This window comes from Emys orbicularis, chromosome 8 (assembly GCF_028017835.1).
Source record: "Emys orbicularis isolate rEmyOrb1 chromosome 8, rEmyOrb1.hap1, whole genome shotgun sequence".
Lineage (NCBI taxonomy): Eukaryota > Metazoa > Chordata > Testudines > Emydidae > Emys > Emys orbicularis.
In genome coordinates this window covers 91945546-92016020 of record NC_088690.1, presented here as the reverse complement: position 1 = coordinate 92016020, position 70475 = coordinate 91945546, and the positions used below count along the sequence as shown (strand labels likewise).

At 51.1% G+C, this 70475-nt stretch overlaps 2 protein-coding genes across 2 annotated transcripts in view; both read left to right on the top strand.

The window, feature by feature from the left end:
- The first annotated feature begins 12599 nt into the window (after positions 1–12599).
- AFAP1L1 (actin filament associated protein 1 like 1) lies at positions 12600–52575 on the top strand. The gene is given in 20 exon segments (XM_065409247.1): positions 12600–12695; positions 12697–12712; positions 31596–31724; positions 34601–34684; positions 35398–35495; positions 35876–35987; positions 37219–37317; positions 38147–38358; positions 39163–39342; positions 40830–40925; positions 41380–41464; positions 41989–42141; positions 45244–45455; positions 46526–46671; positions 47502–47580; positions 47830–47941; positions 48667–48831; positions 50258–50436; positions 51521–51649; positions 52552–52575. Coding segments are annotated over 20 exon segments (2406 nt in total).
- An 8056-nt stretch (positions 52576–60631) lies between these two features.
- Positions 60632–70475, top strand: part of GRPEL2 (GrpE like 2, mitochondrial) — an 18075-nt gene continuing 8231 nt past the window's right edge. Inside the window, exon 1 of the mRNA XM_065409987.1 lies at positions 60632–60708. Within this exon, the coding sequence (XP_065266059.1) occupies positions 60632–60708 (77 nt within the window). The remainder of the gene's footprint in view (positions 60709–70475) is intronic.

Sequence of the window (70475 nt, the reverse complement as noted above, 5' to 3'; positions counted from 1 at the left end):
TTAAATCCGGCGTTACTCAAACAAAACCTTCATTGCAGTCAATAGGCATTTCTTGCCTGAGCAGGACTTCAAGATTTGGCCCAGGCTCTGTATGTATTTTTAACAAAACCTAAGATCAATAGGGATGTTTCCTTGAAATGTTTTGTAAATTACAGAGCCAGCATCTTTAACTAATACCCCCCCCCCCCCTTGGTGTCTGCAATACAAATATCACAATATTGTTCTAGTGCTGGAGAAGCTGAGAGCAACCTTGACTGGAAACAAAAGTTAGTGACTTTGGGGTCCATGTTTCACTGTCCAAACTGGGAGAAATTCATGATGGAAAGTAGCCTAGTTTAAAAAAAAAAAATCTGAATGTTGTAACAATTTAAGGGATGAATAAGAACAATAAGGAAAATAATTACATTGTAATCTAGGATTGTGTTCCTGCATTGAGTGAATCAGCCCAGGAGAGAAGTGCCACCCAAGACCATCTGTGGAAGGTGCTTCCTAGCCCAGGACAGAGCAGGGGTGCTGGTAGCTCTCAGATGGGAGTGTTATTGCTCCTGTCTGGAAGTGCTATACATACCTCCTCTATGTATACACATTCCTACATCTGTCTATGGAGCCAATCTCATTTAGCTACAGGGCTTTGATTTGTAGTTATAAATAATCCTGCTTGACCCAGCAACTTGTAATGAAGATCCCAACTTTCAGATCTGGGAGGAGCATCCCTGTACTGGAAAGGAGAGATGACTCCAATGTAAGCACTGCTAGCATTTGTAGTGCATTGGTACAGGGCCAATGGGATGAAGGAGAGACTAGGAGAATGAGCCACCCAAAGGGGTCACTTCTGCTGTGAAAAGTGGGAATGCTCTGAGCTGGCTTGTCAGCCCTGCATTAGCAGCAGATAAATCTTCTGAGGGTCAAGTGTTTCCCTTCCCTTTATGTAAAAGGATGGGTGGTGTTTCCTCAGTGGAAACTTGTGTGGGGATTTATTATTATTTTTCATTGCAAGGTTGCTCAGTGTTCAGAGCTGGTTGCCTATCCACCATGAAGGATGGGGCTTGAGGGGAAGGCCGACAGCCCTCTCCTTCATTAACTAACACAGGTCACCCTATCTGCCAGCCACACAGCCAGCTGGCATAGGGACCTGCCCTAGCCAGCAAAGGGGCTGGGACTAGTTCTCACACCTGGGGCAGGGGCACTCTCTCAGGTGAGGGAGCCTTGCCAGGTGCGTGGTGATCAGGACAGTACTGAGAATGGTGCTCAGGGGTCATTCCTTGGCCACTTGGACCACATGTCTGTCTAGGGAGTCAGATAATGGAACTGGGAATCAGTGGCAGAGCTTTCTGTATCCTAACTTCCTCTGGGAATTGGGGGAAGAGTCATGTTGCTGCTTGTGCCTCAGTTTCCCCACCTGTGCAATGGGGCTAATCCTAACCTCACAGGAAAGGAAGGGGTTAAGGTGTATGCGGCTGATGCAGTACTGTGCTTGTAACCTCTTGTATGTGGCCATTTTATTTGGGTGTGTGAAGCCTGTGCTGGGTGTTAATCTGCTTGTCACAGGAGTGCAAATGTTAACAAACTAATGGGCTGAAGGAATTAAAGGGCTGATGCACAAAGCCTCCAAAAGAGGCCACTGATCCTGGGTGTGCAACTTGAGATACCGGAGGCCTGATTTTTCAGGCATCTCCGAATGGGCACTTGAAATCAGTGGCCTCTTAAAAATGTGTCTTAATATGTCTGAAATGCCAGCATCCCGGGGGCTCCCTAGTAAGATGAGTTTCCAGTTGGGTGCTCTGAGGGTCTGTCTACATTGCAATTAGACACCCATGGCTGGCTATGCCAGCTGACTCGGACTCATCATGGGGCTTGTGCTAAGGCCTGTTTAACTGAGAGACATAGCTGTGCCGATGGAACTCTTCAGTGTAGACTAGCTGTGACTATTCAAGTAAGGGCTGATGTTTGCCTGTGCTGAGCTCTGCTTTGCTGCTTCTCTCTCCTAGGTGCCTTCTATGGTAACTTCAGCAGCAATTGCACTCTCTCCTTTCATGTCTACAATAAATTGCCATTGGCACCCGGACTGCTCTGTGCTAATCTAAACGTCCTGCTGCCCTTCTGTTTATCATCTGCAGGCTCTGGGAGCCCTCTATGCTTCGTGTGGTTTCTGGAAGGAGCATCAGTGACTGGAGAGAAACTTCAGATGTGTCCTGGGGCTCCCCTTTCCTAACTGCAGGGCTGGGTCCTTCACACTGGATAGAAAAGTCCATGTCCCCCCGCATTGCCTATATTCTGCCCTCTAGCCACATCCAGTGCTACTTCCACACCATGCATGCTCTGCCCCTTATCTCTGCTTAGTGCTTCTCTGGCCCTTAGCCCTACTGCATTTCATTCTCCAGGTGAGCCGAATGCTTTGCAAGTCAGGTTGTGCAGAAAACTCTTGTCCCCAGGGAAGGGTCCAGCTTTCCTGCTCCCTCCTGTAAGCTCCTGAGCAGTGGAACTTGAAAACTCTTGTGATTTGTGTAATAATGCTCTGCGTGTGCGCGCTTGTGTTTGCACTGATCTCCCTTATTGACAAGTTCCGATTTTTGAGCCTTTAACAACAAGCCATGAGTGGTGTGGGGAGGGGGCCATTTAATTTAACAAGAGACAGGCCAGCTCAAGCAACTAATCTGAGCATTGTGTTAGATAGCTATGGATACAGCCCTCATGGACCCACTGCTTCTTGCCTTTACTTGCTCTTTCCTGACTCTTTGGCTTCTCTAAAATTCCAGCTCTCAGGCCAAATTCCTCCAGGTGTAAATCCACTGAAGCCAATGGAGATGCACCAGGGCTAAAGTTGACTTCATCTCACCACAGGAACAAGGAAGCACTGGGCTTGGTGGTGGAAGGGATCCTGGATCATACTTGATCTGCTGCCTAAAATTCTGCTGCAGGAATCCCAGCCTCTACTAAAATGCAGCCCAGCAGACGGGTGTGTGGAGAGGGTGAGGGGGTGAGAAATATCGTATCAGCCCAGCTGTTGGTTTCCGAGGCAAGTGGAGAGCTCTCCCCCCACATTGCAGCCATTCCTTCCTCTGGAAACTAAGCTGCTGCAATTCTAACCGGACTAAAAGGCAGCAGCTTTTTATAGCTCAGTGCAAACCAGAGAAGAGCAATGGAAGCCCTTCCTTTTGGGTGGGTTTCCATTGCTGCATATGCTCCTTTCCCCCACCACTCTACCTGTAGAACATCAGCCTGGAGTGCAGCAATTCCAGGGGAAGATAAAGGTAATAGGGCAGGCACTGTGAATGGAACTGCAGGCAACAAGGAGCCCCCAGTCACCCAGACATCAGGAGCTCCAATAACTTCAGCAGCTCATTCTGTAAACAAGAATTCCTGCCAGGCCTGGCTTTAGGGGAAACGGTGCCCTGGGCGAGCTTGTATTTTGGTGATGTCTTTACAATATCATGCCACTGTTACTTCTGTGCTGCTGCTGGCAGCGGCACTTCCTTCAGAGCCAGGTGCCCGGCCACCAGCTGCCGCTCTCCCGACCGCCCTCCTATGATAGCCTTGTGACCCCCTTTTGGGTTGGGACCCCCAGTTTGAGAAACACTGCTCTTGACCATGGTGCCCCTGGCCACAGTGCTCTGAGCTGTTGCCTGCATTGCCCACCCATGAAGCTGGCCCTGCTAGCCTTGCACTTCCATGGAGGGACTCCATCTTCCAGTGCCTCACCAGGTTTATTCACACTCTTGAATCCTTGATCAAACCACCCCAGCAGTGGCCAACAGCAACCAGCCACTCAGCTTCTGCTCAGTGCTGAGTTCAAGCTCCTCTGGCTCCAGATCCCTGAGCCATAATCTGCTTCTTACTTTGCATCTGCTGGATCAGAGGAGGTTGTAACTAGAGATGTGACAGAGCCCCAAGTATGGAGGTGTTTAGATCTGGGGTTCTGGTTCAGGCTTATCTCTAGTTAGGACAAAGTTTTCTGACATGAGTGGGGTGCCTTTTGCTAGAGCACTACGTTCAAATAAGCTTCAGAAAGGACCATCCTGGGAAAAGAGGAACAGCTGTGACTCCAGTGGCTGGGTTCCTTCCCAGCACCTCAGTCTGGATAGCTGGAGTGATACCATCCCACACATTGCCAGTCTCCTCACATCAATAGAGGGTGACTACTTGGGATGGGGAAAAGCCACGAGCAGATCTGTGCATTTTACTATTCCGCTGGCAATGGATATCTGTTTTGTTCCACACTCCACAGGCTTCTGCAGGGCAGGCAACTTGTCACTCAGAGGGCTGTCCTGCATACAGTGTGGTGTGGAAACCGTGCCCAGTTTCCAGAGCTCACTGTAACCTGGAAATGCTACTCTCCAGAGTGAGCACTCTGTTAGCGTCAAGGCCCTCTGACTCTCTGTTGTTCAGATGCAGTAGATGACGCAAGCCCAGCCGTGCTGGAACACAGCATGAACAAACAGCTCCGTGCACTACCCCCTCAAGCTTGCAAAAAGTGTGATGAGCAGAGCTCATCCACACCACCTGGGGCTGGTGGATATCCACATGAGGCCAAAGAGACTGCATTGGCTTTCATCCACGTCTAGTACTAAAATCTTTTTGCCCTTCTGTACCGCCTTCCAGCCAAGGAGCTCAAAGTGCTTTTCATTTAAACCTGATCCTTCCCTCTAGGCACTAGGAAAGGATTGCCCAGGACTGTGAAAATAAGTGTATTATTTAAGAAGGTTCACCAACCCAATCCTCCCACTCCCCTGTATTTGCAGTTTAGTTCTGAGTCACTGTGGCCCCAACATTTTGCTTTTCATGACACTTGTCTCTATTTTAAAAAAAAAAAAAAAAAAAAGGCAGGCTTCTGCTGGAAACAAGTGAGACCATTGATGTTTCACATAGTCTGATATGAAAATTAAACTTTGCTGTAATTAATTTTGCAATTAGAAATCTTACAAATGCCATGGTCTTCTTCCTCCAACAGCATTGTTTTCACACACTCGGTCCTGAAAGCAGAACTGCAGTGAACCCAACTGCTGGGTGACACCAAATGTCTTTTGCTAATCAAGAGTCAGTACAGCAGGGAGACATCCTGGTAATTCATTAGAAAGGAAGGTTCAACTAGTGTGTGTGTGTGTGGGGCGGGGGGGGAGGGAGTTCTGGATTTTTTTTGAACTTTTAAAATCCTGGAACTTTGCAAGTTTTTGGTAAAACTGAATGAAATAAACCAAAATGTGACAACACCTCATTTCAAAGGGCTTGAATTTCATTGCTGGTACTTTGTACAGGCCTAGTATCATTTTACAGATGGGGAAAACTGAGGCACAGCATGGGGTAGAAACCTGCCTAGGACTTGCTGCGGTCAGGAATAGAAGCACACACGCACACACGCACACACCCATCAACCCCAATTCCTGTCCCCTGAGCAGGCCATTGTGTCCTGAAATTAAATGCAGACTTAGACAACAGATCTGAGAATTTCTATAAACCTGCCTGACATCACTGACAGCCAATGAGAAATCTCCACATGTGTCCAAGGCTGTATGGTGTCTTGATTTTTGATTGGGTTTTTTCCCTGGTTAATGTTCTAAGCTGGCTTGTCCTCTCCAGCACAGGAAGGGTTAAGCTGATAGGAAATCCATGACCTTGATGCTGCACCTGATTCTCCTGATGACATTCCGCAATGGGAGGAAAGGGAAGGGCTGGTCTCAGCTGAGAAAATACCCTTATCCTGCTCTCAGCTGGGCTGGAAGGAACCTACTGGGAGCACAAATCACAGGCCATGGTATCCCTTCAGTGTGCACAGTCATTCATGGGAGAGTCTCCTTCTACCACACTGCTGTCCTGGGCACGCAGTTTTGCTTTCTCTGTGGCCCTCTAATACAGGGGTCGGCAACCTTTCAGAAGTGGTGTGCCGAGTCTTCATTTATTCACTCTGATTTAAGGTTTCGTGTGCCAGTAATATATTTAAATGTTTTTAGAAGGTCTCTTTCTAGAAGTCTATAATATATAACTAAACTATTGTTGTACGTAAAGTAAATAAGGTTTTTAAAATGTTTAAGAAGCTTCATTTAAAATTAAATTAAAATGCAGCGCCCCCCGGATCGGTGGCCAGGACCCAGGCAGTGTGAGTGCCACTGAAAATCAGCTCACGTGCTGCCTTTGGCACGCATGCCATAGATTGCCTACCCCTGCTCTAATATGTCAACTTTCCCTGTGAAACACCAATGCTGTGCATTGATAGTGGGCAAAGGGCTACTCGCACATATTCACCACGGCATCCTGCTCTTGAATAGCTGCTTGGATCAAGGTGCAGGGTGCTGTGGTGGCTGTGCTGCAATTAGATCGAGGTTGTGCAAACTCAGAGCAGCCCTTGGGCTCCTGGTCACTTGCTAACATGGTTTAGTTGGGTGCAGTGGTAGTGCATGCCTGCTGCACATGCCCGCTTTTGCCAGGCACAGAAAGTAGTGCTTTGGAGAGCTTTTTCATCTTGGTTTTTTAATTTATTTATTTTAAACTGAGACTCTGTATACCGGGAACTCCTCGCTTCAGGAAAAAATCAGAGGTTAGCAAAGAATTCAGAAAAGGAGCTCCCACTCTGGGCTATTGAGGGTGACTGAGCCCCCACAGACTCCTGTGGTGCTCAGACAAGTCACACACAGCGTTCTCAGGTTCTAGGTCAAAACTGTCCAGGGTGCAGGTTTTTTAAGCTCTCTGTGGGTTTGCTGACCTCATGGGCTGGATCTCACTGTGCTCCATCCTCTGCTTCTCTAACCACAGCTTCATCTTGTCTGTTCACCCATTCTGGCCACAGCCGGGGAAAGAGCCTTCTGCTCTGCAGCTCATGGAAGTCTGGGCCAGTCTCCCCATGTCCCTTCACTGACTACCAAATCTAAACATATTTTTTCTGTGTCTTATTTTTCCCCCTTCCTTGGCTGTTCTCTGCTGAAGCTGGATTATTTAACCCTAAGCATTCTGGGACATTGTGTGACATCTATATGAGCCTAATCCTGCAGGGTTGTGAGTGGTTTCAGCTCCCATTGACTTAATAGGAGTGGAGGGTCCCCAGCCCCTTCCAGAGGATACTCAGGCCCTACAGGATCTCTAGAGATCTACTTTATAGAGACCCACATTTGTGCCTTGCTAACCATCGGGGCTGTACCCTTGTCTCTGCAGCTTTCAGCAGTAAGTGATGCCAGGGGGCCAGCTGTAATGATGGCTGGAGTAACTGAGCCCTGGACTGCTGAGTGTGCGGAATTTCCACTGCAGTGAACACAATTAGTGGTGATCTTAGCTGTTCTGGAGCTTGAGGTTGATGGGGGGGGGGAGGGCACGGTGGAGCCAACGGGTTTCTGAGAGAGAGGTGGGTAAGCAAAGACAAACCCAGTATTTTGGATCCTCTCCCAGCATCGTGAGCTAATGGCTCTGGCAGTGAGGAAGCTTCGGCCTGGGAGGATTTCCTGATGTTGCTTCCAGGTTCTTGTAGTGCCTGTTGAGATAGGCTGCGGAGGATGAAAAGCCATCAGTGGCTCCTGTGACCCAGCTGCCCAGTGGGTATCTCTTTGTTTTAACTCCACTGTGAAATCTTCTGATGAGCCCAGAGTGTTTCTGTTAAGGTCACCTCTGTGAGGGCGTCGCTGGTTAGATGGCACTCCCCACCCAACGTTTTGTAGAAGTATCACCCACAGCTGTCTGCCTCAGTTTCCCCATCTTCAAAATGGGGCTAAGGATACTGACCCACCTTTCCTGGGCCGGGGGTTGTGACCGCTCACAAGGGAGCTGGTCACGGAGTGCTTTGAAGGTAAAAATAGCTGTTACCCTACCACGGGGCCCTTCCTGTTTGCGTGTTTGTCCTCTGCCTCCCAGAGGAGGCGATGGAAACCTCTGTCCTTGTCTGTTAGGCTGCAGCTTCCCGGAGGCTTTTTGAAGCCTCCTCGTCTGTGGGTTTTATTCATGAGCTATTTGCATCCTTTCATTTCCCAAAATCAACAGCAATCCAGGAAAGAAAACCCCAGTGCAGGAAATGCATGTCCCTTGGGGCAGCTTTAATTGGGGTCTTGAAAGGGACTACAAAGGGGGGGCATTTCCCTCCTGACAGGGGGTCTGGCTCTCTGCATTGGCTTGCCCTTCAGAACTGTGCCACTGAGCAGCTCCCTGCTCCAGTCTCTGTGGTCTCCTGGGCCCTTATCTCCTTGTCTCCTATCTAAGGGGAGGGCCATGCACTGAGGCCAGGCAAACGCTGCTTTCTGCACTCCACAGGGTTTGTTTTGAAGAGACCAATGCCAGAACTTGGCTTTAAAAAGAGGGTTTACTCTGGGGTCTGAGTAATCCGAACACTCGCTCCTTTGGTCTTAAGTTTGTTTTTATACATTACTCAGCAGGTCTGCACCCTGGCTGGCTATTCCTTTAAAAGGGCATTTCAGCCCTCTCTCTTCATTCATTGTTTAAGACATCATGAAGTGCTCTCAAGCGAGTGGTTGTAAATACACCTCTACCCCGATATAACGGGGTCCTCGGGAGCCAAAAATCCCTACCGCGTTATAGGTGAAACCCTGTTATATCGAGGTAGCAGCAGCAGGGCTCCAGTGGTGATTTAAAGAGCCCCGGGCTCCGGCCGCTGCGGGGAGCCCGGGCCCTTTAAAGCGCCACCCGAGCCCCGCTGCGGGAGCCCCGAGGTTACCGCACTATATGCAAACCCGTGTTTTATCAGGTCGCGTTATATGGGGGTAGAGGTGTATACACCCAGATTCTGATCTCTTGCACCAGATTTACACTGGTGTGACTTCAATGGGGCTACTCCAGATTTACACTGTACATGAGTGTGACAAAATGGGAATGTTCTTAATGTTTTTTCTGAATACTGTGTGAGTGCCTCAGTTTCCATTATGCGGCTCTTAAGTATCTAGGTGGTGGGATAAGGGTGTGTGGTTGTTGCAGAGCCCTAGAGGGCCAGTTTGATGCTGTCGGCACAGAGAATGGCCGATGCCCTGTCTCCTGGCAACTGATGGCCTGGGCCCCTCCCCTGCAAAGGTGCCAACTGAAGGTGTTGGAGAACAAAGATCAGGTAACCTCCTGGCCCGGGAAAGAGACAAAGGCAAGAGGAGGGGCTGGAGAGTTTCAGTTTGGAGCTGGCTGGGGAAACAGAGGGAGCAACCCAGAGCTGCGGGTCTAAGCTCCCTGCCCCCCAAGACGGACCTGACTGAGGGGGGTCCTGTTGTCTGTACCTACAAGCTCTGTTTTGGACTGTGTTCCAGTCGTCTAATAAACCTTCTGTTTTACTGGCTGGCTAAGAGTCATGGTAAATTGCAGAAAGTGGGGGGTGCAGAGCCCTAACTCCCCCACACTCCGTGATAATGAGATTATAATTTGGTCTCTAATCAAGTGACCCAAACCTGTAATCCTTACCTATAAAGCTATGGGTCATGGTTACAATCCAGTCTACACCACAGATTGGAACCATGTTTGGAACCAGGTTGGGAAACTGTGTGTGTGGCAGATGAAGTAAGGGGGGCAAAGGCTGGTATAGGAACTGATCAAAGTTGGGCAGTTCAACACTGATGGAGCCACTTGCCACACTATAGCTTTGAGCTGCAGGGATCTCCCACAGCAGGTGAGCAGACCTGTTCTACATTGCACAGGGGGCACTCAGGCATGGCATCGCTGTTTGTGAATATACGCAGTAGTCGTGGTGCCTTTATTTTCTTTGTTTTGTTTTACTAAGCCAAAGAAAATCCAAAGCAATAGCCCCCTTCTGACCAGAGGACCGACAGCTGCAACTTGTCCATTTCAGGAGAGTTCAGTTTGCTTTTTCTCCTGGCTTTAACTGTAACAAACCACAAAAACCTTTCAGAGAGTCTGCTAATATTCTCCTCTTTCTCTGGCACCTCCCCATCCTCAGACTTCAAGGTCTATAATACAAAGTATAGCACTAAAGCAACCATCAAACCCTTGTGTATCTAGCTGTGTATATTTAATTTATTTTTTTATATCCAATTCAATTACTGGGGATGTTTTGTGTGAGTTTAAATGATCTGTTAATAATTGTCTGGATAGCTCATGTTTTGGATTTGTGCAGCTATTCTCTAGTACACATTGGAGAATATACCGACGAGAACAATACTCCAATGGCAGGGGATGGATTAGGTAACCTAATGAGGCTTTTCCACTTCTATGAATCAATGTGAAGGTAGCTGTATTCTTGTATTTCTGTTAGAGAGACAAGGTGGGTGAGGCTGTGTCTACACTAGCATTTTTGTCAGTATAATTTGTGTGTGAAAAACACCCCTCTGAACGACATAAGTTACACCAACAAAAGTGCCGGTGTGGACAGCGCTGTGTCAATGGGAGACGCTTTCCCGCTGACATAGCTACTGCTGCTCATTGGGGGTGGTTTAATTATGTCAACAGGCAAGCTCTCTCCCACTGGCATAGAGTGGCTACACAGGAGATCTTACACCGGTGCAGCTGCATCAGTACAGCAGTGCCACTGTAAGGTCCATAGTGTAGACCGATACAGGGTGGACTAAATACAGGGTGGAAAAGAGTTTAGCCTGAGTAGTTAACATCTATTTCAAGGGATTGTGTTAAAGGTGTTTAACAGGCTACTTCACCCCTTCAATCTGGAGAAAACCAGACAATCACTGACTAGACTGTTGAATGAGCTCACCCAGGAAAATGATAAAAGAGAAAAACACCCTGTCACCTGTGGGTGAACACTTTTTCACAAAGCGATCACTTTGTCTCTCCTCCTCCTCAAAAGAAACCTTCAACAGATGAGTTTGGGAGCTTGAATTCATAATTTAGCTAGACACTAAAAATCAGGGACTGAATAGAGACATTGGGTTTATGGCTTGTTACAACAATCGGTAACCCACTAACAATGACCCCCAGCTGCATCCCCCTTCTTCTTCCCCCCCACCCCATGACTGGAGGGGTGTCAACAAACCACTTCACCTTAAATGGTCCCTTGACCTGTGTTAACTACTTATGCTAAGCAATCTGTTCCACCTTGTATTTAGCTGCGACACTCGGAGTACCTTTCCCAGACCTGAAGAAGAACGAGCTCCGTATAAACTGGAAAGCTTGTGTCTCTCACCAACAGAAGCTGGTCCAGTAAAAGAGATTACCTGACCCACCTTGTCCCTTTAATATCCTGGGACCAACATGACTACACCACCCACCACTGCATACATTTTTATTCGCTATTCTTGTTAACATCCATTAAAACTTACTTTAAAGAAAGTGTGTGTGTGCACGCATCCCTACTGTCCACGTGTGTGATGCTCATGCCAGTGAAAACAACCTAATTTGAGAACCCTAGAAAATACGTAATTCACCCTTCTCCTGGATCTTTCATCTACACACCTCCAAGCATTTTAAGAGTATTAAGCTTCACAACATCCTTGTGAGACATGAAGTATTATCCTTTTTTTAGCAATGGGGAAACTGAGGCACGGAGCTGGGGGCGGGGGGTGACTTACCCAAGATCTCTCACTGAGCCAATGGCAGAAGTCCGTGTAGAATCTAGCAATTTTGATTCCCAGACCCCAGCTCTAATTGCTAGTCTGGAGTTTCATTTGTTGAAAAAATGACTCGAGTCACTAAAATGTCTTAAATTTAGTCTTGCTCCAAATTCACTTCTAAATATGATAGCAACTGACTCCACAACCAAACTGCAATCAAGGTCTGCAAGAGCAGACCCTTGCTTATGCAGTTAGTCTCTAGGCATGTGATCTGTTCCATTGATTTCAGTGTGGCTACTCGCATGAGGAAAGGTATGTTGCCCATCCAAATAAGTTGCTGGAGCCTTCAGTCTGGCTTTTTTTGGGCCGAAGCTTAGTGTGGGTAAAAGCTACAAGTGCTTTTTGGACTAGGTTGGGGTGTCCTACTCCTGGCCACTCCCGTCTGGGTATTTATCCAGCCTCCTTGGCGGATTCTGATTCTGCAAAATGTTAGCTTTCCTTTTTTTAAAAATGTAGGCCTTGTGCTTGTGAAGAAGCTTCCCAGCGTGAGTCCCTGGGGTTTCTTAGCTCAGAACATCTGTCTGGAGCAGCACAAAGTGTCCTGTTTACCTTGATAGAATGTTAATTCTGAACCCTACAGGTGACAGTAAGTACCAGCTCTTTGCATTTCTTTAAGCCACATAATTCATGCACAAACTGTGCAACTCCCCAGATAGAATGTGGAACTGCAAACTAGCTGCACGTACAAACTGTATACTGAACAAATACAGGTCAGCCGTGACCATAACCCATCCCCTCACTCCCATTTCTATTGACTCTATAAGAAGCAGACAACCACAAGAACGTGACCTAGTGGAAGACGTCCCTCTTCCAGCAAATTCAGAGAAAGGCACTAGAAATGCCGGGTATAGTTCTGAATCTCTTGGGTTTGAGCCATTGTTTGGTTATGCTGTTGTGAAGAGCAGCACTTTTCTCCCTCCAGATGCTCTAGGCCTGGAGTTTCATTTTTTTGAAAATGATCCTAGTAGCTGGAATATTGAAAGCTAGTCAACACGCCACTCCTTCAGCCAAGTGCATCCCTGGCATGACTCCAGACTTAATTGGCGCTACCGTGCCACAAATGAGAGATCAGTCTGACTACTGAACTGAAGGGGCTCATGTGTGGGGCAAGGGATGGTAAACGGAAACTCCGCCATAGAGCTGAAGATTTACCTCTGGAGGTGCAAAGAGTTGACAGAATTCAGTCTGGGGGAGAACTTGCTGGCCCTCATCCAACCCTGGTCTAAGTGAGTATAGAGTTACTCTGAAGTCAAATGGAGTTTTTTCCCTGCTGTCCCTAGATGTGGATTTGAGGTCCATGCACAGGCTGCTTCCATCCATTTAATGATGAAGATACATAAGTGATTAGCTAAAGGATAACACAAGCACCTTTATGCTTCTTGCAAATACTGCAAATCCTTGCTTTGAGTAGTGCCAAAGTGGGGAGCAGAGGGGTGCAAATGCTTCCAAACTGCCCAGCAGCAGTGTCATGACGCTCCTACATGCTGCAGGGCTTTCCCAATGTCACTCTCTAACCCATGGGGAACAGGAAAGAAGCATAATGGTGGGTTTTTTGGTTTTTATTCCCTCACTATTTGTATACACAAACAGTATTTAAATGCCAGGTAGTGAACCCCACTGTGTGTGTGAGCTAAAGAGCCAGCTGGTAAAACCCCTGGTCAGCAGACACCTCCAGGGCCGGATTGTCCTTTCATGCATGCTGGGATAAGTCAGGAGTGACTCCAGTGGAGCTGCTGCAGTCAGAGATGTGACTGCAGCATATGTAGACATACCTCAGCTAACTCAAATAGCAGTGATGCCGCAGCAATGTGGGTGTCGACTCAGGCTTTCTGTCTGAGTACAAGCCCGCCTGAGACCCTGATTTATGTACTTAAGTAGCTAGCCTGTGCTGCTGTGGCTTTACTGCTATTGTTAGAGGTAGCCAGCAGGGCCGGCTCTAGGATTTTTGCCGCCCAAAGCAAAAACAATTTTGCCCCCACCCCCCGTTTTTTAATTACCCCACCCTCGGCCCTGCCTCAACTCCGCCCCTTCCCCAAATCCCCAGCCCTGCCTCCTCCCCCCAGGCTCTCAAGCCTGGGAGGGAGGGGGAGCAGCGGCGCGCGAAACAGCTGTTTCACGTGCCGCGGCCGCTCGGGATCTCCCCCTCCCTCCCAGGTTTGAGAGCCTGGGAGGGAGGGGGAGACCCCGAGCGGCCGCGGCACGCGAGCGGCAGCAGCAGCGGAGGTGAGCTAGGGCGGCCGGGGCACATTTTTAGGGGTGGCATTCTGGCGCCAGCCATGCCGCCCCTAAAAATGTGCCGCCCCAAGCACCAGCTTGTTTTGCTGGTGCCTAGAGCCGGCCCTGGTAGCCAGATGTAAACTAACTCAGGTATGTCTATACATGCTGCAATCACATCTCCCAATTGCTCTGTAGATTTACCCTAAATCCAGTGTGTTCTGGCTCTTGGAGAGTCCAAAAGTGGGACGGCTTTTTGTGCTAAATCAGTTATGGTTTGTAACTCCAGCTCTCTCCACTTGGGGTCTGTTCTCTAGCTTGGTAGGGGTCAGACCCCATGATCGAGAGATGTGTATTTTGCTTCCTAAGGGCCAGTTGGCAACCTTAAAAGCAAAATGCCTCATAAGCTTGAACAGAGCTGGAATCCCTTACTGTAATGGAGAATTGTGGGTTCCTTCTTCCTCCAGCCCCTTCCTTGTGTCTTGGACCATTGGCACGTGCACTCGGTTTTATAAACTGGAGGTAGCAGGCCCTGTCCTGTTACACTAAGGCCCCCTTTTGCTGCTCTGGCTTCTTAAAGGGGGTAGAGTGAACTCCCTGAGAATACCATTTGTGCTGTGTGCCTCTGGCTAGTGAAGGGGCTGAGCTGATAGAAGAGCTCTAAACCAACGCTGTTCCCTGGTGTAGAAAATGGGGCAGGGGGAGGAAGGGTTTAGGCCATGTAGGACACACTGAATGACCGCTACTGGGGGCTTCCCAGGGCCCACCTGCACTTTTGCCTTGCACTGCCCTGCCCCCCACTCCTTGCTCCTGCTACAAGTTCATAACTGAGAATCAGGGCCAGGGTCTCTGCATCTTCCTGTGTAATTGAGAGGATTGCCACTGATAAGGTGTTAAGAGCTCCATAGCAAAAGCCCTATTTATACCAGGGAAAATGGTCCATTCTAGGCAATCCTTTATCAACAGGGGGACTCCTGGTCCCCTCAACTAGTGCTGAAAACAGCATGGGTGCCTGTGTGGTCAGGAGCCAAACCCTCTTGAACCCAGTGCAGCTAGCAACATTGGCAGCTGTAACACTACTGAAAATGGTCTGGGCCCATCTACACTAGCATTTCAACCTGGCCCAGAGGGGACCCCATTGCTGCCAGCTGCTCTCAGCAGCAGGTCACGGTCCACGGTGGAGCCAAGGGTGAAGAAGGAGCAGCAGGTCAGTGCTGGTGCGTGCAGCCTTTTCACTATCTAATCTCTGGCTCTCCTGTGTCTTCTCCCCCTGCACTGGGATAGTTCAAGGGAGCCAGTGGACCTTTTCTGAAACCTGCAGGCTCCTTCATCCTGTATAAAAAGAGAAGCCAGCTAGTAATTGAACTGAGACCACACCGCCCCCCCTTTCCCCTGCCTTTGAGTGGATCTCATGTTAATCCTTCAAGGCTAGTTTGTCTAGGGTTATCCGGTAAGGCTATTAATCACCACAATGGGACAGGGGGACACTCATCCCTCTTTTGACTCACATGATGTTGGCTTATGGTGGAGATTTTTAACCTGTTCTGAAAGGCAAAGCCAAGTCTATGATCCTAGAGTCCCCCCCTGTTTGGGGAGGCTGCAGGGAGGATTGCTGCATGTGTGGGATGGGTAAATTCCCTTCTGGGGCAGTCTGAGGTCAGAAGGCTTGCAACCCACACATGGGTGGGGATGAGTGGAGATGTTTTTTTAGGAGAGCTGAGCATTGGCTCCTGCTCAGCAATTGGGCACTAGAATGCAACAACTGTGTCTGGGTTGGGGCCACGCAAGGAGCACCTCAGCCTAGCGGAGGCTCTTCCAGGGCAAACTGCCTCTAGTAACCCAGTCCTCAGCGTATTCAGCACTTGAATAATAGAAGGGGGAGCGGTTGGGGTGTTCTCTAGCCAGACAATGTGGGTGAGCCGGAGTATGGGTACTAGGTTTGCATGAATCCCCAAGGCCTTCAGTTCTGGAAACATTCTATAAGACCTAAGTGGGCTTGTTAATGACCAAAGCACTCTAGAGAAGAGTCAATCCCAAGGTGCTTCATCACCTGCATGCACGCATCACCACTGAAACACAGCCGCGTCGGGGGGGGGGGGGGTGGCCAACAGCCTGAGCGCTATCTCATGGGGAGCAGGCACCACAGGGAGCCCTGCCATTCCCACACACACTGCAGGGGTAATGGGTGAGGTGGGGGATTCTGAAAGTCCTTCCTTCTCCCCATTGTGTTTCTCAGCCTCTTTGCTGCCATGTTTCTTGCTGCCCCAGCTGTGTGCACCTAGCCCTCCTAGGACACCCATCCCCACTACAGCATGCGCCAATGGACCTCCCTTGAGGCAGTGGGAGAGGCCTAAGGGGCAGCAAAATTTGCAGGTTTCCCAGCTTCGTAACAATTCTTCTGGAAGTTCAAAATACAGCCAATACAAAGGAACAATGGTGGGAGAGCCGAGCTTCCCTACGCCAGGGAACTTCCTTGCCTGTTGGGGCCTGTGCTTTCCACCCACTCCACCTCCTTCCCCACTGAAAAGAAAGCAGCTGGTGAATGGAAGAGGCGTGGGGAACGAGCAGGGGCCCTGACCAAATTGCTCTAGCAACCGCAGCCTTTTACAGTGAATAAACAAGACCTTGAATGCTGGCTTGTGGACAGGTTAGGAGGGAGGCAGCAGAACTGGGTAAGTGCCGCTGAGAGCATGTTGCAGGGGCCTGCATGGTCCCAAACATGACTCTTCTCTGGGGAGCTGTCCAGGTGCACACTAAAGTTCTAAGGGCACTTCCCAAACCAGTAAGGAAGAACCCTGGTGTCCTGACCTACCTTCCTGGCTGTAGTAAACCAGGCTCCCGGGCTGGATGTGAGCTACAGTTGAAGTGGCCTGCACAGCCGAACCCAGGCACGGTGTGACAGGCGGGCTCCTAGGAGTTAGGAGAACCTGCTTCTAGTGTGAGGAATCCCATATGGGCCCTCAGGCTGTCTGTTCAGCACTCGCCGTGGTGCAGAGCCGATGGGATTATTCGTTGTGAATAATTTATCTGATGAAGTTGGCCACATTTCACTGAATAAATGATAAGCAAATAAATCTTGCATTATCAGAGCTGCTCTCTGTGCATTACTCTAGCCAGGCAGCTGAGCAATTCCAGCCAGGGTGAGTGCAATGTAGCAGGCTAATTCCCTTTCCCCTGGTCTTCCCCAATCTTCACCCCCTTCCATGGCTGTCCCTGGGCTCCCTGCCTATTTATGGCTTTCCAAGGGTCAATAGCACTATAAATGTTTCTGTTTATTGCTGGTTTGTTTGCTCTAAACAGCCCTCCACTGGCAGCTGCATTGTCTTGGGGCCCTGCCTACAGTAACAGGAAGTGTGTATTTTATTTTAGCTACAAACAATGGTCATCATTTTCCCCCACTCACTCTCCCCCTCCTGGCCTTCACCTGGGATCGGAAGGAAATGCTTGTAATGTCCAGCCAGAGGAAGGAAGGGACAGGACGTCAGGGCCTCGGCAGCTCGGTGATTCTGGTGCTGCAGGCTTGGGGATGGGGGTCCAAGCGCAGAGAAGATGCAGGGGGTTCCAGAGATGCTTTCTCATCAACTTTCATTTCAGCTCTTCCCTTGCCAATCAGGCTTGGGAGGGGGCACCATGCCCACCTGTCCTACGTGGCAGCAGGTGAGGGCCTCTGTATCCTGCTTGTGACCTCTGGGCAGGATTAGAACCAAGATGAAAGGCCAGTGCATTAACCCACGGAGACTCCTCGCCACCGGCCTGGACCTGTCCTTGTAAGTGGCTGGGCCTTATCACATAGTAGTTTCACCAGCCCATGAGTATGGATCAATGCTACGAGTCCGGCCACTGTCCTTTCCACGTGAAACAAACCTCCCCAAGGCTCTGCTGGTTGGGAAACTGCTGGAAAAGCTCTGCTGTGCCCTGCTTTTTGCAGGTTGGATGGGAGTCCACTTAGCAGCAACATCTTGCTCCTGTGCCAGCGTGTGGGACAGAGGAGGGCCAGCAGCTGCTAACTGCTACCAAACAATCCCTTTATGGCACGGCAATGTGGGAATCCCCCTGCCCCCCTGAGGAAATAGCAGTGCTCCAAAGATAGAGCTCTCCATACTGAAGAAACAAAGCGGAAGAGGAGGTACACCACAATGGCGGGACTGGTCAAATATCTCCTTTCTGCACAGTAGGATGGAATTTCCCCCCCCCCCCCCCCCCCGCACACACAGGATGGGCTGACTGCACAGCCAGCAGGGAGGCCAGCGCATCTGTTTTCTGGTGGGGAATTTTAGCATTCAAGAAAGCGAGGGGCTGATAGCACTGGCAAGAGCCAGGCATGGTATGGGCAGAGCAGTGCCGTCCCACCTCACTGGCTCTGCCAATGCACTTCAGTCCTGACCTCTGCTACTCCAGGCTTGGGCTTCCCACAACAGCTCAGCTGAGTCACCTCCACTCCCCCACTACTGTAGTCAGAGCCAGCACCAAACCAGCTGCTTCCACAAACGCCTATCTCCTGCAAACTAAAAATCCCTCCCTCCCTTTTCCAAACCTCAAAAGCAGTGGCTGGAAACCAGTTCCCTCTTGGGAAAGGCCCAGGGTACCAAGGGAGGGACCACGCTGTCATTGCAGTAGAAAGGCCTCTGTCACTATTCCATCCTACACCCACCTGCTCCCAGGGGCCTCTCAGCCCAGCAGGGCTCCAGGTAACTATGTCTGGGGTTAAACACAAGCAGTTGCAAGTTAGTGAAGTCCCTGAAGAAACAAACAGGTGAGAGCCATCCCTTAAAGCCAGATAAGGGGGGAGCCCCCTATAGATGCCTCATCAGCTAGGCTACTGCTCCGTGGTGAGGGTGTGGGGTCTCCTGTTGGCTGCATTCACCTGCTCAGACCCTCTGGCCAGCTTTGATGTGGAGTTCAGTTTCTCCTCTGGGGAGCAGGGAGGCCCTTTAATGTCTCAGTTGTTGTTTCTGTTCCAGGGCTCTGTGGTTTCACGGCTGCGGCTGATTGAGCCCCCAAGGCCAGAATTGTTTGTTGACACAAATGCTTTCAAGGGAGAGCACGAGACGCCCAGCCACTCGGAACGTTAAACCCCCAAAACACCAGGCCATTTGGAAAGCCCTGCACAGCCCCTTCCTCTGAGCTCTGGTTCCCAGGGGGCCTCTGGCCTGAGTCTTCAATTTCTTGGGCAAAGAGAAATCTCAAAGGTGGATTTGCTTATGTCACTTCTTTAATCTCCACGAAGGAGTGCAGTCAGGACTGGGGCGCCAACCTCCAGGGGGCACTGAACTGCTTGCCACTTGGCTTTTTTTTTCTCTCTGCTCTTGATTGTCCAGCTCTTTTGATTGCTCTGCTGTTTGGGGAGGGAAGGGGTGAAAATGTTTTCTGCCCTGCTGGCAAAACAGTTAAGACCACTTCTGACCGTGATCTACCAATCAGAAAGATTCCTGGATTCCCTTTCCTAGTCTCACTGGTCCACTGTGCAATCGTGAGCAACTCATGTGATTGTTCTATGCCTCGGTTGCCCCATCTACAAAATCGGTATAAAAATATTTGCCTACTTTGACAGGGTTGTAGAAGGATTAATTAATGTCTGTACAGAGCTTCGGCTCCTATGATGGATGGTGCTAGAGAAGGGCAAACTATTGCAATCTGTTTTACAAAAGTAGATCTCTAACTGGTGGTATTGGTCTAGAAGCTGTTTCCATCCTGCCATTGAGTAATTTGCCTCCAGGTGACCATCTAGTCACTTGGGCGTCGGTGCTGGGAGGTGAGACTCAGAACTATGCTAATGCAAAGTCCATTTCTGCTAACCTGGCTTCCTTTCTTCTTCCCTCTACTCCCTCCAGTGCTCCAAGTCTTACCAGCTGGAGAGGACTTGTCCATGGCTGAACAGAGCACTTGTACAGTGCTGAGTGACACACAGCAATATTGTGGGGGCCTGCCTAGGATTTATACTATGAGAGCAGAAGGGAACCCTTTAAAGGGAACAGGGTTTGCAGGTGTGTGGGGTGAAGCGAATGGCTGCCCTGGGTTTCCTTAGCATTAATAGAGCTGTGTGGATCAGTGCTGGTGCCTTCCAGAAACAGGGGAGGGAAAGGTTTGAGTGCTCACCCTGGGGCCTGGCCAGGGGACTTGGTAGAAGCCTCATCTCTTGAGCCATTTTAGACTGGAGAACACAGTGCAGGGAGCAATCCTGCATTGCTGGGAGGGGAGATGCAAGACACCCCTAATGTCTCAGATTTCCCTGCCTTAACTGGGACTTCCCTTGATGCGTCTCTCCTTTAGCAGCGTGCCATATCCTATCCTGTTCCCCCCTCCCCCATGGCGTGGCTGTACCCTCTGGAGGAGTAGGAAGGTCCTGGCGAAAGGCGTTGCCTCGGCATTTCCCTGCTACCATGCACCACCCCACTGTAAATGGGAAGGTGGGGGCGACCATGGGACTCCCCACTATCAGTGGAGGTTGGTTACCTGCCTAGCACCCCAAACTCTAGCAAAAGCTGCTGGCAAAATGGAGGGGTGGGGGGTGGGAAGCCTCTTGAGAGCCAAGCCTCAGACAATCTCCTCTCTCATTTCCTGCAGCCACCATACATTAACCTTATCTGGGCTGGGAGCCTAACGAGGTCGGAAATTAATTCCTTCCCCTCCTCCGCTCCCCCGGGGCAGACTTGGCTCGGCAACTCACATGCCCCCAGCTGGGATCACAGGCCTCTTTGATTGGCTTTTTTCCCCCTTCAATTTGTATTTCGGTGTGCGTTTAACAAGGGAGACAGGAGGGGACAGCTCAGCCGAGGGGAAAACAAAGGAGCCCTCAGTGCCAGTCTGGATCCTAGCTTCATGCCCCCCAACTCCAGGGCCATCCGTCAAGGCGGCACTGGATGAGCTCACCAGCTTGCAATGCCACGTTACAGGCCTCGCTTATCAGGGCTCTCGCCTCTTCTGCAGACGCTGCTTGTAGTTTGTGTAAGCGCCGGGGTCTCCTGACCCTTCCCCGTCACCCCCATTTACCACATCATGCCTGCTTTGTGACTATTAATAGACCAGCCACTTACCCCTTCGCCCTCAGTCAGTCTGAGACCCTCGGGCAGGAACTGGTGGCTGTGACGCAGGCTGGCAAGAGGACAGGGCCTGGCCTGCACCACAGACTGAGGTCTAGCACCTGCTATGGGTGGCTAGTCTGGGCATGCAAAGATTCAGGACAACTTGTTTGCATAGGAGGAGGGTGTTTCTTAGTGCCCTCGGGCATTGCTTTTTTTCTTCACCGCCAAGGTCAGCTTTAGAAGTATGGCTATGGGGGACATACAGGCCGTTCTGCAGTAGGGGAACCCAGAGGAGTTGATGCTTCTGGGCTACATTGTTCCCCTTCCCTAAGCCTGGTTTTACCCCAGCCGGTGGTGGGATGTGGGGGTGATGTGGGCTCGTTCAGGCGAACAGTGAGTTTCATGTGTCTGGGTGACGTTAACTTAGCGCGTCAATGTCACATTAGCTGAGTGAACTGCTAATAACTAAAGGTGGCTGAGGGCAGAGGTATTGGGCAGCTGTGAGTGTCCCTTTTTTTCAGAAATGCTGTTAACCCACAGAGCGAGTGACCAGATCACTGACTGGGAGGAGGAATTGGGAAGGCTAGAAGTGGAAGGGAAGAGGGCTATAGCTGGGGATACCAGGTAGATGGGCTCTTGACAGGAAACTTCCCGTGTGTGTGGATGACACGCTCCCTACACTGGCTGGACTGAATGTCCCTGGCTGCCACCAAAGCCGAAGTGCCAAAAGACAAGTGGGCACGACGGACAGGGGATCCCAGAGACTTCATTCAACCCTTGTGCCCCACCAGCTTGTCACCCCTCCTGAGCTATGGAGGAATGGCACCCACCTCCCCCAAGGGGTGATTCGCTTTCTTGGCCCATGGAACATCCTTGTATTTCTGGATGGTGGTGTTTGGTTTTGCTGCAGTTTGTTGGTTCAGTGCCCTGATGGGATATTCCAGTGTAGACCTCAAGGGGTTGTGAAGAGAGATTGTCCCACTGGGAGGCACCCCTTCCCCTGCATCATCCACAGGTTCCTGGAGAATGAGGACAATGAAAGGTTGATTAGGTGGCAGCTGAGCACTGTCCCAGCCCGTTCTACTGTCTGACCTCATTCACCCTTACTCCAAGTTCTGTGCTTGAAGAAATCCATTTATTTTGTTGGTGGTGTTTGGAGCCCGGGTTGCCAACCCTCCAGGATTAAAGATTAATCTTTAATGAAAGGTTATGTCCTATGATGAAACCTCCAGGAATACGTCCAACCAAAATTGGCAACCCAAACTGGGCCTTGTGGCTCTGGAGCTGTTAGCAGGGGAGGGGGTTTCCTGCAGTAGCTTGACACTAAGCAGGCTGGTCCCATGTCTCTGTTCTTTCCTGCTCAGGAGCTCAGCTGTGTTACAGTGCACAGGAGCCCTGGTCTCTCAGCCAAGGGTCACACACCTCCTTCTCCCATCACAGACCAGCTGGGTGGGGCCTGCTCCCAAGCCTTGCTGAAGCTTTCCGGAGAGGGGTGGAGGTCTGATTCCCAGCCCCTCATGGTCTGGAGCCCAGCAATAGAGCAGGGTGTCTGCAAACCCCCTGCACGTAGACTGGTGGGGAGAGAGGCGCTGACCAATCCATCTCCGCCAAGGTGCTAAGGGGTTAATGTCTAGCTTGGCTCTGGTGAGGGAGAAGGAAACAGAAGGTTTGTGGAGATAGAAGTGCATCAGCTGAGGAGGCAGGAAGAGGCTTGTGAGGGCCGTATCCTGCCTGCATCCTGGACAGGCAGTGACCTGGGCTAGAAACCTGCCCCCAGAAACCAGAGTTGTCGGGGCTTCAGGTCCAGCCAGAGAAGAGGTGGGGAGAGAGTAGGGGGAACCTGGGTGTGTCTGGGCCCATCTCTACCAGATTCAGAGTCCGCATCAGCTCTAGGCCTGCAGACTCGCCACCCCCAAGTGAACAAAACTCCAGTCAGGCCCTGTGACGTTATTGATATAATCTGGGACCATATAGATCGTTGTTGCAACCAAGGTCCTGTAGTGGCACGCAAATCTTGTATAAAGGGGGTCAAAATGGGGTGTCTAAGACAAGGTTATGGTTTACTGGTTCTGATTAGGCTGTCTATATGTGTGTATCAATTGTAGTTGAAGTTATGAATATTGGCTCTATACTGTCTGTATTTCAAACTTATGCTATGCTGCTGGGTGACATCCCAGACAAACTGGTGTTAGCTCTGCCTAGCCTGCTTGATGGCCCATTAAGGACCATCAGCTATACAATGGACCCATTGAGAGAAGGCAAATATGCCTTGAGACTCAGCAAAGTATGCAGGAACTTGCCCATGTGACTCCAGACTCCATTTTGCTGTAATTTTCCACAGTAAGAACAAAGAGGTGTTCTTACACCTGGAAAAGACTATATAAGGCTGATGCCTCATCTCCATCTGGTCTTCAATCCTGCTTCATACCTCTGGAGGAACTTTGCTACAAGCTGAAGCTTTGAACAAAGGACTGAATGACCCATCCCAGCGGGGGATGTATTCCAGAGACTTGATTTGAACCTGCAGTTTATTCTATCGCTGCTGCAAGCCTGAACCAAGAACTTTGCCATTACTGTATGTAATTGATTCCATTTAACCAATTCTAACTCTCATCTCTATCTTTTTCCTTTTATGAATAAACCTTTAGATTTTAGATTCTAAAGGATTGGCAACAGCGTGATTTGTGGGTAAGATCTGATTTGTATATTGACCTGGGTCTGGGGCTTGGTCCTTTGGGATCAGGAGAACCTTTTTCTTTTACTGGGGTCTTGGTTTTCATAACCATTTGTCCCCATAACGAGTGGCACTGGTGGTAATACTGGGAAACTGGAGTGTCTAAGGAGATTGTTTGTGAGACTTGCAGTTAGCCAGTGGGGTGAGACCGAAGTCCTCTTAGTCTGGCTGGTTTGGTTTGCCTTAGAGGTGGAAAAAACCCCAGCCTTGGGCTGTAACTGCCCTGTTTGAGCAATTTGTCCTGAGTTGGCACTCTCAGTTGGGTTCCGCCAGAACCGCATTGTCACAGGCCCCCCAAAAACAGACTTTGAAAATGTTGGGTTCTTGTCTTTGGTTCGTAGCCTCTCAAGCTCACATTTTTCCAGCTGTTCTCTGCAATCCTGAGGCCTAGACATGGGCTCACTTTAAAAAGAGAGCTGGATTCTCACCTAGTCCTCTGGCACCAAGAGCTGGGGCTCTGAGAACCCCCCCAAACATCGAGAGACAATCGTAAGAGTTGGCAATGCTGGACCTCCGCTGTATTCTCTCCAGCTTGGCCAGGGCTGCCTGCTTAGTGTTGCTGCTCCCCACAGCCATGGGCTGACCCCAGGGGGCTGCTTCATGAGACGACCTGCTCCCACTTCTGCAGAGGCCACAAGCATGACCATGGAACTAGAGGGCTTCTGCCTGTCAGTCCATTTATCAAAGCAGCCGTGTTTCAAGGCTGGTGAACCCATCAGTCACGGACAGACTCCATCTGAGACCAGAGCATCTTTGGAAATAAATCTGGAAGAAGCCAGTGTCTCTCTCGCCATGTCTGGGAGTAGCAGCTGGACGGGCTTCTCTACAGGGTCCTTCCCCCTTGAGCTGGGCCAGCACTGCCCCCTGCTTAGTGCTCAGTTCTCCATCCTTCCTCAGGAGCAGAGCCTCGCCCGGAGAGAGACATAACCTGCCGGAACATGAGCTGGAGACACCTTCGCCCAGCAGCTGAACAACGACGAGCTCACAAGGCCCCCGTCTACATCTCCTGGGGCGTAAAGGGGTTGGAACGGCCCCTGGGGGAATTTTCCCCCCCTTCCATGCAGAGCTGCTCCACCTGATCCTGCGCCATCTCCCTCCAGTTCTGGCAATGGCAGAGGGTTGTGCTGGGGGCAGGCGTGCAAGTGGCCAGAGCACCTAGAGTCCGCTGCGTAAGGCTGCTGTAAGTGAGAGCAGCTCTGGAGGCCGTGCTGTGGCCCCCAGTTCAGCCTGCAGCCTGAGCTGCTCAGGGTGGCTTAAAGCCATCTTCGCCTTACCTCGCCTAGGCTGAACTCCTGAGAAGCCAGCCTAGACTCCGTCCGCAAGCACTTATACACCAGCATCCCTTCGAGCTCTGTTGAAATGCAGCTGCCTCTGGGATGGAAGGTGGCAGGTGCCATCAGCCATAAAGCAACACCACACCAAGCGAAGGAGACTCTTGTCTTGAAGCTGCAGCAAAGCCGTTTTCCATGGAAGCTGCAGGGGGAATTTAGACAGCTGTCTGAATTGGCATTTGGACAGGATGTGGGCTTTGCCCCCAACTATTGCAAGACACCCACAGGTCTTTAATGAACATTAGCAATCAGGACCCTTATTTTCCAATGCCTCCTGCAGCACAGCAACCTCTTGCACCGTGCGGGAGCATTGCCTTGATACTCACCCCGTAGGAGGCGGAGCATCCCCCACTGAGGTCAAGAGGAGCGAGCAGCTCCAAGCAAGCACCTCCTTAACGCAGATGGCACGGTGTTGTGGCCGGTCACGCTGCCAGTCCTGTTTAAAAACAACACCAAATCCCCCCCCTTCCCCCCCGGCCATGTGGCTCACCAGGCTTCCATTACGAATGGCAATGAGGCCTGTGTGGTTTGGGGGTTGCTGTGCAGGCATCCCAATCTAGGGGGTGGCACCCTCCCCTCAGGTGCCGGATCGCTCGCCTCCCACACGCCATAGAACTGAAGCTTTGTTCTGGTGGGGCTGGTGCATGCCCATGCTGTATATCTCGACCCTCCACCCCGCTCCACTCGTCAGCACATTCGAATCTCCCTGTGGTCAGCCCCAGGAACTCGCCTCCCACCACTCTGGCTGCGGAGCCCTGGAGCCCGCTGTGAACCGTGCCTGCTCGGATTTTGCTGACTCACAGTACGTGCACTTCTCAGAACAGGGTCTGGCTGATGTTTGTACTGATGCATGATCACTTTGGCAACCCCTGCAGCAATGGGGTTCACTGGGCATTCTCCTGGCCCCCTGAACTGGAATTCACAAATCTCTGCCTTCCTTCAGAGCCTGACCCTGGGTTGGCACCCACCACTTGTGCACTCAATACACTCTTGCCTGGTATGGTGACCAGCTGGCAGGGATTGTTATTCGGTCCCCAGGACCTGTGATGAAAATCAAAGGAGAACTTGGGTTTGGGGTATAGTTTGTTCTTGTCCTATTCCCACTCCCGACCAGACCACAGGCAAGACAAGAACTGGGTGTGCCGGGGAGGGTAACAGCAGCTGAGAAACTCATCCCATCAGTGGCAGATTAGTTCAGGGGTATCTTGTTGCTGTGCTGATGACACACTGATTCCCTGGAGGAAGCGGGGGAAGGGCTGGGCTGAAGGTACTTTGGAGAGAGAAGGTTCCCACAGCGGGACAGGGTCCCAGGTGGGGGGCTTGTTGAGCTGTATGAAATCAGCAGGGAGCGCTTGTTGACTTGGGAATGCTGCTCTCTACCCCCGAGCAAGCTGCAGTGACTGAGGAGTGCAAGTCTTTTCTCCCCTCCTCCTCCTCAGTGCTTTCCCCCTGGGGATCTCGGCTCATGCTGAGCCTGGTTGGTGGTTGTTTTTTTTTCTTTTCACTGCCTGTTCTTTACCATCGGGTAACTGTGGTGCAAGGAGGTCCTACGACTTACACTAATGTCTACACAGAGAATTAATGGCTGGCTCAACTGCAATTCTCCCACTGGGTCCTCAGCCTTTCCCTCCCTAGCCAACACTTTCCTGTCCTCCCAGATTTGCTGGCAACAGGTGATTGCTCAGACATGCCTAAGGAAAGACTCTATCTCTGGCTTCTGATGTTTCTTTCCTTTGCTGTTCTCTAATGGCAGGTTTTTCCTGTCCCTGGTGTTTTCTGCATCTGACTTGCCTTCTGCTCTCAAAGACCTGCCTTTTCTTGAAAGTGTCAAAGCCTCTGCTGTGCCATAATTAGCGGTGGGCAAACCTTAAACTGTTAGTTTAGATCCAAGCTAGCCCCCAGAAGTTCAGGTGCATTTCCAGACCTCCTCAGAATCCCCTGAGTCTGCAAAATTGGGCTGGAGATCTTGTGTGAGGCTTGCACGTGAGATTTCCATTGAGGTGTTGCTTCCATTTGGGCCAGAAGTACAGCAAGGCTGACCCAGTCACGCAGCACTTCTGCACTTGGTCCCACTAGGACCTGGGACAGCATGAAAATGAAAAATAATGGAACAAAGTAGAGGGGCAAACTTTAACTCTCAGCAGCTCGGTTCAGGCTGTGTGTGATATTTGCAACCTGTCTGGATCTTATCCACCCCAGCTCTCATGTCCCTAATCTGACAACCCTAAACCTGCACTTCCTATGCAGGCCAAAACCACGGATGGTAGCTCTGTGCTGGGGAGGGAGAAGCCAGTCTGATCAGCATCAGGGATACTCGGAGAGTGTGTAGTGCAGCCCAGCATAGCAGGAGGAGAAGACCTATGAAAGCTGCAGGGTGTGTTTTCTGGTATACGCTGTAGTATATATGGCTGGTATGGGTAACGTCTGCCTTGGGGTGCACAGAGATGGGAACTCGAGTGAGGAATTGGGTTAACAGCTATGTGATGTACACCTGCTTATTGGAAAGTTGCTTGCTATCTAGATTCTTGTATCCCCTTTCCCCACCTTCACCCCCACATAACTCAGCACGTTATCTGAGCAGGTCCCAAGTCCCTCAAAGCAGAAATAACAACGATGTCTCTTTCTTCCCAGCCTGTAGGGGAGAGAGGGGGGGAGAGAGAGAGAGAGAGAAGGAAAGCTAAGTTGAAGAAATGAGTCTTGCATTCAGTTGTGGAAGTGGTTAGTTCTGTGGTCATTCTTGTACTTTGTGGCCAGGAGTTCCATAGTCCAAATCCAGCTCTGCCTCCTGGACTAATCTGAGGGTCCACAGATTCATTGTTCCAGTGGAACATTACTGCCATTGGCGGCTAAGGTCATGGGCAGAGAGGCAATCTCTCGGTAGTTGGGCCAATTCCATGGAGAGCTTTGGATAACAGACCAGAGACCTGGAACTGGGCTCTGTGCTCCATGGGGAGCCAGTGCCAGGAGCATGTTCATGCCAATCTGTATCGCTAAGCGGACAGGCTGCCATGTTTTGTTCCAGTTGGAATCCCTTTTGGGATCTAGTGCTTTGTTCCACTTAATTATTGAAACTCATGGCTAGGAAGCCATGACTGCATAGATCAAGGTAGTCAGGCCTGTGTCTTGTAGGAGGGGTTGCAATCTTCTCATCAGGTGCAGACAGAAGTGAGCCTGTTTCACCACATGGTTATTTGGGTATCCAGTAGCACTGAGCAGTGTAGTGACTTACCAGTCTGAGGGCAGAGGCCCTCAAAAGAGGGGGATGTTCTAGGCTTGCTATGCCTAACATTTAAAGGTACAGTGTTAGCTGGCACTTTTTCACACATTTGATGGGTACGTCTACACCACCAGTGAAGGTGTGATTCTAGCACAGGTAGGCATTGACACCAGCGTGGGCATCTAGTACAACCAACAGGAGTAGTATAGATGTGGTGGCACAGGCTTCAGCGTGGGCTCACAACCTGAGTATTTACCTCAGGTCCCCAGCGAGCTTGTACTTGCTATCCTGTGCTGAAGTCCGTGCTGCCGCATCTTCCCTGCTATTGCTATCCTGTGCTAGCTAGGTTGAAGGGTATACCTGTCCGCGCTAGTCGTGCCTTCATGTGCTGTGCAGACATACCTAAACGTGTGATGGAAACAAGGCAGTGTAGACTTCTAACATGTTGCCTGTCTCCACTAGACCATGTTACTAACACCTTCTAACAGCGTCGCCTTTAAATCCAGCCAAGACAAACCTAGAGTGGAGGCAAGTTCTGTGGAGCAGTTTCGGTTTGTTTTGATCTAGCTAATATTCCCCCACCACCCCACCCAATATTGCCTAGGATCCACTTCACCCAGCTGCTGACTTTGGCCAGGCATGGAGAAAACTAGGCGATGGTGCAGTTCCCATTTGACACAAAGACTATAGAGCTGAGTGTCTTCTGTGTGCTGCTGGCACTTGAGTCTATGCTGCGTTGTCAGCTCTCCTGGAGGCCTCCTGTAGGTATTCAATAATACTGTGAGCCCTTTGGGGCAGGGGTTGTCTGTACAGTAGGTGACACAATGGGGCCCCACTCTGGCTGGGACCATTAGGCTCTATGGTCATAGGAGTGATAGAAGTTGAGGAATGCCCTGCTGAGCTATTTGAATAGTGATAATGAAAACTGTTCAAGATAGTTAAGACCAAAGCAGACTGTGAAGAACTTCAGAAAGATCTCACAAAACTAAGTGATTGGGCAACAAAATGGCAAATGAAATTTCATGTGGATAAATGTAAAGTAATGCACATTGGAAGAAATAACCCCAACTATACATACAATATGATGGGGGCTAATTTAGCTACAACGAATCAGGAAAAAGATCTTGGCTTCATCGTGGATAGTTCTCTGAAGACGTCCACGCAGTGTGCAGCGGTGGTTAAAAAAGCAAACAGGATGTTAGGAATCATTAAAAAGGGGATAGAAAATAAGACAGAGAGTATCTTATTGCCCTTCTATAAATCCATGGTACGCCCACATCTTGAATACTGCGTACAGATGTGGCCTCCTCATCTCAAAAAAGATATACTGGCATTAGAAAAGGTTCAGAGAAGGGCAACTAAAATGATTAGGGGTTTGGAACGAGTCCCATATGAGGAGAGATTAAAGAGGCTAGGGCTTTTCAGCTTGGAAAAGAGGAGACTGAGGGGGGATATGATGGAGGTATATAAAATCATGAGTGATGTAGAGAAAGTAAATAAGTTATTTACTTGTTTCCATAATACAAGAACTAGGGGCCACCAAATGAAATTAATGGGCAGCAGGTTTAAAACAAATAAAAGGAAGTTCTTCTTCACACAGCGCACAGTCAACTTGTGGAACTCCTTGACTGAGGAGGTTGTGAAGGCTAGGACTATTAGTGTTTAAAAGAGAACTGGATAAATTCATGGAGGTTAAGTCTGTTAATGGATATTAGCCAGGATGGGTATGGAAGGGTGTCCCAAGCCTCTGTTTGTCAGAGGGTGGAGATGGATGGCAGGAGAGAGATCACTTGATCATTGCCTGTTGGGTTCACTCCCTCTGGGGCACCTGACATTGGCCGCTGTCGGTAGATAGGATACTAGGCTAGATGGACCTTTGGTCTGACCCAGTACGGCCATTCTTATGTTATGTTCTTATGATCTGATAGGCCAGTGTTCCCCAGTGAGCTCAGCAGGTGGCCAGCTGTCTCCTGCCTATGACACAAGGTCAGAAGAGTCTGTATGTGTGTGTTTGCATAGTGAACACTGTCCAAGAGGTGTCTGGACAGGAGAGCAGCCACTCTCCAGATGACAAAGGGTGCTCTGCACAATGTCAACCTCGCCCTTCAGCCCCTCTTATCTCTCTCTCCCTCCCTCCCTGCTCTGTAGCAGCAGCTTGATTTTTAGCACCTCTGAAGATACCAACTGGCCTTTGCTGCATTCCACGCAGGGGTGTGAAAAGCTGCAGGAGCCCAGAGGTGGCTTGAGGGGGGTCTCTGGCCAGCCGGCCTTGTTGAAGCAGAAGCCACAAAGCAAAAGGGGCTCCTAAACCAGTTTAAAACAACACCAATCATGTGGAACTCTTTGAAGCAGCCCCTCTCTGCACCAAAGTGGGGAGGTGCAGAACGCTAGGCCTGCAAAGTCCTCTGGAAGCTCTGTTTTCCTTCCAAAACATATGTTCTCCTGCTCTTCCTCTGAAAATGGCTGCCAGCACCCAAGAGCTACCTTACAATAACAGTGCTGTGTCCATGTCTGACAGAGCGGAGAAAAAAATATAAGGAACGTAATTCCCAACCTTGCAAGGAGGGGGGTTATTTAAAAAACCATGATAGGAATTGAGGATCGGGTCAAGGAATAGGGGGAAATAATGTCAAGGACGTTATCTTTATTGGCAGCCGGGTGTCAGGTTAAGACCTGCTCAGTCTCAAGGCTTGGGCTGTGCCTACACTGCCACTTTCAGCGCTAAAACTTTAGTCGTTCAGGGTGTGAAAAAACAATCCCCTGAGCGACAAAAGTTTTAGCACTGAAAAGCGCCAGTATAAACAACGCCTTATCGCTGGGAGCTGCACTGCTGGCAATAAAGCTACCACCGCTCATTCGGGATGGTTATTTTATCGCTGGGAGAGCTCTCCCCCGGCGATAAAGCGTGACTGTGCTGCCCACGTCACAATGCTGCCGTGGCCACGCTGTGACATGGGCAGTGTAGACGTACCCTTAGAGTCTCTGCTCGCCCATCTTCCCCTTCACTCTTTGCCTGCAGTTGCCTCTGCTTGTAAATGCACAACGTGTTTTAGTTCTGGGTTGAGTGCGTTTAGTTTCTGAGACTATTTTATCTGATGTCCCCTTTGATCCCAAAGGGGAGGGGTCTGAAAAATGGACGCTGGCTCCAAACCAGTATGTGACTGACCCCCAAGAGAGGGGGTTTTATAGAGGGTATCCAAAAGCAGTGAGCAGGGTCCCCTGCCTGCAGGTGATGATCAGATGACCTGACAGAGTGGGTGCCCTCCTGCAGGATCAGCTGGAAATGGAGTTATTGTTTCTCCAGCTCCCTGGTAGGCTCTGCTGTATCTCTGTCCAAACACTCAGTCGGTGGTGGTGTGTGTGTTTATTATTTGTATTGCCGGAGCACCCAGGAGCCCCAATCCTGGACCAGGGCCCCATGGTGCAAGGCACTGTACAAACTCAGAACACAAACAGTCCCTGCCCCCAGGCTGCTTTTTCCTAGTTCCCCTCCAGCCTTTGTAGTAGCCCAAACCCCTCAGCCTGGATCGTTTTGTTCTCTCCTCCCCCAGCTGGCTCCCTGACTCCTGTTCTCTCTGCTGCTTTCCCCAGTGCTGGACCAGCTCCTCCCGGAGCTCAGCTTGCTGCTCAAGTTGCTGGATCATGAGTACCTGAGCGCTACCACCATGGAGAAGAAACTGGCCGTCTCCACTATCCTGCAAAAGCTGCAGCCCCCTGCAGGTCAGTAAGCTCTCCTGGCCCCTACTGTACACCGCCTCGCTCCGCTTCTTCTCCCCCCACTTCTCTCCAGGACTGCCCTGAGGTTTAACTGGCTTTGCAAAGGAGGCTCTGCCCCCGCCTAGGGGCAGGGGCCAGTGTCATGCCTCCAGTCTGCACAGCCCCAGCACAGATCTGGTCTGTGCAGCACGCTTGCTTTTACAGCATTAAGTTTGGGAGGATGCCCTGGGTGGAGAAGCCTGGTTCTAAATTAGACTGGATGTCAGAACCCCTCTTGGTGCTCTGGGGTAAAGCCTTCCCGTAGGCTGCAGGAGTGAGGGCCTGGGAGCTGTCTGTCTCCTGGGGGATTCGCAGATCTGTCCGTGGAGCTGGGGAGGAGAAGAGCTTGTCTCAGCCAAGGACTCTCCATGGCAAACAGACAGTGCAGTCTCCTGGCTGTGGGCAGAGAGAGATTGTAGTTCAGGCATCAGGACTGGACTCTTCTGCAGCAGCCAGGGAATTTGGAGTAACCGTCATGGGCAGCCGTAGAAACTGCCTTTTCCTTCATCCAGTGCAGTGAATATAAAATGGGGATACAGAAAACTGAGGTGAGGCATGAATGAACTAGCACTGGCTCTCCTCTAGCTCATGAGGCAGAGCATTCAGCCAGGAAGGTGGAGCACCCAGCCCTTGGATCTCTCTAGAGAGTCATTTATTGCTTGGCTGCATATCCGACCCCTTTATTGATGAGGTGCATGACTCCCTCTGGTGGTTTTTTCATGCAAAGAAAAAGTCCTCCAGTTGACCTTGAGTAGCAGAGATACCGGCATTAAACAATAGCTGGCAAGATCCCACTGCTCTACCCTTTTGATTTATTCAAGCCTTCTGGATACCGACGAATTCTCTGTATTTATTACTGTTTCACCTGCCGTGCAATGGGAGCTGCAGGCGCTCTGGGATGGAAAGTTCTCTGGTTTCAGTGCGACATGTCTCCGTATCCTCTGCTGAAGCGCTTGCTCGTATCGTCCTTTGGCACTGCTCCTTGGCAAACCCTGGCAGATCCCTGCTGCAGCAGGACCCCCATGAGACCTCTTTTCCCCTTTCTCCAGCTGTCGGACGTCAGAGTTACACAGCATGTGTACATCAGGCCGACTGGCACACTCCTGCGCACTGACACCGGCAGCTCCTGTGCAAACAGGCCCAGCCCAGGGAAGGGAATTGTTGTGACTGGGCTGGAATTGCTCTGCATTTCCTGTGGAAACACTCATTCCCACTGGCCTTCCTGCTGGCAGTTTCTGCTGAGAGGGGATAGGCTTCACACCTGGAGGGCCGCCTCCTCCCCATGGCACCCCGCAGAGTGAAAATATCCCCGTGGGACCCTCTGAAATGACCCTCCGTGGGATGGAGAGTTGTAGGTTTCCCCCCTGTGCTTCCTTATCCTTGCTCTGTGTCGTTCTGTGCACTCCAACTTCTTCGCCAGCCACCTCCCTGCTGCTCTCCCCCCCTCGGGCTGCTGCCCTTGGGAACCAGGTGTCCTTGTGAGGGGTGCTGCAGATGCGCATGCGTGGTCTGATTAGCTGGGCTGGCTGCCCCTATGGCTGCAGTGGTCTCTTGGGTTACTACTCCTGGGGAGCTGGGTGTGTGCCCATTTGAGGGGGGTCCAACAGAGTTGTATATCTTGACTTTAGCAAAGCTTTTGATACGGTATCCCACAGTATTCCTGACAGCAAGTTAAAGTATGGATTGGATGAATGGAAAGGTGGCTAGAAAGCTGGCTAGATTGTCAGGCTCAACGGGTAGTGATCAACGGCTCGATGTCTAGTTGGCAGCCGGTATCAAGCAGAGTGCCCCAGGGGTCGGTCCTGGGGCCGGTTTTGTTCAACATCTTTATTGATGTGGATGATGGGATGGATTGCACCCTCAGCAAGTTTGCTGCAAGAAACTGGGGGGAGAGGTAGATATGCTGGAGGGTAGGGATAGGGTCCAGAGTGACCTAGACAAATTGGAGGATTGGGCCAAAAGAAATCTGAGGTTCAACAAGGACAAGTGCAGAGTCCTGCACTTAGGATGGAAGAATCCCATGCACTGCTACAGGCTGGGGACCGAATGGCTAAGCAGCAGTTCTGCAAAAAAGGATCCGGGGATTAGTGGATGAGAAACTGGATATGAGTCAGCAGTGTAGCCTTCTTGCCAAGAAGGCTAACGGCATATTGGGAGCATTGCCAGCAGATTGAGGGAAGCGATTATTTCCCTCTATTCGGCACTGGTGAGGCCACATCTGGAGTATTGCGTCCAGTTTTGGGCCCCCCACTACAGAAAGGATGTGGACAAATTAGAGAGTCCAGCGGAGGGCAACAAAAATCATCAGGGGGCTGTGACACATGACTTGCGAGGAGAGGCTGAGGGAACTGGGCTTATTTAGTCTGCAGAAGAGAAGAGTGGGGGGGATTTGATAGCAGCCTTCAGCTACCTGAAGCGGGGGGGGAGGGCGTTCCAAAGAGGACGAAGCTCGGCTGTTCTCAGTGGTGGCAGATGACAGAACAAGGAGCAATGGTCTCGAATTGTAGTGTGGGAGGTCTAGGTTGGATATTAGGAAACACTTTTTCACTAGGAGGGTGGTAAAGCATTGGAATGGGTTACCTAGGGAGGTGGTGGAATCTCCATCCGTAGAGGGTTTTTAAGGCCTGGCTTGACAAAGCCCTGGCTGGGATGATTTAGTTGGTGTTGCTCCTGCTTTGAACAAGGGGTTGGACTAGATGACCTCCTGAGGTCTCCTCCAACCCTAATCTTCTATGATTCTAAGAGTTCCCTGGGCTGGCCATGCCATCCTGCCCTGCCCATGCAGTCAGAAGTTGACTTTGCTCCTCCCCAGCAGTGGTAATGTCCTTTCTCCTTCTCAGGGAAGGCTCTGGACTACATGTACGTGAACACCGCAGCCCTGCAGAACAGCACCAGCTTCGTGGAGTCCCTCTTTGAAGAGTTTGGTACGTACAGCTCAACCAGCTCATCACCAGTCTGGAGATCCCTCCACACCTTGCTGGCCATGCAGCTGAACTGCTGACTCTCTAGCTATTGCTCCAGCCTACAAGGCTCAGAGCTCAACTCCCACAACCCCAGGCAGAGGGCCGACTCCCTCAGCAGTGGGAGTGAAGCCCCATCCTTTGGATGACCCGTTACTCAAGGGCTCTAGTCCCTCTTTGTTGGCTACCCAGGTGACTGCTCCCAGGGCAGGGATGGAAAGAGCAGGATATAACCTTGGTGTAGTGGGAACATTCACCGCACCAATAAAACTAGATCCACTTCCCGAAGTGGGGTGTGACCCCATTGCTGTCACACTGGTCTATGCAGTTCCTTCACCCCCTTCCCCCCAATATCTAGCTCACTTTGAGGCACCCAAATACGAACGTGACTATAGAAACGCCAAAGCTTGTTCCGCTTGGGAAGATGTGGTGTGAAGCCCACAAAAGCTTATGCCCAAATAAATTTTAGTCTCTAAGGTGCCACAAGGACTCCTTGTTGGTTTTGGACTATGAATGACGTTCTTGTGACAACAGGCTAATTCTGGTGTGGGCTGGGGGTGGTCAGTGTGTGTGGCACTGAGAAAGAGAGAGAGACCTTCCCTGAAGGTCTGTTTGGGGAGCCCTGTCCCTGGCATCATTGCTTGGCTTAGCATCTCTTTTCTCTAACCCCCCTCCAGACTGTGATCTGCGGGTTCTCCAGGATATGCAGGAGGATGATGGGGACACCAGCGAGGGCATTGGCTTGGAGCTCACAAGGAGCCATCCATCTAAAAATGTGAGTCCAGCCACCTCAAAATCTCCATCCCCACAGGTTCTTGGGGCCCTGTCACAGTCACGTGGTAGTGAAAGGACAAGAACTGGAAGCATTTGGGTTGGAACGTGACTATGGCTGGGCTGGGGCTTCTCAAGCCACAGTCCCTGTCTGCTCTGAGGGGGTGGAAGCAGACAGCGAAAGGGGAGGGTCTGGGCTCTGGGTTTGATAACCTCTTGGATGGGGAGAGGCACACGCAGATCCAGGAGGCTGGGGAGGAGACTTGTTACCCTTCTCTTGCCGTTATGGGAACAGCTCTTGTTGATGGCCCCTTGGACACCCTGTAACTCAGCCCCATCCTGCTCCTTCACTCTAATTCACACTGGTCTCTCTCTCCTTTGTAGGCTCCCAGGGACCCTCCTCCACCACTTCCCACAACCCCCCCACCTGAAGATTACTACGAGGAGGCCCTGCCTCTGGGCCCAGGCAAGGCCCCTGAATACATCACCTCACGCAGTGAGTCTGACCCTAGTAAACTGGAAGCTCCTGTGGGGAGGGGACTGGAGAACACCCAGCAGACTGGCCACGGGCATGTCTGGCATGGGAGCTGCGGAGCCAATCAAAACCAGGAGCCCTTGCCAGCATCCCACAGGGGGCTGACCCTCACTGGCTTGTCTTGGGGAAAGCAATGACCTGGGGTGGGGGCAGTGGCACTCCTGTCCCTGCTGCCTTCCCAAAACGCCTCAGTCAGGGCTCAGTGACCAGGAATGTTGAGATCCTGATGCAAGACAATCTCTCCCACAACTGGCCTAATGGCTTAGGGCAGGGAGAAGGGGGGGGGCTAAGGGGCAGCAGGTTCACTGGGAGCTGGATTTGATCTGCTTCAAGTCCTGGTCTCTGTGAGGCCTTTGGAATGAACAAAGCCCCAGTCCTGGCTCCTGCTGTGTGCAGAGAGAGTGAAGGGGATCTTTCACCCAGTAGCAACACCTGCCAGCCCCTTTGGGAGTGACATTACTGGGCTCCTAAGGAGCTTCTATCCAGGGCCTGATGTGGGGCAGCTGCCCTGAGCACGCTTGGGCAGGGGCTCCAAGACCCCCCCCACAAGGGAAGGAAGAGATTTCCCCAAAGTGGGAGGTTTTGCTTTGTGTTTCTCTCTGGTGTAGGATTCAGCCCCTCAAATGCTCCCTCCTCTCCCAGCTGCTGAGCTCAATGCCTGTGTGAAGGGCAGCCTGAGGGGAGGGGGAGGGAGCGCTCCCAGGCCCTGTATGTGAAGGGGGAGTGTGTGCTGAGCCTCTCCGGGAGTGGCTGTGACCTTGGAGGAATGTCAGGAAAGGAGCAGGGTGCTTTTCCCAAACCATGTCACTTGGCAGCCGGTCTCCTTCCTCCTGTGGGCGGGGCTGTCCGGTGGCTCCTGGGGAGCTGGCAGAGGAGGGAAGGGAGGTTTTCTGCTGCTGAGGCCTTTTCAGATTAGCCTGTGGACAAAGTCCTTCCCCTTCTCCCACCACTTTGTGCTTCCATCCAGCTATAAGTGCACCCATGTCTAATCGTTACACGTGGCCTTGGTGCTGAGCTGGAGCTGGTGTTGGCAGCTGTGAGAGCTCCAAGCTGTGGCATGACTTGCTTCAGCGCAGCCTTCTGATGGGCCCTGTCACCAGTGTCTGTGCCACGCACGTGCCCTGTTAATATCCCAGTCCCTGTGCAGGGGTCTCCTTTATCACAAATTTCACACCCTTTGCTCTCTCTGCAGATAGCTCCAGTCCCCCCAACTCAATCGAGGATGGCTACTATGAGGACGCAGACAGCAACTACCCTGTTACCAGGATGAATGGGGAGCAGAAAAACTCCTGTAGGTACCAGGGCAAAGGCTCTTCAAGACAGGTGCCTAACCAGGGGGAAGAGCCAAAGGGGATGAGCCATCAGCCTGATGGATGGGGGTTGGGTGGGGAATCCTACACAGAGCCAAAGGGTACCTAGGAGTCTGCATGGACCACAGCCCTGTGGTAACCATCAATGGTAGTTCTGTGGCCTTCAAGGCAGGAATTGCTCTAGGTGTTGCAAGGAGAGCGAGGAAGAGAGCCCGGGTCTATTTATTTCTGGCAGTTTATAACCAGGTATAAGAGGCACCCACCTGCTGCTCTGGGAGCCCTTGACTTTAGTTAAAGTAACCGTGCAATGAAAACAACGACAGCAGCCTGAGAAAAGCTTCAGCTGCCTGGGCAAAGAGCTGCATCCTGGAGCATCCCTTGGAGGTCAGTAGTCCCTGAGCAATTCAGACCTGTACGCTGATCTTACACAGGCTGCTCAGCAAACACTCAGGCCTCTTGCATGTCCTAGCCAGTGACTTCTCCAAGAGCGTCTCTCCATCTAAAGAGAAGGTTTGTCACACGTAAGAGGTCACTTAGAGCCCTCCATGCTTTGCATATTTCATAAAGGGAAATGCCAATGCAACTTGAAAAAGAGCTGGAGGAAAATGAAAATTGTTAGTGTTGACCTGCTGCTGTTCCAGAGTTTGATTTCCCTCCCCCCTGCCCCACACACACAAAGGCTTTCTTTCCCAAGACACTGCTAGGAGAAGGTGATCCTCCAGGCTGAAGTCCCACTCCATGTGCAGGGCATTGGAGCTCCGTTGTCAGTAGCATCCTGAGGTGACTGGGAGGGTCTCTGCTTCCTTCCAGACAATGACTCTGATGCGATGAGCAGCTCCTATGAGTCATACGATGAAGAGGAGGAGGATGGGAAGGGCCAGCGGCTGACACACCAATGGCCGTCAGAGGAAGCTTCTATGAACCTGGTGAAGGACTGCAGGATTTGTGCCTTCCTGTTGCGTAAGAAGCGCTTTGGGCAGTGGGCCAAGCAGCTGACAGTCATCAAGGACAACAAACTCCTGGTGAGACTTTAGCTTCCCGAGTGCTGGGGAGTGCAGGGGGACCCAGGATACAGGAAATCTTTGCGGAGATCTGGAGTCTGAGAGATCCTAGGCTGGAGAAACGGGGAGCCTCCTGTGTATAGGGTGCAAGTGAGCCAAGTGCACCAAAGGACATGCAGCAGCTATGCCAATCCCTGCTTACAAGTGGACTAACCATGCATGTTCAGTGACTTGTTTGAGTAAATGAAAGGCTGTGTCTTCCATGGGGGCGTGAGCAGGGCTGAGACTGCCTTTCATGGCAATGTTGCGTATCTAATCCATACCTGCTGTGCAGAATAACAGCACCTCGGAAGCACTTATACCGCGAGGCCCACAGTCCAGGTCTCTACCCAGAAGCCATCAGGGTTCATCCTGCATATTTATCCCTGGAAAAATTAATGCAAAGTCCTCATGCAGGTCAGTTACCTTGGAGACATTGTGGCCCAGAGAGTAGGGTACAGGACTATCCAGGTTCTGTTCCTGGTTCTGGGAAGGGAGTGTTGTCTAGTGGTGCGAGCAGGGACTCCTGGGTTCTGGTCCTGGCCCCTTCTGTGACTTTGGCTGAGTCACTTCCCTGTAGCTTCCTCCTCTGTAAAATGAGGCTAATGATACTGTGCCACCTCTGTGAATTGCTACGAGGTCGCTAGATGAAGCCCCGTGTAAGGGCAGACAGAGCTTCAGCAGGGATACTCCCCCTTTGTGCTAGCACGTTCGTTCTCCGCAGCCTGGCAGGAGATGCAGGCAGGCCTCGACTCTGGGGGAAACGGTTGTCTCTACTTCTTTTAGTGCTACAAAAGCTCCAAGGACCGGCAGCCACACCTGGAGGTGCCCCTGAGCGCCTGCAGCGTCAACTATGTGCCCAAGGACGGGCGCCGCAAGAAGCATGAGCTGCGCTTCTCTCTGCCAGGGGCCGAGGCTCTGGTGCTGGCAGTGCAGAGCAAAGAGCAGGCTGAGGAGTGGCTGAAGGTACCTCTTACTGCAGCTTATGCCTTTCTCCCTAGCCCACGCCACTGGCCACACAGGCTTCCTTTCCCCATGTGACCAGCCTTTGTCCTTCTGCTGGAACCTCCTCCTTGTTCTGGTGCCGTCTCAGTACATGGCCCAGCTCCTGTGATCCCTGTCTGACGTAATGGCTAGGCAGGTTAGCTGCCTTCATGGGAAAGGCCTAGCGTCCAGTGCTGCCTTATCTCTGAAGGGAAGGAGATTTTCCACTTATCTTTTATCATTCCTGCCAGACTGGGACACCAGCTGTGGGGCGAGCTACCAGGCCCAGGGAGCCCCGGCCCCTTTCCGCTCCCTGTGTGATAGGCTGGAGTCCCATAGGCAAAGGGACAGGGGAGCTGTTTGTTTACCCTCCCCCTCCTTTTTCCTGCCTTTGTCTGCCAGTGGGAGGCTGTGTAGCTTGGAAGCTGTTTGGTGAAGTCACCGGATCTGCGTCTGAGCTGGCAGCATGTAAAGGCCTGAAACAGGAGCGCATTTAAATAGCACCACCTCGCCCCTGGGGAGCATGAGCCCCTGCCCACCTCAAATCTGCTGATGTGGGGCATTTCACTGCTGAAAGATTGGGACGCCAACGCTGCCCCATTGCACTGCACTCCAGGGCTCCTGGTGCTGTCAGATCCTCCCTACCCAGCCTGGCTACTGCATGTGCCTTGGTCAAGGGCCATGTGGGGGAGGAGGAGGGATTGGAGAACTTCTCCCGGGCTGAACCTGTGTGGAGATTAGCAAGAAGTTCTGGTCACCCACATTATGATTGTAGCAGCTTTTCGACACCCCTCTCCTTTTGCTGGCTGGCAGGGATGGGACGCAGGAAGGCTGAAGTAGTGCAGGGTGGGTTGTTCTCATGCCGTGTCCATCCTGACAGGCATCTCCCCAGAGAGCCTAGGCTCACCACAACCTCACAGGAAGGATGGTCAAGGCCCTAGTCTGGGACTCAGGAGACGCAGGCTCAATTCCCTGCTCTGCTACAGCCTTCCTGGGGATCAGTACATAAAAGATTGTGGTGCTCAGATGCTATCTATGGTGATGGGGTTGTATAGGTATCTTGGGCAGAACCCCTGTAGGAGATTGACAAAGCTTCCCAGATCAGCTAGCTGGAACCTAAGGGGCCTTTGTGACTGTAGTCTGAGTCCTCGTTAAATGTCCCTAAACCTTTTTAACGACCAAACTATTTATTATTTCAAACAGGACTTTGTGGAGGGAGTTTTAAGAAGACCCTGCTCCAAAGGGAGCTTTTCAGGGCGCAACATGCTGCTTTGTCCCCTCTGGAAGGCAGCAGGGAACTGGATCATTCCAGGAAGGGATAGTTCATAAATAGCTACGGCAAAATGCTGTTTGCTGTGGTCAGGTCAAGCAGTGTGGTCAGAGCTCCTCTGTTACTGGGGTAACGACTGGGGGCTCAGTCGCTCCCAATGGGTCCTGAGAGGCCGGTGCTGAGTGGTCTGTCTCCACAGGTGATAAAGGAAGGGAGCAGTGCCAATGGAGGAGGAACAGGTGGGACTGAAGACCCTACATCCCCCGTGCTGCATTGCAAGATGGACCTTGACAAGGTGTCTCTCCCCTGCCAGTGTGGGTGGCTGGGGGTTAGTGATACACAACAGAAGGGAACCGTGACTAAACTCTCCGGAATCAGGCAGCTGAAGGCTGGGTTCTACAAGATCAGCCTTGCTCTCAATGTTTGCATGGCCCATCTGTGGCACCCACTACGATAGCAGAAGGGGACCCCCTCCAATGGGCAACAAAGAGCCAAGACCATCTCCCCAGCCAGCCCTGGAATGAAGATGGGGGTTCCTCTAGGGGGGTGGGGCATATGCCCTTTCCTGTCCCCCTGCCTAGGGTGGGGCTATCAGGAGCTAGGCTGGACACTGAGCTTTGCCAAACTCGCAGAACTCCGGTCAGGGATGGTCACTCAGTGCGGCATTGACGTGGTTAAAAGCCATGGGGGGGAGGAAGGGATGGAGAGAGGAACTGCACTGAAATGGATGCCTGCCCTCCTCCCCGCAGAGGTTATCGCAAGACAAACAGACGTCTGACTCGGACAGCATGGCAGCAGGGGAGAACTGCTCCCCCATGAGCCGAAGGGAGCGCGGTGAGAGCCCCAGCCCCACTCTGACCATTGTGGGCCCATGGGCTGGCATTGCTGTGGGAAGGGGTGGGGGGAGGGTCCACCCCACTGCAGAAAGCATCCTCATCACCTCTCTGCAGCTGTCTCAATAAGCCGCCTGCTGCCGGGAGGTGGGAAGGGGGCACCCATGCCTGCTGGCACAGCTTCCCCTCACTGCCATGCGGCCCTGCTGCATGTGATGGAGTTGCTGAGGCCCCTGCCACAGAGGAATATTTGCAGCCTCTGCCTGAATCTGCCCCTGGCTCCATGCACCAGTTCTCTGAAGTGCAACAGTTGCTGGGGGTGGGGATGTCCTGCTCTTGCCCTGTCAGTGTATCTCTTCCCCCTCTTCCCTCCTCTCCCTGCCACTGTCTGACACCCGAAACCCCTTCCTGCTCTCATGGCAAATCCCAGCCTGAGAGATGGCACCATAGTGACCTCTCCGCTTTGGCCAGCCTCTGGGGGGGTTGCCATTTACTCCTGAGCTGAGCTCTCCTCCCTGTTCCCAGGGAAAGGCAAGAAGAGCGGCTTGGCTGAACTGAAGGGCTCGGTGAGCCGGGCAGCCGGGAGGAAAATCACCAGGATCATCAGCTTCTCCAAAAAGAAGCCATCCCCTGAGGACACCCAGACGTCCTCCACCGAGGAGGACATCCCCTGCTGTGGTTCGTACCTAGGGCTCTGGGGAGATGGGAGCAAGAAGGGGGTTTTCTGGATCTAGGTGGACGTTGTTTCTAGGGGACTTGGTGCCAGGTGTAAGTTGTGCCACAATGCCTTTCTCTTGCCCATCGGACGGACCACCCAGAAGGGGGATGGGGACACTATCCAAGACACAGGGAATTTCAGTATTTCCTCTGAATTCCACCCATAACTCACTAGCTCCGCAACAGCATCAGGGACTCTGCCATGACATGGAAAGGGATTTCCTGCTACAAGCATGTAGCCTGGGATTGACCTCCTCCATCACCCACACCCACACCCACCCACCCACCCCTTTTCTAGCTCAGTGTCCCCAGTCCATGATTGTAGGACCAGACTATTTCACCCAGGGCAGAGCACTCCGGGTACACATCTGGGGAGGCGCTGGGGACCACACAGCTGTCAGGTGCTCTCTGTGTTAAGTGCCATGTGAACAGGGTGATTTGGTTTTCTCTCTTCTAAGCTACAGCGGTAGAGCTAAAGCCTGCAAGTTACATAAACAATTGGAACAAGTTATTAAACAATCCATTTGTAAACACCTAGAGGAGAGGAGAGTTCTAAGGAACAGCCAGCATGGATTTGTCAACAAATCATGCCAAACTAACTTAACTTCCTCCTTTGACAGGGTTACTGGCTTAGTGTATGGGGAGAAGCAGTAGATGTGATATGTCTTGATTGAGTTAGGCTTTTGACACAGTCCACATGACATTCTAATAAGCAAACTAGGGAAATGTGGTCTAACTGAAATTTCTATAAGGGGGGAGCACAACTGGTTGAAAGACAATAGTCACTTAGAGTAGTTCTCAATGGCCTGCTGTCAAATTTGGGAGGGTGTATCTAGTGGGGTTCCACGGGGCTCAGTCCTGGGTTTAGTACTAGTCAATATTTTCACTAATGACATGGATAATGGAGTGGGGAGTATGCTTATAAAATGTGTAGATAACACCAAGCTGGGTGGGGTTGCAAGCACTTTGGAGGCCAGGATTAGAATTCAAAAGAACCTTGACAAATTGAAGAATTGGTCTGAAATCAACAAGATGAAATTGAATAAAGACGAGTGCAACGCACCACTACAAAAGGGGAAATAACTGGCTAGATGGTAGTACTGCAGATCTGGGGGTTGTAGTGGACCACAAATTGAATGAGTCGACAATGTAATGCAGTTGCAAAAAAGGCTATAATTATTCTGGGGTTTATTAACAGTGGAGAAAGTCCAGAGGAGAATAACAAAAATGATAAAAGATTTAGAAAACCTGACCTATGAGGAAAGATTTAAAATACTAGCATGTTTAGTCTTGAGAAAAGAGGACTAAGGAGGGACCTAATAAGTCTCCAAATATGTTAACAGCTGTTATAAACAGGGTGATAATCAGTTGCTCCTCATATCCACTGAAGGTAGGACAAGAAGTAATTGCCTTCTCTGCAGCAAGGGCTATTTAGGTTACATATTAGGAAAAACTTTCTAACTATAAAGGTAGATAAGCTCTGGAATAGACTTCCAGGGGAGGTTGTGGAATCCCTGTCATTGGAGGCTTTCAGGAACAGATGGGCCACACCCACACACCTGTCAGGGATGATCAAGGTTTACGTGGTCGTGCCTCTGTGCAGGGGACTGGACGTCATGACTTTCCAAGGTCCCTTCCAGCCCTATGACTCTGAGTTAGTAAGCTGCTCAAAATGCCCTCTGAGATAAGATGCTGCTAAAGAAAATCAATGAAGCCCCATATGTCTGTCTCAGGCTACATCTACACTACAGGGGGGGTCGATTTAAGATACGCAAATTCAGCTACGCGAATAGCGTAGCTGAATTCGACGTATCGCAGCCGACTTACCCCGCTGTGAGGACGGCGGCAAAATCGACCTCCACGGCTTCCCGTCGACGGCTCTTACTCCCACCTTCGCTGGTGGAGTAAGAGCGTCGATTCGGGGATCGATTGTCGCGTCCTGACGGGACGCGATAAATCGATCCCCGAGAGGTCGATTTCTACCCGCCGATTCAGGCGGGTAGTGTAGACCAGGCCTGAGAGACTCATACTGGCCCCCATTCCCATAGCACCCGAGTGCATCACAATCTTGGATGTAGCTATCCTTGCTACACCCCTGGGAGATAGGGAAGTGCTCTTATCCCATGGGGAACTGAGGCACAGAGACCAAGTGATCAGTCACACAGGCGGTCTGTGGTGGAGCTGGAAACGGACTCCAGGTCTCTTTAGTCCCAGGCTAGTGCCCTAACCACTGGACCATTTACCTCATGAATCCTGCCCCCAAAACAGAGGGGATGAGCATGGTAACCTCATAAGGCTTCTGCATCTACAGTTTCTGTGGACAAATCCTAATATCCTTACTTGGGCAAACGTCCCGTTGACTTCAGCAGAGATTTTGCAGAGTATGAACTTACTAAAGACCAAGCTGCACTTGGGCCTTTGATTTTGAGTTCTGCAGTTCTAAGGGGCAGATCTGCTGGTGTCCAGAGAGAGGGTCCTGCCCCTGTGCAGTGCTTTGTGGGGTGCTTTCACTGCCAGAACAATGTGGGGGAACAAGGCCTACCCAGAGGTAGGGAGATCGGCAGTGATTCCCTGACAGGCCTGGACATATCTTGGTAGGATACCGCAGAGCAGCATTTCAGACTCTGGGTATATCTACACTGCAGTTAGACACCCGCGGCTGGCCTGTGCCAGCTGACTCGGGCTCGTGGGGCTTGGGTTGCAGGGCTGTTTAACTGTGGTCTACATGTCCAGGCTTGGGCTGGAGCCCCAGCTCTAGGACCCTGTGTGGTGAGAGGGTCCCAGCTGCAGCCTGAGGCCGAATGTCTACACTGCAATTAAACAGCCCCTTAACCCGAACCCTACGAATCTGAGTCAGTTGGCACAGGCCAGCCGTGGGTGTCTAGTATAGACAGACCCACTGACTGAAGTAGAGCGAGACAAAACAACCTTTTGGAGCCTCCCGCCCAGCCCCTATTGGCTCTCGCTTTCCACCTTTCCTTTAGCATCATGCTTGTTAGTGCATATCAGCTGATCCTAATGAACCGAGACTCTCTTCCCTTTGGGAACCGGCTCTCCCTGCAGGTTACCTGAATGTCCTGGTTAACCAGTGCTGGAAGGAGCGTTGGTGTTGCTTGAAAGGCAACACGCTCTATTTCCACAAGGACCGCTCCGACTTGCGGACGCACATGAATGCCATCGTCCTGCGTGGCTGTGAGGTGGTGCCAGGCCTGGGCCCTAAACACCCGCTTGCTTTCCGCATCCTTCGCAGTGGGCAGGAGGTCTCTGCCTTGGAGGTGAGTGTTTCATTCTCAGCGGCTCTGAGTGACGCATGTGGGCTATAGAGGCTTTTCCTGCCTCACTCTGGAAGATGTGAATGGGCAGTTTGGGTCCAAATCCTGGTCTATTTCCTTAAGGGTTTAACCAAACCCAGAACTGAACAGAGAGACAAAATAGATTCTAAATGGAAACCTCCAGGGACAGTTTAACTTACCCCTTCCCCGGCTGTGCTTTGAGACCCCAAATGCAGCCAGGTGGGCTGGTGCATGGCCCAGGCAAGTGAAATTGTCTAGAACCAAAAAGCAATGTCCTGTTTTGCTGCCGAGCCCAGGCAAATGCAGGCGATCACATAAACCACGCTGAGCAGCCTCTGAAATTTTCATTAATAATCTGTGGTGCACCTCGTTACACAGGCAAGGGATTTGGGTTTTTTTAAATCTAATCTTTATCTTGGCAGGATCCCTTAGGCTATGTGAAGTTTTTATTCCATGATTGATTAAAGCAGGCATGCGTGGAGCACCCTGTTAAGGTGCTTCAGACAAGTGAATGAAATATACGAAGTAATTTCACTTGGGTCTGAATGACTGTATAGCAGCAGCCCAGATACTGATAGTATCAGCACAGAGAAGCTGCTGGATTCATTGAACCAGGCAAATCACGGCAGGTGAAAGAACTCATTTGACTCTTAGCGTCAACCCAACGGCTCCCCTGCACAGGAGCAGAGCTTGGCAGGTGCTTGGGCTGATGGAATCCAGCTCAGTGCCATGTGGCGAGAGCAAGCTCATTCTCTAGGAAGGGTAACTTCTTCCCAGTTCCCCTGGGAAGCCCATCCCTACCCAACCCCACGCAGAGCTGAAGACGTACTGCATCTCTGCATGTGTTGCATATGAGCAGACGCCTGTGCTTTCTTGTGTGGCATGGGTGGGTTGGGCTGGTGTGGGGAGACCCAAAGCAAGGTGGTTTTGGGGGGCGAGGGGAAATATTGATGTAACTCCCTGCCCATGCTCTGCAGGATATGGGTCATCTACCTGGGGAGATGCATATCCAGGGGCCAGGTGCTCATGGTGATGGCTTTCTCACCCCCTAGGCAAACTGCTCTGAAGATCTGGGCCGCTGGCTCGGGCTCCTGCTGGTTGAGACTGGCTCCCAGAAAACCCCGGAGGCCTTGCACTATGACTACGTGGATGTAGAGACAATAGCCAACATAGTCACCGCTGTGAGACACTCCTATCTGTAAGGGGCTCTCCTCCCATCGTTCCAAAGCTTTCGTTAAGTGTGTGTGTGTGTGTGTGTGTGTGTGTGTGTGTGTGTATTCCAGCTCCGGCATGAGGCTCACCTGGTGTCCCCCCCCCCCCCCCCCCCGGGCTGAGCCTGGGAGAGCAAAACTCCCTGTGAGGCCATCCCAGCCAGCAGCACTTCCACCGTGGATGCATCTTGTGTCTCCAAACCCAGGTGGCAACACAGCCCCAAGTCATTGCATGCGGCCTCAGAGCCAGAATAAACCACCTGCCCCATGAGTACTGTTGTGGGGTAGGGACATGTGGTGGGAAAAGCAGCAGGGGGTTATGATTTGTGGGGCCCTGAGCTGTGTGCGCCTTCTAAAAGCTGTCTAGGGACTGGAGCTCAGGACTGGGACCTGGTAGCTCTGGCTATGCTGAGTGGACTTGGTCAAGTCACTGCATCTCTGTGCCTCGTTTGCTCCTGGAATGGGATAATACCTATTACCACATTTCCAAAAGTGTGGGGCACCTGCCTCTGGGAGGAGGCATGGGGGTGTACAAAGGGCAAGCTGGGGGCGGGGAGGTGTGGAACACACAAATTGAAGATGGGGAGGCTTTTATCAGCACATGAGATCTGGTGGCTAGGGGGGCAGTGCCCGACGGGCTTCATTTCCCTGAAGCAGGGCTCGGCTCGTAGTGGTTTGGGGACTGCATGGGGGAGGGGAGGCAGGGCTAACTCGTGAAAGTTTGCAAAGTGCTTTGAGATCTTTGGGTGGAAGGAGCTAGAGAAGGATGGCGTGTTGCTGTTGTGCGGGAAGGGGCTGACACTCTCTACCTCCCCAGGTGGGCCAGCGCCTCCCATGAGAGCCAGGCTGACTCCTCCCGGGTGGTGTATGATGACGTCCCCTACGAGAAGGTGCAGGTACGAATGTGGCTTGCTTCCTATCACGCTCTCCCCGGAGAGGCCATGGTCCTTCTCCCACCCAACCTCTTGCGACCTCCAAGTAACTGAATGCTGGGGAGACAGGCGCCCCCTTCCCCTCAGTGGCACTTGGGGCCTACGGTTTCTCAGCAGCCACCCCGCCCTGAGTGCAGATTTCTGCTCCTCACTAGTACTGATGCCACACAGTGTCTCTGCTGGGATCTGTTTTCATTGCGTTCATCCATGCAGGCAGAGGAGCCACCGCGGCCGTCGGGGGCCCAGGTGAAGCGGCATGCCTCGTCCTGCAGTGAGTCATCACGCCGCGTGGACCCGCAAGTCAAAGTCAAAAGACATGCATCAAGTAGGTTCAGATTCGCCCACCAGCAGGTGTGCTATGGGATCAAACCTCAGCCACATGGGAGGGGACCAGTTGGCTCAGGGATTGGGGCCTCCCATCTCTGGTCACCTCTTCCTATCGAGCCCCAGGTCACTAATGGCAGGAGCCGTTCCCAGCCGCTGGCTGTTCCATGAGATGAGTTGGTGGGGTCTTAGTCCCGTGTGGGCTAGTGATGGTTGCAGGTGGCAACGTGTCCTTTAGGAACTGGAGTAACTGGCAGTCTGATCTGAGGGACCTGCAGCTTCTCCTTCCCAGCCGGGGCTCTGGTATGTTGGCCTGCTGTGATGAGTGGGAAGCATGAACTGCCCCTGCTAAAGACAGAGTGGGGACTCCGCTGTTCCTCTGGCACCTTTCACCTGCCCTGAATTCACTAACAAAAAGCGACCCCTCCGCAGGCAATGGGGAAGGAGGTGCCAGGTTCACCCTGAGCCTGCATGGGCTTCAGTGCGTCTTCCTGAGGAGACTGGTGTGATGCCGCTGTTCCCACAGGCAGCCCCTTCTCCCCGTCACAGCCTAGTCCAGCCTCGGGAGCTGACCCGGCTCATCTGACACACTCCCATCATGGAAACAAAGACATCAAGCTGCGAGTCCTGAACTCGTCTCGCTGAGCCTGCATTTTGCTCTCCTCTATAGAGGCAGGGGCTAGTGTGCCAACTCCCTGCCTGACCAGCTGTGCCCTTGCTCTGTAGATGCCACCCAGTACAAGTATGGGAAGAACCGGGCTGAGGAGGATGCCAGGATGTTCCTGACGGAGAAAGAGAAGCTGGAGAAGGAGAGAGCTTCTATCCGGAATGAGTTGGTGACCCTGCGGAAGGAAAAGAGGGAGCTCCGGGAGGCCATGAAAAGCAGCACAGGTATGGAGCCTGCTGCAGCCCAGGCAGGAGAGGAAATACCCCCCTGACTGATCTGACCCCAGCCCCCCAATATGGGATCATGGCAACAGTCACCAGACCAGCAGACATCTCAGCAATGAGGCTGGTGGATTTTTAATGCCCAGCAAAGCAGGGATGAGCCAGGGTGAATAAAACCCAGCAAAATGGTGCAAGTTTCCTCCATCCAGCTCTGCCAATGCCTCCTAGCCTGACCTGCTGCTGCTGACCTGTTCTGGTCCCAGCTCTGGCCATGCACTGGTAAGGCTCCCTGCTGGTCCAGTTCTCCAGATTTCTCATGAGCATGACAGTCCTGCCATCTCCTTGGCCGCACCCTGAACCCGAGAAAGCCCCTTCTCTCCCCCGACTGTGCAGACAGGCCCACCTCCCGCCTTTGCTAGCCAGGAGTGTAGGCGTCCACTATTATTCAGCAGCAAACTCCTACTCCCACCCTCCCCTGCTCCCCCATGGGGGTTGCACATGACTGTACCATCTTCTGTCCCAGCCCTGGTGCTGCTGACTCCCTGCTGGCCCAGCCCCAGCATGGACGCAGTGGAATGCCCTCTGCTGGAGCTGCTGTGCTCCTTTGTTCTTTGTATTCCTTGTTCCTGGCACCCCCTCTCAGGGCCGGGGCTGTGTTTTCCACTCTGCTGGGCAGAACATTGGGTCCCCGCTGTAGTGCTGAGTCAGCGGGGATCTGGTGCACCTGCTGCTGCGGCCACCTCAAACTGTGCCCAACAGCATCACCTAGTGGCCAAATAGATGTGTGTCCCTCCAGTAAAAAAGGCAGGTCCTTGTATTGTTTCCTTTTCAGCTTCTAAGGTTGAAAAGCCAGAGCAGAGAACGTACTAGTACTACACAGGAGCACCTCAGTTACGAACACCTTGGGAATGGAGGTTGCTCGTAATTCTGAAATGTTCGTCACTCTGAACAAAACGTTAGGGTTCTTTCAAAAGTTTACAACTGAACATTGACTTAATACAGCTTTGAAATTTCACTATGCAGAAGAAAAATGCTGCTTTCCCTTTATTTTTTTTAGCGGTTTACATTTAACACTGTACTGTACTTGGGGGTTTTGTCTCTGCTGCTGCCTGATTGTGTGATTGACGGATCAGTTTGTAACTCTGGTGTTCGTAACTCTGAGGTTCTACTGTACTAATAAATCCTAGCAAAGGAGAGAGGCTGCAGCAGGGTGTGGTTAATGGATATCAGACACTAGAAACAGGCTGATCTGAGACCTCGTAGGTGCTGGCACATCACTGCTGCTCCCTGCAAACCACACTCACTGGAGGGGGTGGTAAATTTGGGCTTGGGAGCCTCCTTCATTCTACAAACCCCATCCCATCTCTCCATGGCTCTGTGCTGAGTCGGCGGGACCTGATTGGTCTTGTTCCTTGTCTCCTTCAATCAGGGAGGAAGCTGAAGGAGCTGGAGGAGCAGGTGGTGGCCCTGGAGGAGCAGTGCAAAGGGAAGGAGGAGCAGCGCGTGGACCTAGAGCTCAAGCTGACGGAGGTGAAGGACCGGCTGAAACAGTCGCTAGCAGGAGGGCTGGCTCTGGGGCTCACCGTGACCAGCAAAGCTGAAAATGGGGTACGGAGTCACCACCTTCCTTTCCACAGCCCTGGTCTTCCAGTGGGTTCCTGTTCCCCTGCAGAATCATAGAAGATTAGAGTTGGAAGAGACCTCAGGAGGTCATCTAGTCCAACCCCCTGCTCAAAGCAAGAGCAACCCCAACTAAATCATCCCAGTCAGGGCTTTGTCAAGCCGGGCCTTAGAGGTTTTTAAGGGTGGAGATTCCACCACCTCCCTAGGTAACCCATTCCAGTGCTTCACCACCCTCCTAGTGAAATAGTTTTTTCCCAATATCCAACCTAGACCTCCACCCACTGCAACTTGAGACCATTGCTCCTTGTTCTGTCATCTGCCACTACTGAGAACAGCCGAGCTCCATCCTCTTTGGAACCCCCCTTCAGGTAGCTGAAGGCTGCTATCAAATCCCCCCTCACTCTTCTCTTCTGCAGACTAAAGCCCAGTTCCCTCAGCCTCTCCTCATAAGTCACGTGCCCCAGCCCCCTAATCATTTTTGTTGTCCTCCGCTGGGCTCTCTGAATTGTCCACATCCTTTCTGTAGTGCAGGGCCTAAAACTGGATGCAGTACTCCAGATATGGCCTCACCAGTGCCAAATAGAGGGGAATAATCACTTCCCTCGATCTGCTGGCAATGCTCCTACCTACTAATGCAGAGGGGTGGGACTCTGTTTTTTCTGTTGGCTTGTGCCTGCTTCAGGTGGGAGACATAGGGATACAAGTGGAGGGCCAATGCACCTCAGCCTTGCGACCCACAGCCTCCCCTCTGCTAGGCTCACCCCATCCCACCCGAGGCAGCCCTGCCCGGCAGCCCCCGGCTGTCTTGCTATTTGGCCATTCCAGTCCTAGGATTTTCCCCAGCTGTGCAGTGACCCCCCTGCTATTCCAGTCCCGGGCTCCCACCAGCTCTGCCAGTGCCCCTTAGTGTTCAGCTGGTCCCAGCAGTCCATTAGTGGACGGTAAATGCTTCTTGCCACATTCAGAAGCTGTGGAGTGTGCTTTAATCTGGGTTCTCTGGCTGTCTCCCTGTCTCCTGCTGTCACTGCTTTCTGGGTCTCTAAAGGATTTATTCTCCCCCCACCCCCAGGAGACTGGAAATAAGCCAAATGGGAACCCCACGGAGCACTTGGTCCCGGTGAACTGTGCAGCGGAAATGAGGAAGAGGAGCCCCTCCATCCTCCCTGCCAACAAGGGGAAAGTGCTGCAGAAGGCCAAGGTACAGCTCTGACCGCCCAGCATGGCAGCATCTTCCTCAGCCTTGCCAGCAGGTGTTTGGACACTGCACCATCCCTAGACCCTGAGGCTGGGGAATCAGCTGGTCACCCCTCCCCCTTCCATTCCTGCCTGCCCCCAACACCACTCTAATGCATCAGCAGCTCTGCCAGGTTCTGCAGAGCCCCCTGCCAGTGACTGCCCTCTGGCTGCTGAGGGGGTGGGAAGCCTTGGGACTTAGGAGTCATCAGGTTGGCTGGGGGAGATCATGGAAGTGGCAACTCATGACCTGACTTCCAGGGCAATGGTGGTGGCTCAGTCACTGAAGACCGTGGAATCTAGAGTGACCAAAGCCCTGTAGCAGGCAGTAACGTAGGGAGTTGGCCTGGCTTGGTCCCTGAATGGCGGCGCTAGATCAGGCCTCATCAGGCTTTCCCCATCTCTAATTTCCACACAGTATTGCACAAGCTAAAGAAGCTACTCAGAGCTAAACCCTGGCCCACCAGAGTACATCTGTGCTGCAATTGAATGCCTGTGGCTGGCCCATGTCCGCTGAATTGGGCTCGTGGGGCTCAGGCTGCAGGGCTATAAAACTGCCACGTAGATATCTGGGCTCGGGCTGGAGCCCGGGCTCCAGCCCTTCTCCCCTCACGGGGTCCCAGAGCCCGGGCTCCAGCCGGAGTCCAAACATATACACAGCCCTGTACAGCCCCAGTCCCACGAGCCTGAGTCAGCTGCCGTGGGCTGGCTGCAGGCGTTCAACTGCAGGGTAGACGTACCCCTGCTGGCTCCTGAGGGTCTACAGCATGGGGCTCAGTAGCTGCACCTGTTGGGCCTGATTCTTTCTTCATGCCAACATGCCCTGAAACTTTTTTCTTTCCCCCCCCTCTTTTCCTTGCATTGCAGGAGTGGGAGATGAAGCAAACCTAACTGGGGCAGCCAGGCCTCACCTGCAGCTAACAGACTCGGGCCCTGGGACACACTGAAGAGCCGCAAGCCCCTTTTCCCCAGGGAGAGTGGAAGAGGATTCTGGCAAGCATGGATCTCCAGCAGGGGGATGGGGGCATGGGGAAAGCACCCACCTTCTAATGGTGGGGACGTTTGGCAAGCAGACAAGATTGGGTGTTGGGGAGAGGGGAGGGATATTTGGGAATGGGGGGGAATCTTTCAAGAGTAAGGCTCCCATGCAGCTGGAATGCCCAGCTCTGGGGAGGAGCACCCCACTAGGACTGGGCCGTTAGCCATCCCCATTGAGGTATTTTGCTCTTGGTAACTAACAGAAACATGGAGCGTGAGCTAGGGGAGAGTGCAGGTAACTCAGAGTCAGAGCACCTGGCTTCTATTCTTGATTGCACCACAGGTGGTCTGTGACTAGATTGTGCTTTACCTCCTGCTGCTCAGTTTCCTCCCTCTGTCAAATGTGGGTCAGTATGATCTAGCCTCCACCAAGGGGTGGGGTCAGCTTTCATTAGAGGCATTACATGGAAGTGGTGCTATTGACATGCGATTTTACTGGATCAGGCCATTGGTGTAGTTAGTCCACTATCCCCAACCAGAGCAGAGATTGTGTGGAGCTAGCCTAGTCTCCTCCCTCTGCAGCGGCCAAGCCCACAGGCCCTAGAAGGAGACCTTGTCGCCATGGTGCTTTCTTGTGCACTGTTTGGTAGATCTCTGACCCTTAGAGCTTCTGACTTAGTGGGTGTGCTCTGCCCTGTTGCAGTCTCTTCTGTCACATTGCAGTTGTCCTTTTTGTATTTTTTTTTTTTTTTTTTTTTTTTTTTTTGTACGTCAGGTAAATTCAGCACAACGGGGGAAGAGGAAGGCTGGGAAGCTATACTTTAACGTGGCCACTGATTTTGGATGTTTCAGTGTTGGGGTTCATGAGCCACCCTGGGCTTAATTCTCAGAGCTGCTGCTCCCCCCCAGTGTCTCCTGACTGCACATGGAGATTTGTGTGCTCAGCACCTCTGAGTGGTGGGGGGGCCAGGCTGTCTCAAGTTTGTTGCTTCTGGCTCAACAGTTTTATCTAATTCTAGTCTCCTTCCTGTGGGAAACAGCTGTGCTGCAGGGCAACGCTGCCCAGTACAGGGCAAGGGCTGACTGCCTTTGGAGAATGAACGCTGGGGAACCTCTGCTGCCAACATCTGAAAGCACCCCCATTGGGCCTTGCTCAGCATCTTGGGGGGGCGGAGGGGTGGTATATGGAGCCGCTGCCTCAAAGCACTGTCAGATGGTGAGCTGTGTGGAGAAGGGGGGGGGGGGGAGGAGGGAAGATGAGGGTATTGCCTGAACTAATGGCACATCCTCAACACTGCATGCAGGGCAGGACACCTCCAGTTCAGCGACAGCCTCTGGAAAATGAGAAGGACCAGGGAAAGGGGCAAGAACAGAGGAAACAATTTCAGCCAATGTAGTATGGAGAAGAGTACGCAGAGCCAGGAAGCCTGGGGGATAGAGGGAAAGCACAAGGCACTCCTCTTTGTTCCTGGACTGCACCAAAGGGTAATGTGCCAGTAAGCTTTCAGTACAACAGAACCTGTGGAACTCACTGCCTCAGGGTATTTGTATGATAACTAGCTAAGCAACCATTAATAAAAATAGCAACTGCAGGTAAATGAGCTGGGCTCAAAACCATCTGTGTGTTCCTTCTGGCAGCTGCAGGCCGTGAGCTGTTTGGTAGTTGTAAATTCCCCACCCCCAGCTAGTGTCCACACTAAAGAAATACATGGGGGGGGGAGGAGGGGAAGCAGTATCACTTGCTCTTCATCCAATTTGAATGCACCCTGCATCCACATACACAAGAGCTCAAGCTGGTTTACAGTCAGGCTAAGTACGGTTCGAGCGTAGATTATGCTGCAGCAGTGTTAATATTGATTCAATCTCCCTCTTGTTAGCCTCGGTTGTCTTAGTGTCAAACCAGAGTATTGCAGCGGTAGGTGCCTGAGTGGGATTTTTTTCACTGCCTCGGAGGCAGTCCGCATCAGCGAACAGAAGAGAATGATGCACTTGGATAATCCTGTGCTCCTTCATAAAAGTCTAGTTTTGCAGAGACTCCCCATCCCCTGCCCCCGACAGTAACCTTGACCTGGCCCCTAAGTTGTCTCCAAGCCATGGTGGGATGCTGTGGCTGAGGCTGCTAAGGAACAGTTCTGATCTCGTGGCCCTGGCCATGCCCAAGCCTATGCTGTGATTGTTGCCTCTCCACAGTCTGGTTGAAGGCTGGGCCTTGTCTCCAACGATGTAGGAAGAAGGGGAACTGGATGCTTCTGTTCCTTGAAACATTGTCACCCGCCCAGCACCCACAGCTGTTCCTGCCATATGCTAGAGCGTCTCTTAGCATGTCCCTGCCACTGCAGACTGCTCCCTCTGTCTCCTTCAGTTCTGTGTGGTCTTCCTGGCTCAAGGCAGGTGTCACTTCACGATATGCAGCCATCCTCATCTCCCCCCAATGCTCTAGTGCTCTCCACTAAGACAACAAGGCATGAAATGTCAGCACGGAATTGAAGCAGGGCTCCAAGTTGGTTTTAGGGGATAGATGCCCACCAGCGTGCTGCAAGTTATCTTTGGGTAGCCCACAGTCAAACACCTTAGGCCAAAGGCATCCCTGCTGTAACTGTATGCTTTGCACTCAAGCTGCACTAGGGTCATTCTAGCGCACTCCTAGGTAGAACAATTCCTTCTCCAGCCCTAGCTCAAGAGGGGGGTTTCTCAGACCACTTAGCCGGGATGGGCTGCAGCCTCAGCCCCATAGGTTCCTCCAGGTTTCTAGTCTCTAATTTTTGAACAGGGGCTAGAACTGCGTGAAAGTCGAACCTGTCAAAATCCTGCTGCTTTCTCCTCATAACCCTCTTCCCTTCATACTGGCAGGACTGGAGCCAGCGATTTGTGTATATGTGCTAACTTTCTGCTCACATGCCTGTAATGGCTTCATAATCCCAGAGGCAGATGTGTCATGCCAAAGGCTCTGATCTGTAATACAGTAGTGTACAGAGAGCAAACCATCTGTTGGTGACAAGTCTGAACAACAAAACCAAACATCCCTGCTGTATTGCAGTAGGGTTTTTCTCCTATAACTCAGCCCAGCAGGGGCACAGGTGTGCTCCCTTACTAATGAGCCAAGAGGTATGCTGCTACTTCCCATAAAGAAACTAAGGCTTTCACCGTACAGTGCCTGCCCAGTGCCCTATGATTACAGGATGGGGGCTCGGTCTCTGTGTCTCTCCGCCCTGCTGCCTCAACCGAAGCTGGGAGGGGTAGGGAAACAAGCAGGAACGGGGAGACAGAAGCTTGGGCATGGTCATGCCTGGTAGGCATCCCTGCTGCCTGGGCACTTGTGCCACATGCTTTTGGATGTGGGGGATGGAAGGCACCTGGCTCAGCATGTTGTGCCCCCTGCTTCCTCTGTAAGAACCATCTGCATTTTATGGAGCTGTGTCCTTTCCCCTAATAAAGAGACTGCTGTACAGAACCCAGGCTGTGCGCATTTACTGAGCTCAGCAAGGAGTGTGCCTGGGCAGGATTTAGGTAAGGGGAGGGTTAGCTGCCCCCTCCCACTGGGGGCCTGGTGCCACAATCCAAAAGCGGCCTGACATCGTGATGCTGCACAGGCTGGGCTTGCTGCTCCTGCCCTGGGGTCACCAGAGCAGAGCTGGCGGTGTGCACACTGGGACCTTGGTATGGGCAGGCCCCACAGCCTGCTCCCTGGCTGGGCAGGTGTAACATTACAAACTGCTGCCCATCAGAATTTGTGACTTTGCTGATACACAGCATGCTGATACGAAGTGGGGCTGCTCAGTAACATCTGCTGAAGCCACTGTCATCACAAGGGAGGGCAATCTGCTCCCTGCTGCTCAATAGGATAAAAGGGGGGCAAATTGGAGGGGAAGGATGGGCTGAGTTGGCGGGGAGGAGGGACTGAATGCACAGGAAGGTCAAACAGCTGGAGGCAGGGGAAAGAGAGGGGTGGAGGGGAAAAATCAGGGGCAGAAGATAGGCACTGGGGTTAAGAACTAGCTTGAGATGCTACTAGACAGTGGCAGAGGGGACAAACCTGACATCAGAAGGGGCAGAGGAGATGAAAGTTACCCCAGATGGAATGAGCCATTTGCAGTGGTTGCGAAAATAGGGTGTTGGGGGGGGGGGGGCAGAGGATGGTACAGCTCAGCACCCGCTTCCCAGGGCTGTGTTCTTAAAAGCACCATGCATCCCAATGCCTAGACAAGGCAGCTCTTCTCTGTCTAAAATAATGTATTGAGCTGCCGAAGGAGCCTTGAGTCAGTGAAATATTTTACGTACACCCCCTTCCAATAATGGTAGTCAGACAGGTTTTTAGTGTTTAAAATAATCCAACTCAGTCTCTGTGTCTGTATAAAGCCTCATAGCAGTTCACAAATTTGTCTTTTCTGCTTGTGGCACCTTAGAGACTAACAAATTTATTTGAGCATAAGCTTTCGTGGGCATCCAAAGGCTTATGCTCAAATAAATTTGTTAGTCTCTAAGGTGCCACAAGTACTCCTGTTCTTTTTGCGGATACAGACTAACACGGCTGCTACTCTGAAACCTCTTTTCTGCTGTTCGCTTTGCCTGAATTGGACTGCCTTTTTCTTGTACTCAATTTAAAGGAGTGACACACCATTTACAATGATTTCCTTTTTAAAATGCTATTTAATTACTCCTAGCACTTCATCATTTACCTTCGTTAACACTGTGCAGATGGATGTCATTGTGCTAGTTAAGTGATATTTTAATAGCAAATAATAATTGAAAATAGTAATAGTTACTAGTAGCTTCAGCAATGACATCTCACACAGTTTCTAGTAGAGCACTTCCGGTTGGTATTGCAACATTTTTACTTCTAAATTTTTGCTCTTTTTTCATTTTTATACACAAGTTTATTCTTTGGGATCATATGACATCAAGGCTGACTGATTTCCCTTTTTCAGATGCCTTTGAGCCGCCAATGGGGATTGCCTTTGTCAACAGTTATTTTGCATCTTTATCCAGCACCCTAGTGCTTTTACATATCACCACTTGTGTGTGGAACTTGGCTCCCAAATATTCACCACAGGCCAGATTTTTAAAGGGTGAAAGCACCTAGATGCTTTTGAAAATCCTACTAGTTGTCTAAATACCTTTAAAAATCCAGCCCTAAGGGCATTATACTATCTTGTATGTAATCCTTTTCAAAGGCAAACTTCTACTGTGATGTTTAGGAAATATAAATTTACAACCCTGAGAGAGACTGACAACCATAAGTATTTAAAAATCCGGTTGTACACCAAAAAGTCATTAAATTAAAATAAATAAATACATTTGGAATCCTCTTAATTTGCCTTTTTGTTTCTGAGCCCAGGGCCGGCTCTGGCTTTTTGGCCGCCCCAAGCCAAAAAAAAAAAAAAAAAAACCACACGGGGCGGCCAGAACGGCAAAGCAAAAAAAAACCTGCGGCGCGGCCGGAGCGCGGGTGCAGGGGGACCGGCTGGGGGGGAGTGGGCGGGAGAGAGAGATAGAGAGAAGGGGGTGGCCAGGGCTACAGCAGGGGTGCTGCCACGCGGCCCCTCCCGCTGCGCCGCCTCCTGCCGCCTGCCGCGAGGGCTCCGCTCCAGTCGGCGGGGAGGGAAGGAAGAGGACTGCCCTGCAGGGCACTCTGGTTCTCCGCGCTGCTACCCCCTACAGGGCGGCCGGAGCGGAACAAGAACAAAACAAAACAAAAGCGGCCATGCCGCCCTAGGATTGGGCAGAATGCCGCCTTGAACAATCTGCCGCCCCAAGCACCAGCTTGCTCAGCTGGTGCCTGGAGCCGGCCCTGTCTGAGCCTTTAGGGCACATAAGCTTCATACTTTGCTGTTACCTTTCCCAAATAATCCATATACCTAAAATGGTTGTACATTTGTGTAACATTCAATACCATTTTGGATTTCCAGTAATATGTGATTTCCCCCCTCCCTTTGTATTGGCTGCCTTTTGGAGAAACCAAAGTGCCTTGTCTCCACTATGTTTTTACAAGGGGATAGCTAATGCATAAGTTACCCCATGAAAAAAACACACATTTCTTAACACTGAGAACAGAGACTATAATGCTGACTCAGATGTTCAATTATTATTCGGAGCCTGACAAATCTCATATGGATTGTGGCTAACACTGCTCCTTCACCACCAGAGGTGTTTGCGTCTGCAGCCTGCCATCGTGTGGATGTCATGAAAAACCAATTAAAGCATTTTAAACTAAAGGAATTAACAGAGGTATTTCCCCCCTCAATTTCCCTTATACCCTTCCCTTATAAGGGCCTGCAGATGGTGTGACACAGCTGTAGAGTTGATGCACATAAATTACAGCGCCTTAAACTCCTATGTGATCACTTTCGTTCAGAAGTAAAGTGGTCTTAGTTTTGAGACTAGCAGTCAGGGTAAGCACAGATTGCAGGAGTTCTTCCCCACAGCTATTAATCATCAGACCTTTGACCCGTCTTGAACATTTTTAAAATGTGGTACGGTCGAGGTGATTTTTTTGACTCCAAAGAGGAGTGAAGTAATGGAGCACTCTAAATATCAGAAGTATAGGACTGGAAGGGACCTCAATAGGTCATCTAGTTCAGTGTGATGGGCACATGCCACCCATAGGGGTGCCAGGTGTCCAGTTTTCAACCCTGGCAGCTCTGGTGGCTCTGGCCAGCACTGCCGCCCGGGCCATTAAAACTCTGGTCAGCGGTGCTGCAGGGCTAAGGCAAGCTAGTCCCTACCTGTCCTGGCACCGCGCTGCACCCCGGAAGCAGCGAGCAGGTCCGGCTCCTATGTGGTGAGGCCACAGGCTCAGCGCGCTGTCCTCGCCCCGAGCACCAGCTCCGCATTCCCACTACCGGGAACCATGGCCAATGGGAGCTGGGGGGTGGTGCCTGAGGGTGAGAGCAGCATGCACGGAGCCTCCTGGCCCTCCTGCGTGGGAGCTGGACCTGCTGCTGGCTGCTTCTGGGACGCAGCGCGAAGCCAGGACAAGCAGGGAGCCTGCCTTTGTCCCACTGCACTGCTGACTGGGAGCTGACCGAGGTAAGCCTGTACCCCAATCCCCTCCCCCAGCCCTGAGCCCCCTCCTGTACCCCACATCCCTCACCCCTGGCCTCACCCCAGAGCCTGCACCCCCAGCCAGAGCCCTCACCCACCCTGAACCCCCTGCCCCAGCCCAGAGCCCCCTCCCACACCCTTAACCCCTCATTTCTGATCCCACCCTGGAGCCTGCACCCCCAGTTAGAGCCCTCACCCCCTCCTGCACCCCAATCCCCTGCTCCGAGGCCCCTGAAAGTGAGTGAGGGTGTGGGAGAGTGAGCCACCAAGGGAGGGGGAACATAGTGAGTGGGGATGGGGCCTGGGGTAGGGGCGGGGCCTCAGGGAAGGGGCAGGGCTAGGGTGTTTGGTTTTTGTGCACTTAGAAAGTTGGCAACCCTAACTGCCACCAGAGGATGGGGGAGGGCAGAGCCCGCAGACTATGCCAGGCTGGCTACCGCTATGTCACAAAGGCGGCAGATTGGGACAGGCTACCTCTCACGCCCTGCAGCAGAGCCGGGGCTGGGCAGCCCAAGGGACCAGACTTTAGACGCCAGGCACCGCTACCGGCGGCAGAGTGTAACATTGCAGCAGATGGGGGCACTAGGACCCGGGGGTGGGAGCAGGGACGATCCTCCTGCCAGCGCCACGCTCCAGCGAGAGGCGCCCAGACACTAGCTGAAAGGGCAGCCCCGCGCGGTGCCTGCCGGGACTGGGAGCGCCGCCGCCTGTGCAGTGGCTAATGGGAGTTGTAGTCCCCACCGCCGTGTGCTGCCTGCAGGGTGTAACACAGTCCCGTGCCCGATGACGCGGGGGCTGATGGGAGTTGCAGTCCATGACGCCGCAGCGCGATGGCCGGTGGGGCCTGTAGTTCTGCCGGGGGCGGGCGCAGTTCCCGGCGGGCGGCGCTCAGTCACACGCCAGCGGACTGAGGGAGGGAGGCGGGAGCATGGCTGGCAGGTCCCTGCGGGCGGCCCGGTATCACCTTAGCCCGCTGCTCTCGTTGGGCGCTCAGCGGCCCAGCAGGTAAGGCGGGGGGAGCTGGCCACCCATCCCCATCACCCAGGGGCCCCGATCGCTCCCCTGCCCCCCGTGCTCTCTCTGTGCCCCTCACCGTGGTGCCCGCGCTGTCCGCGCTGTGCAGCGAGGTGGGCATGGGGGGCTTGGGCGCTGAGCCACCGCGGGCTAGCAAAGGAGCCCGAGCGGCTGCACTCTCGGGTGAGCTGTGTGCCACCTGCCAAGTACTGCCCGGCTGCTGCTCCGGTGCCCTGCCCAGGCAGACAGGGCTGCTGAGGGGGCACGGCACGGCCGGGGTCTGGTACCCTGCCCAGGCAGACGGCGGGCGGGGTGGGGGGCGAGACCGGGGTCTGGTACCCTGCCCAGGCAGACAGGGCGGGCCGCCCCAGACGGCGGGGCGGGGGTCTGTCCGTTGCAAGCTGCGCTACTGTGGGGGAGGCGTCGGAGCGCAGCCAGCCTAAAATCTTAGAAGGCGGCCCCTGGTCCGAGCTCCTCTGTGTTGGGCGGCCACCTTGAGGGGCCTTGGGCCTGGTTTTCAGACCCGGCCGCTCCCGTGGCTCACCTGGGGCTGTGCGCCTCGGACCCGCGGGGGAGTAGGGCGAGCAGCCCTCCAGCCGCTCCCGAAGCCAGGGCGGCTGTTGAGTGCTGGCCTGGCCCGCAAAGGGGAGAGGGGGCCCTCCCAGCAAGGAGCCCACCATCCCTGGCTTGACTTTCACTTAGGGTGACCAGACAGCAAGTGTGAAAAATCAGGACGGGGGTGGGGGTAATAGGAGCCTATATAAGAAAAAGACCCCAAAATCGGGACTGTCCCTATAAAATCGGGACATCTGGTCACCTTACTTTCACTTGTGTTTTCAGCTTGGTCTTCCTGTTCCTAAATCAGATGTAAATGGACTTTATTTCATGTAATCTCTAGCACTAAAAGGAAGAAAAATTGCTGTGTGCTCATACTGAGAGTAAGGAGAAACAGGTGTTAATCACTTCTGGGGAGCAAGGGCTAGTAATTCAGTCTGTGTATTTCAGGAAAGTCCAACCCTAGAAATTGTTTGAGGCGTGTTCACTGCAGTCATTTTTAAGGCTTTCAATGAGAATGTGGGTGGCCCCTGTTTCTTTTTGAGTCCAGAAATAAGTGTAGCTGCAGCTGGTCCATGACTGGGTCACATAGAGACTGCAATAACACAAATAAATAATAATATTGGGGCATAGGAGTGGGGAAGTTGATATATGCTGACAAAGCTCTAGGTATGGAATTGTTGCAGTGTGTATATAGAAAGCAAATCATTGTCTGGAATCAAAAAACCACAGTCTCGGCTACACTAGGAAAATGGCACACAAGTTCCCATTGCTTCTGCTGCACTGATGGGGGGCCTAGCGTGGACAGGCTCCCTGTGGCTGAACCTGTTGTAAAAACTCTTCCAAGTACATGAGCTTACAGAAAGTTTAACTAAAATGGTTTTAAAGGTGGGTCTTGGCCACAGGAAACTTGCTTATGCAGGGGATCCCACTGGTGCAATGAACCTTTGGAAAATTTTGGTGAAACATCCCGGGTATAGACATAGCTATCTTAATGGAATCTGAATGTCTATTAAATGGATTTTCAAATGACTCATCAGAAATAAGAGAGACAAAGTGGAGAGGTCTGGTCAAGTGTAGGTAGTCTCTTGGTCTATCCAAGGCCGTGATCAAGTGTCTTGATGTTTTTGGTCTTTTGGCCTCGAGATGAAAACCTTGTCTTTGTTTCTGGGACCTTGAAGTGAAAAAATTCTCTAAGTTATATCTTTTATTGGGCCAACTTCTGCTGGTGAAAGAGGAAGCTTTCAAGCTTACACAGAGCTCTTCTTCAGGCAGGTGCCTAGTGCTTCTCCTCTTTCTCTTTCACCAAAAGAAGCTGGTCCAATAAAAGATATATTACCTTACCCACCTTGTCTCTCTAATATCCTGGCATCAGCATCGCTACAGTAACACTGCAAACAATAATCAGAAATAACTCAGTGCAGAAAGTGGAAGCAAGATGTATTTTGAAAAGCAGGTTCTTTCTGAGAACAGTTGAGCTTGCCTCTAAAAGGAAGTGGTTGTATGGTAAATGCAGTGGGCCAAGTTCTGCCTTCGCCTCCCACTGACTTTATGTGCAATATCTCAGTGTTAGAAAAGCAGACAAGCGGGGTTATGAATACAGTTCTGTGCCTCTCTTAAAAACCTTGTAAAAGGCTTTTAAATTTGTTAATTAGTGTAGTGTTGCTGTTTTGCCCATTACATACATAACCTAATATTTGATATTCTTGAAGTGTTTCTTGGGCTTAGTTTCTAGCAAGATTTGAATACAGTTGTACTGTGTATCTGATTGGAGCAATTGACTCGTGTTTTGGGTGGTCACGGAAGAAGGAGGCTTAACCTGGAGTGTCCATTCTTTGAGTCCCAGTTCAGACCTTGTGTTAAAAAACAACTACTGTCTACTAGTTGGTTCCTTGGTTGAAATGCAGACAGCAGAGAAGGGGAAAGACAAAGGACTCACAGGTTTATTCTCGATTTATCACTCTAAAGGGAAATTAGAAAAAAATTTAAGCACAATAAAATGATGGGTTCCCATATGTGCTTTGGGAACTGCTGGGTTTGGGTCTTGTAGTAAAAGCATGTTATGTCCAGAAATCCTCCCCTTCATGCACTCTTTTGTGTACTGGGTAATTATCCTTGTAAATATGCTGTCAGTTTGAAATAGGTGTGGCCTCTGATCTGTAGATGGTATCATTGGGATAGTTCATGACAGACAGTCAAGCGCCATCAGCAGTGTGAAACCAGTCCATAGATGCACAATGTTAAATGTATCCTCCAATTGCACATGTGTCATGCTAATAAAGTGACCGTCAGGTGGATGATCGCATTGCAGAAAGTGACATTCAAATTGGATTGTCTGTCCTGGGTCTTTGAGATGTGAGCCTGCGGTGTGTAACTGATTATCATTAGAGAAGCAGGCTTCCTCACATCCAAGAAGGGGACATGGAGAGAAGCTTGAATTGGGAGAAGAGATAATGAGACAAGTTGGATGTTCAGAAAGTGAATCAGGGAACTTCAGACTGTTGTATAACATCCTATATGGTGGAAGGAGAGATGGTGCTATGTATCTTATCACACACCAACCCTTCTCATAATTTAAAGTCTGAGGTTTAAGGATAACTGGCTTAAACTATATGGATAGATTTGGGTGTTGTCCCCTAAATCCTTTTCTACCCCCATTGATCTGCCCGTCTCTGGCACTGGTTTCAGAGTCTTTCACATCCAGTTCAATAATCTGCTCACTCCTTCAGGGATTTCCCCAGTGCTGTCACTGTCATGTCAGACTTTCCTAACTTCCTGGCGTGTAATTACTATCTATTCATAGTTGTTTGCAGTGTTGATGTGGCTATGTTGGTATTGGATCAACTTCTGTTGGTGAAAGAGACAAGCTTTTGAGCTAGACAGAGCTTATCTTCAAAGAAGTTGGTCCAATAAAAGATATTACCACACCCACCTTGTCTCTCTATTCCTAGGACAACTGGGGTTAACACTGTATCTGGAAGGTGGGACTGTATTACACTAGCTGCAGATAAACACTTGTTTGTTTCCTTAGTATAGTATGCACCTCCTATCTCTTAAGAAGAAGCAAACTATGCAGCTTTTTCCTGTTCCATTCCATATGGCAGTTCTGAGCAAACAGCAGTTCTGAGCAGACCCCTTTTAAACTTCGCTCTGAGAGAGCTCTTGTTCCTCGTCTGCCGCATGAGGCAGGCTAATCCAAACAGCATGTGGGAGTTGGGACTTTCTTTAGCATGAGGGTGTGTTTTGGGACTTGGATTTGGTTTCACTAGCTGGGAAAGGGAGTCCATGCAGGCAGCTCTCTGCTTCACGTAGGCAGGTTTCTCTGGCTGAAGCACTAGCTCATTTATTCCTCTCTCACTCTTGCGTGTGTACACACCCACACCCACTATGAGTCACATGTAAACAGCTCACTAAACTTCCGTTCCTGGGAAGTGAATGAGCAGCAACACCTGGAAATATCCATATAGGGTTTTAAAGCAAAATTTGTCTTGATCTGTGGATTATAAAACTAGGTGATTGGGCTGCCAGTTGCATTTCAAGGCTGTTTTGGCTGAATGGTTCCTCTGCTGCATGTTTGTTAACTTCAGTGACTGAAGTTATGTACGGTAAATTAAGTGTGAAAAGTTCATGGGTCAAAAGTCATAATTACAATTCATACACTCAACCCACACACATTTTTTTCTCTTTTACAAAACTTAAAATTTTCCAAACTTGCACTGATTTGTTTAGAAATCTAAGCTAATTTTTCCCTCCCCACAGTTCACGTCTCTCTTTTTAATTTTGGGAAATAGTGACCTGTTAATATTGTTGTTTTCTTTTAAAATAACAACTTTTAATTAACTGCTTGCTGTTTGCACCTTTTAATTCTAAAATAACACACCCTAGTTATTTCTAAGTCTCCGCCTCTCTCTGTCTTGTGATAGTGAACTGCATTTTTGTGGCATGACTGGCTAGACAGTTGCATCCTATCTTTTTATCTCTCTCTTAGTGGGATAGTCTCCACTGAGACACAGAATCTCATTCACAGATTCCAAGGTCAGAAGGGACCGTTGTGTTCTAGTCCAGTGGTTTTCAAACTTTTTTTCTGGCGACCCAGTTGAAAAAAATTGTTGATGCCCACGAACCAACGGAGCTGGGGATGAGGGGTTTGGGGTATGGTAGGGGTTCAGGGCTGGGGCAGAGGGTTGGGGTTCGAGGGTGAGAGCTACGGGATGGGGCTGGGAATGAGGGGTTCAGGGTTTGGGAGGGGGCTCTGGGCTGGGACAGTGTGGGGGTGTGGGATGGGGTCAGGGCTCTGGGCTGGGGGTGCAGGCTCTGGGGTGGGGCCAGGGATGAGGGGTTTGGGGTGCAGGAAGGTGCTCTAGGTTTGGGGGGGCTCATGGCTGGGGTTGGGGTGTGGACTTACCTCGGGCAGCTCCCAGTCAGCGGCGCAGCAGGGGTGCTAAGGCAGGCTTCCTGCCTGTCCTGGCACCACGGACCGCATTGTGCCCCAGAAGTGGCCAGCAGCAGGTCCAGCTCCTAGGTGCGCAAGCAACTCCACGAGGCTCTGGCCCGTGGGCACCCTCTTCCCCCCCCCCCTCCCAGCTCCCGGCCAATGGGAGTGCGAAGCTGGTGCTCAGGGTGGGGGCAGCGTGCGAAGGAGCCAGGCCTGCTGCTGGCCGCTTCCAGGGTGCAGCGCGGTGTCAGACCAGGTAGGGACTAGCCTGCCTTAGCCAGGCAGCACTGCCGACGGGACTTTTAACGGCCCGGTCGGCGGTGCTGACCAGAGCTGCCGCAACCCAGTGCCTTACATTCCGCGACGACCAGCAGTTTGAAAACCACTGATCTAGTCTGACCTCCTGTATAACACAGACCATAGAACTTCCCCCAAAGTAATTCCTAGAACATATCTTTGAGAAAAAAAAAATCCCATCTTGATTTAAAAATTGCCAGTGATGGAGAATCCACCAACACCCGTGGTAAATTTTCCAGTGGTTAATTACCACCCGAACTGTTAAAAATTGATGCTTTATTTCCAGTCTGAATTTGTTTTGTTTCGTTTCAACTTCCAGACACTGAATCATGTTTTACTTTTCTCTGCTACACTGAAGAGCCCGTTATCAAATATTTGTTCCCCATGTAGGTACTTATAGACAGTAATCACATCACTGCTTCACTTTCCCTGTGTTAAACAAAATAGATAGATTCAAGGAGCTCAATTACAATATGGCATGTTTTCTAACCCTTTAATCATTCTTGTAGCTCTTCTCTAAACCCTTTCCAATTTATCAACATCCTTCTTGAATTGTGGGCACCAGAACTGGACAAGTATTCCAGCAGTGGTTGTATCACTGCCAAATACAGCAATAAAACAACCTCTCTGCCCCTACTCGAGGTTCCTCTCCTCCAGTCTCCCTCTGTCTTTACAGTTCAGGTTACTGAAGTTGCAGTTTAGGATGCTTGCATGAGAAAACCATCTGACTGACTGAGTTGTACTTTCTGATTCCAGTAATCTGTATTGAAACCACCCTGTCCAGGACCCCAGGAGATCTGGACTAAAATACACCCTGCAGCTGAATTCACCAGTTAAACCAGGGGTTCTCAAACTTGGGGTTGGGACCCCTCAGGGTCACAAGGTTACTACATGGAGGGTCGCGAGCTGTCAGCCTCCACTCCAAACCGCACTTTGCCTCCAGCATTTATAATGGTGTTAAATTAAAAACACTTTTTAATATATTTATTGGGGGGGTCGCACTCAGGCTTACTATGTGAAAGGGGTCACCAGTACAAAAGTTTGAGAACCACTGAGTTAAACCAACTTTATGTATCTAAACAATAGTAATGAGAGAGAGAGAGAGAGAGAGAGAGAGACGCACATTCATTCATTCATTTAGCTAGAGTAAATTTGAAAGAAATAGGAATTGTTTGTCAAGAGTTGTTTCTGGATTTACATAAGGAATGCAAGCCATACTTGTTCTCAGCTTTTGGTTCAGTTTTAAACCACCGTTGATACTCTGTTCAATAGTGGTTAAATTTAATAAAGCAAATAAGACACCAATCCTCAATCTATCTCTTTAATGTTGCATCATGAAGAGTATTCTATAGTGCAAAAGCTTGCTCAGTCTTCAGCCATTATAATAGATTTGTGGGGAGAGGGATAGCTCAGTGGTTTGAGCATTGGCCTGCTAAACCCAGGGTTGTGAGTTCAATCCTTGAGGGGGCCATTTAGGGACGGTACTTGGTCCTGCAGTGAAGGCAGGGGACTGGACTTAACTCAATGACCTTTCAAGGTCCCTTCCAGTTCTATGAGTAAGTGTATCTCCATATAATAATAATAATTAATAATAGATTTGAGGGGGAAACCGTCACCAACATAGATTTGGCTGGCACTTAGATACCATCGCTATAGGCGCCTTAAAAGTGCTCCAGATCACATCCCTCTGTTCAGAACAGGGCTTCATGCTGTGGTGGTTAAAATGCTAGTAGCCATCAGCTCCTTGTCTGTGCTGGTACTCCCACAGACAGAGCTGCAATAATGGGTAATTTTTTTGGAAAACAGCTTAGTGTAGACAGGCCTTAGATAATTCTTGGGTTATTATGTAAGGATCGCCTAGTGCAAGGAAAGCCACGTCTCAGGTAGCAGGGTTCACTGTGCAAGTTAGTGTGCTGTAGATTCACACCCTGGCTTGCCGCGCACTAAAAGGGGCAGTTTGCCATGCAGATGGTGCACTAAGCACCTAATTAGCAGATATTTATATGCAGATGTAGTTTGGAAGGGTAAGGAAGTTTCTGGATATCTGTTGTTGGTCTTGTGGGGACATCCAACAACCTCCTTTCAAAGACAAAAGAGAGGAGGAGGTGGCCTGCTGGGTGGGGAATTGTAACACTATTAGCTGTTAACTAATAGTTAGGCTTGATGGTCATAGGTTGGTGTAAAGCTTTTGGTTACCATGTCAACAAGCCTTTTTTTAAAGGAGATATTGAAAATCTTGGTTTGGGGGAGAGCTCAACAGGCACTCCCAAGAATTTAGAAACTCTTTTGTTCAGCAGATGCCAATATGCTTTCTGAATGGAGCCTTCTGGGAGGAACACTTCCCCAAACTATGAGTGTAATCCTAATCTGGTGTGAAATTTGAGAGGATGATAGGCTTGGGGTGAGCACAGGACTTGGAGCCAGCGAATTCCTGAGTGTCAGTCCTGGTTCTGACACTAACTCTTTCTGTGACCTTCCGAAAGATATTGCTTCTCTGCCTCAGTGTCCCATCTGTAGACTAGGAGTGTTAAATAGTGACTCATCTCTCAGGGTAGCATTATGGTTAGTTTTCAGAGTAGCAGCTGTGTTAGTCTGTATCCGCAAAAAGAACAGGAGTACTTGTTAGTCTCTAAGGTGCCACAAGTACTCCTGTTCTTATTATGGTTAGTGTTAGCCAAAGGCTTTGAAGTTCCATGTAAATGCTAAATGTTTTAATTATTTTGCAGGCTGTGCAACCTGCTGCCTGTTTTTCAAGTATTGCTCACATCCTGATTGATTTTTTTTCTATTTGCTTAACTAGTTTTTGAGAGAGTCATCAAGTTGTGTTGGGACAGATTCCTATGAACCTGGGTAGTACTTAGTGTGTATACAGCTTAGTCCAGTTCCCTGACTCTGGTGGTTGTGTAATTTCAGCTGCCAATGTAGGAGCTAGCTTGTTCTAGAATCTCTCTCTCCGGTGAGTGACCTGACTGTTGCAGCATGAACCACAGTAGCTTAGTCTCCAGGCTTTTTAGGCGCACACACTCTAAGCTCTGCTCTTGCTTTGTATTTGCCCTCAGGATTCCTGCTTTTGCCACTGTGGCTAAAACCAGCTTGGACAGTGACTAAGCTAAAGGGTTCAGAGTAGCAGCCATGTTAGTCTGTATCCGCAAAAAGAACAGGAGTACTTGTGGCACCTTAGAGACTAACAAATTTATTAGAGCATAAGCTTTTGTGGGCTACAGCTGATGAAGTGGGCTGTAGCCCACGAAAGCTTATGCTCTAATAAATTTGTTAGTCTCTAAGGTGCCACAAGTACTCCTGTTCTTTAAGCTAAAGGGGCAGCTTTCTGCAGAGACAAGTTTCAGCTCCTTCTTTCTCCACTAATAGAGCTGTTAACTGTGGGCTGTAAGGGTCCTTGCAGAAGGTGCCGAAGCTATGTTAATATGCAGGATGCACACACAGCATGTTCACTGGAATCATCTACCATTTATTGCTATGTACAACAAGCTTCTAGTAAAAAGAGTCAGGTTCATTGAGAAGTAAAGTGGGCCAACTGGCTAAGTGGAGGACTGGCCAGGCCCCAGAAAGTGCTGATAGGTCTGAAGGAGAAGATCGCTAATAATAGGCCAGTAAGAAGAGAGCAGGCCTGTGGCTTCTGTCAGAGGGAGCAGAGCTGTTTTGGGACTTGGCACGATGTGTATGCACTTCCTCCCTGGTTTGCTGAATCTGCTAGCTGAAGTCCATATCTGGAGGGGATCAGCTGGCCTGGGTCGGTTCTGGTGTGTAGTCAATGGTTGGCAGACACAAATCCCTATGATGTTAGGCCTTGCAGTGCTTGGGAATCTCTGAAGCTGCTGTAGGTTTGCAGATGTAATGTGTGGACTCAGTTCAGAAATGTTAGCTCTCTGAAGCCGCTGTCGAAAGAGCCTTGTAAAGAAGGCAGGTAATAGATCTGCCTTGCAAAACTGCCTTTAGAATTTATCATCCCAGGGCACAAACTCAGCACACCCACTGGTACCAGGAGGCTAACAGAGATCCACCAATGGTTACTTGCGTGTCAAAAAATCTGACTCTTCCCCCAGCAAGTGAATTCAGCATGGCTGTGAAACGGGATGCAAAACTCAGTGATATGTGATGTGCTGTTAAATCCCGAAGAGAGCTGGGGCTTTTCAAAGAAACTCTGTCCTGCAGAACATCTTGACATGCCTGTTATTAGTTCAGATCTGAACTGCCTGTGTAGAGGTTTCACACGCTGGGGAATTTCTGTGCCCATGAACAAGATCCCCACACTTCGTGTATGATCTTTTCAGCAGGAATGTGCGTGTCGGTTCTCCCACCCCTTGGCTAGATTCATTAAGGGGGTGTGTGTGTCACCTTCCTCTCAAACATTTGTTACAGAGGGAAAAGATTCTGAACTAGATACTACTAACATGCCAAGTTGTATGGTTATGAGGCTTATTATCCACCAGCTCTCTGCGTTTGAACTCTG